Genomic DNA, 72089 nt, shown 5'->3' on the forward strand with positions numbered 1-72089 from the left:
AGAGCGAGGACGATTGACTGTGATCTTGTATTTCTTCCATTTTCGAATTATCGTGCCAACAGGTCTCTTTCTCACCAAGCTTCTTGCTGATGGTCTTGTAGCCCATTCCAGCCTTGTGCATGTCTACAATCTTGTCCCTGACGTCCTTTGATAGCTCTTTGGTCTTGCCCATGGTGGTCGAGAGATTTGAACGGAAGAAACTGATTCTGTGACAGGAGTCTTTTATACAGGGACAGGACTAATTTGTGTGCCTCATGGGCACATAACCGGTCTGTGGGGGTCAGAATTCTTGCTGGTTGGTAGGGGATCAAATACTTATTTCCCTTAATTAAATAGAAATTAATTTATAACTTTTATTTAATGTTTTTTTTCTGGATTTTTTTTTGATATTCTGTCTCTCTCTGTTAAAATAAACCTTCCATAAAAATTATAGACTGTTCAAGTCTTTGTAAGGGGGTAAACTTACAAAATCAGTAGGGGATCAAATACTTATTTTCCTCACTGTACATAGTGTTATAAAGTATTTGCCAAGACCCAATTTCTTTTTTTGCTAATTTGTCACATTTATATGTTTTAGATATTCCAGCTAATTTTAATATAAAATTAAGATAACTGGTTGAGATTTAGTAGCTTAGGGGGCAGTTACACTTGGGTCATCTTTGTTTAATGTTAGCAACCACCAACTACCAATCCAATATTAATATAATCTAAAATTGTTTGATGATCCAAAACATAAATGTGACAAGTTTTAAGAAACTGGGAGGAAACTGAGAAGTGCTCAAATACTTTTTCAAGAAAATTAAATCAGAAATTCCTGTTTTAATCTTTAATCCACTCACAGTTCTCAAGAGTATCTAGAAGGGGAAGAAATTCACAAACTGACTAGTTGCAATTGTGACATCCTTTTACAGTATCATGGTTGATACTGTAAACTCTTTAGAGTGACAGAATAAGGCCAGTCTGTTATCAAATTAAGGTATAAACAGTTGTTTTTAATATTTTAGGCAGGCAAAAAAGATGTGACAATCAGCCCCTTCCATTTAAGCTGAAACAAACAAGCTACACACACACTTTCTGCTCAGAGGTAACACTAGTTTTTAAATCATACTTTCTCACTTTAAGAAAGGTAGTTGCACAAGGCTTTGACACCAATACTAGAAATAGTAAAACTAAAGAGTAATTTGCAATGTACTGAAAAATTAAGTGAATCTCTCTCCCACCTACGAACAGGAAACCACAGCAACTGAACACATCATACTCCTCATAAAAAAAAAAGATGAATTAATTACTAAAAAGGTTGTTGAGGACAGCAGGAAAATAAATAATTTAGCAGCAAGACAATTAGGACCCTAAAGTAAAAGAGATATTTTTCATATGTAGAGTCAGGTCCATTTTCCTCAGTAGAACTGCATGCCAAAATAATAAAAAGTACACATTAAAGTTAAGAACTGGTAAAATATTACTGGTCAAACTGCATTTAGAAGTTTTAAAAGTTCCAATTAGTGTTTCACATAGATCTGAAATAAACCCAGAGAAGAGACCACAGTGGTGATGCAGTAGCAGTTTTGGTGGTAAAGATTAAGGAAAGAAGAATCTAGTATTATTTAAATATAGCACTATATAACAGATGTTGAGCATATGATTGATATGACCGTAGTCTATTTAAAAATGCTTGTTCTTAAAACAGACCAATGCAGGAAAAGTTAGTGTGTGTATTATTTAAAAAAAAAAACTATATGGGGAAACAACAGCATTTACTAAACCAGCAGCAAGCATTCAACTAAAAGAGACCACACACATACACAGACATCCTTGAGCTGAAGCTTAATTCAATATTTAAAAGACTTGTAAGCATACACATTAAACCTAAACATCCCAATGTTACTGCAAAAACATTGCATAGAAACATTGTAGGTGTCTGCATAAAAATAAAAAAGGAATGAATTATAAAAATGAAGACATCCTGGAAATCTGTAAATAGTCTTTGTGCTAAATATGCCAGATACATTGCTTCTATTTAAAATAAGTAGTGGTTTTTTTATTGATTAGAAGGATTATATAACATAAGATTTACACCTTATTAAAGGTAAATTTTATTATTTAGGCAAATTTCAATTAAGTAAATGGTAATAGAGCTAAACCGTGACAGGTGTGGTAATAAAAATAAATTTTTGGTTATAAGGATAAGAATTACTGTTTACTTAATTTAACCCAATTATTAGTTTTGTACAATTTTCATAACAAATTTGCTTTTTTAATTTGTTTTTTTATGGAGCAACAATAGCAATGTTTAATATTATCTTTAAAAATCTAATTATTTATGACAAATTATCTATGACAGCATAATTACATTCAAAAATTATTGTTCAACTCAAATGACCATCATCCATCCAAAATGTGCAATGCATGCACAACTTGGTTGTGTGAAGGTGCAAAAGATTTACTGTGTTTTAAATACAATCAAATCAGCTAGTCTGATGTTTGTTTCAGAGGTGTGAAGAGCTGACAACATTACAGTAAAATGCAAAGCTGCTTCATTATGAGGTGCAGACTGGTCCTGTTTATCTTGATCAAGTCAGCAAAACTGTTTAAGAAATCCAAATGTCAGTTAAAAAAGGTTTAAAATCTCAATTTGTTTTGGGTTTAAAACACAGTTTGTGCTTTTTAAATAATCTTAAAGAAAGCGTTTTAGGAACACTAATGTATACCTGACCAGCTATATCCCAAAAGTCTTTCCTCAGCAGAAAACAACGAGCTCCTCTTAACAGAAAGCTGAATGAGGACATAAGACAGGACAGCAAGTCCTACAGAAGTGCAGTGTTGCACACACTTCATGATGGACTATATGGTTCCTAAAAGACAGATTTGTTAATATGAACATTACATGCTTAATAAATTATTCTAAAAATCCAAGAAGATGGCTGAAGAAAGTTCATTTAGTGAACTCTTCCCACATCGCACAAGGACTGGTGATGTGATTAACATTGTCCATCAACTTCATCTAGTAAGACTGGTAATCCCCAGATTGTAATTATTTACATCCTCAGATTAAAACACTTGACACTGGCACTTTGGTCGACCTTCCTCTTTTAGGAACAATAATTGGTGCATCATCTAAAGAAAACACAGATAACAGAAATTTAAGTCATTATTCACTAATTAGTGCACACCACATGACTTTTAAAAACTTTTTAAAAAAATTGCTTGGGTTGGTAGACAGATCAGCCTTTTGTGTATTTTACATTTGGGTTTAATATCCAAAACTCTGAATCATGCTAAAGCATTGGCAAAGCAAATAAGAGGAGGTGCCTGTGAGCTAACCTAATCTATCTATTTTGGTATGCACTTTGGTAGAAGTATGACATAAATAACCTAACATGTGCTAAATGTATAAATGTACATGTCATAGGTTAAATATGTATCATGCTGCCGCTCAGGTGGCGCAGCGGTAAAGTACAGCACCAGAGATGGGGTTCTGAATGCATCGCATCGAATCTCGACTCTACCTCTCTGGGTTGGGCGGTAGCATGAACAACAATTGACTGTTGTTCAGGGTTAGAGGGCAGGGAGTCGGATCATAGGTCCTCATAACTGGTACAACTGTGGCCCCTACTGGCTGACTGATGGCGCCTGCACAGGGCTGAGGAATAATGCTGATGGGGGTGTGACCCTCCGTACACAGTGTCCATTAGTGTATGAACTCGACTCGTGCAGGTGAAAAATGCAGTCTGGGCGCAAGTCAGTTGAGAAGCGCCCTCAGTCAGCGGTGAAGGGTCGAACCAGTATAAAGGACGCAATCAGGGTAATTGGACACGACTAGAATAGGGGAGAAAAATTGGGGGGGAAAAAGTGGGGAAAATAGATTTAAAAAACCCAAAATGTATCATGCTGTCATACCTTCACTTCTTTTCTTTTTTTTAACAATTTCCATTTTTTTTCTTAGTAACTGGCTCTCTAGTATAACAACTGGTCACTGGTATAACAACTGGTAAGTTGATGAAGCCTGAATGACTTGTTGGTTACTGTCAGGTTGCTGAATGGTGACTGATATGGGGTTAGTCTAATTGCGAATAAAGTAACACTTACTTATATTTAATCCCTGAAGATAAATTAGATAAATGGGAAGCTTGTGCACCTCCTTAATCTTTTTCAGTGACTGAAAGGTTTTACATCAAAATTAGGTTTTACATCATGTAGTTTACAGTAGACATAAATGAATACTCTTTGCTTACCAGAAGGAACGTAGTTTTCTGCGTTGTATCTGTCTTTTTCTATAAAGAGTGCAGTTGTAAGAAAAAAGGCTCCCCCTGCTACTGACACAAATGAACACAGCAGTAGGGAGATCTGTAGTGAGCGGAACTGCCACATGTAAGAGTTGGTCTGCTTCAAAGAGTCAGATACCTAACAGAGGGTGAAAATAAAAGCAAGGGTCACTTAAGGTCAGTTAGTCAAATCTACTGACCGTGCATCTCATTGTGAATTTATTCAGTGAGTCATGAAAGGAGGGTCCTGGAAATTCGATCCAGTACAAAGAATTTTGGGTGGGGGGAATGACCAGTGCTCGGCACTTCTATGTAGGTCCACAAAAAGTACAAGACAGTACAGTATACAGTGCCGATAGACAACTGTACAATAAATACAAAAAAAGCCTAAAATAAATACAAAAAGACATTTCTAATCTAAAAAGTAATTAAGGCAGACAAGACTAGAGACACGTGTTGGTCAGTACATGGTACTGAGTAAATGGTACGTTAGGTAGAAAAGCATATTCTGATATGTAGTTAGCAGCGTAGGGTTTTTTGTAGCAGCAGAGATATAAAAAGAGTAAGGTGCAAAAATGCAAAAACTTGTGCAAAGATGCAATAATACAGTCACAGTAGTACAATACAGTAGTTGTACATATTTAAGTTGTGTATGTGTCAGAGTCCCATCATGTATGTATTTGTGTGTCAAAGTCCATCGTGTGTGTGTGTGTGTGTGTGTGTGTGTGTGTGTGTGTGTGTGTGTGTGTGTGTGTCAAAGTCCACACAGTTTTGACTGTGTGTCAGAGTCCATCCTGTATGTATGTGTGTCGGAGTCCGTCATGTATGTGTGTGTGTCAGAGTCCATCAACGCACTAGAAGCACTGAAGAAACACTGTCGTTTAGCTGTGCACTTCTTCTTGTATAGTCTGAATGACAAAGTTCACTTGGACTTGACTTTGACTATTATCTCAAGGTGCCACACTTCCTCTTAAACTTGCAACGGGCAGATTCAGATATCAGCACTGCCTTTAATTGGGCAGAGATGTCAAACAGGCCTTTCTATGGAAGACTAGAAGAAGCTTCTCAATGTCTGAGGAAGCTATGGATTTTTATCGTTTGTTGATAATTGACAGAGCGCCATGTTGTTCCATCACTTCTTCACTCACTGGGGACACTCAAATTGTTGTACTATCTTCCCTTACACCTGAGGTACAGTCACAGCTACATGGTAGTTTTTATGGTGAAATGCGGTGTTTGCTTTACGGCACGTGTAACAAGGCTCATGTCTTCCATGGCAAAAGCAAGACAAGCCTTTGTGTTTTGTTTTGTTTTTTGGTCAGAAGTGGTCTGCACCTTGCAACTCTCCCTCTGATGCCATTTTTGCCCAGTGTCTTTCTTATTATGAAATCATGTACATTGACCTAGGCCTGTTTTTCAGGTTGTCTAGTCTAGTTCTTTTGTAACCTCCTGAGTAAGTTGTGTTCTTGGCCACTTCTTGAAAAGTTCACCACTTTTCCAAGTTTTCTCTATTTGTGGATAATAGCTCTGGCACTGCGGTTGAAGTTTACCGAGTAGTCTTAGCAATGGCTTTTACCGAGTGGTCTTAGCAATGGCTTTTACTAACTAGTTGACTTTAATGACTTTGTTTTACATCACTTAAAAACATACACTGACACCTTCTAGCCTATTTCACACTGCCAATAAGGCTCTATTGGTGATAATTAGATTCAAAAGTACTGGCAGTAATCATGCGAGGAGGTGAAATTCCACCCAATTGGTTAATTAGTAGTTAAGGGGGCTAATACTTTTTTCCAACAGAGGGCTTTGTAGAGCTGCAAAGCATTTTCCTTTAATAAAGGAAATCATTATTTTAAAAGCATTTTGTAATAACTAATACTAATAATTGAATTCTTGTCAAATAAAAGTGGTTTGATGATCTGAAACAAAAGTGTGACTAAGCAAAAACAGAAGAAATAGGGAACATGGACAATACTTTTTTTTTTTACCTCACTATAAATTAAATTAGGTGCAACGACACACTATTCTTCTTCTTTCTATTTATCTTGGTCAGAATCAAAACTAAAATTATAATACGACAATAAGTTATGGATGATATAGAATAAGACACTTGTGTGTCATCATTTAATATGTCTGAGCACATTGGTATGTGTTTTCCTGGATAACCATGCTATTTTAGAGCCAGTGTTAGATTTTTTAATATTACTGATTCTGTACATGTATGCTGCAGTAGGGTCCTGCATGCATTTCTAGCCCTGATTTTATTTAAAGAGGATAACATTTGTAGTGTTAACAAAAATAATCCATTGTCAGTTTCTCCAACATCAACGTTTAATGTTAATATTTCTCCTACTTTTTACTTATCTTACTGTTTATTTTTACTAATTATAGATGGTTCTTCAAAATCTATATAAATTACAAGAGTAACCATGCATTAATTCTTCCATGAGGGTTAAAGAAAACCCCCACAGCTAAAAGTGGCATATAACTTTATTAACCTTTAAATAATTTGTATAAATTTAAAGATAAAAGTCAATTGCATTAAAGACTGGGGGTTCATAGCACATTATAAAATGCCATCATCTTACATTACCTCTTCTTAGTCTAGTTTTAACTCCAATGTTGATTGCTAATGTTAATTATGTAAATTTCATGTACATCCTAACATAAATTTTTTTTTAATAAATAATAAAATGAAAACGAATACAAAATAGCACAATACATTTGTTTATGCTTCTGGATAAAATACTTCTTGTATTAACTGTATTTTATAAATAACAAAACCATGGAAAAATCAATTACTAATTGCAACCTTAAACTGTGTGTGCGTGGGTTTACTCCGGGTGCTCCGGTTTCCTCCCACAGTCCTAAGACATGCAAGTAAGGTGAATTAGAGATACTAAATTGTCCATGATTATGTTCGATATACCTTGTGAAGTGATGAACATTGTGTAATGAGTAACTACCATTCCTGTCATGAATGTAACCAAAGTGTAAAACATGACGTTAAAATCCTAATAATAAACAAACGTGTGTGTGTGAGTGTCACATACCACTCCTATGAGGTAGGGACTTCCTGCATCTCCCAGCAGATGAGAGAGAACAATCTGGAAAGCTTCTGCAGTGGATCTCCGTGTGGGGACAACAACATACTGTAGAAGATACATAGATCATAAAAGAAATGGGTTGTAAGTGTTTGGTTGGACCTTAGGTTGTGGCAAACATGAATACAAGGAAGTAGCTTACCAGTAGGATGTCGGCCACAATGGCCCAGTTCATCGAGAGGAACATTTCACCAAAAAAGATAAAGATCTGTTTAAAAAAAACACACAAAATAATATACAAAGTGCATCTAATACAAATCTCTACCTATGTGCATCCTTTAGACATCCTTTTAAAAAGAAAAAAAGGCAAAAGCAGAGCTGGAACACCATTCTATACAATTACATCCTTCATTCTTGGTTTGATTTTCACTGGAAGCACTGTCTAACCTCAAGTATTCAAAAACTATGACAACCTACAGTTTAAATGTATTGTGCAACACACAGACAGGTGATAAATAAAAATGTATAAGATAAAGAACACCATTCTATAATAGAGACTCTCCTAATTGGTGCTTTGATTGTGATTGAACATCCCTTAATCTAAATCGTCCATAGATGTTCAAATGTGTTAAGATCTGGTGAATCTGTTCAATTTTAATTTGGTTATATTTATCAAACTACTGACTTGTTTTATCAAAGAAGAAATATGTAATTATAATAGTCAAGTGATCAAAACTTTATATTGATTTACTGCAACTCATACCTAAAAATATCCTCACAGCCAACGGACCCCCTTACTAACATTACTTAGGCTTGTATTGGTCTCTTGGTGTACACAAAGCTGACATGAAACATTGGCCAGTTAAAAAATCTTGGTCACTGAAACTCCTCCTGTCACTGGTGCCTACACAGTAAAAGCTCTTTCAGTTACTTACATTTTTCTTGTCTATGTGATGCAAAATTGTGATTAACTTGCCTAACCCAAATAGCATTTTAATACATGCCACAAAGCATGGAAGTTGTATGACACATGCGGTTTTGCATCTTGTTACAAAAACCTGAGTAAAAAACATTGTACAGAAGAAATCAAAAGATTTATCATTAATCAAAAGAAATCATTAACTAGTTGCAACCAGTCTTACTCGACAATAAGAAGCCCATAGCAAAACTGAAAAAACATGCTTGACTTCAGCCTTCCCTGCAGAATAGAAATCTCACTGATCACCTTTTCTAAAAAACTTTTTTCAAACTTTTTAGAATCACAATGCCACGATTTAAGAATATTTTAGTTAAAATTGAAATTAGTCTTAATTATGTTTAAAATCCATTTCTAAGGTCCCAGGACTCCAGGAGAGAGTGATTATTGACAAATTAATTAAACTTGGAACAACAGTGAATCCAACAAGGAAAATTCCTTCCAAAATGTACTTAAGAGTGTAAAAAAAAAAAAAAGGGACTCGTAGCAAAAAAGAAAACAACTTCTAAGGCACTTCTAAAAACACCTTTTTGCAAGGCTCTTGTTGGTAATTACAGCATTTAGAAAAATAGATTTGTAAATGTAGTTCAACTTAATCCTATTTCTAATGGAAAACTATTTTTAATTGCTCCAGGTTACGAGGATCCCTTTGAAGGACCTACAATTATAAAATCATCCTAGCCAGTCTCTCTGGAATTAGTCATTAGGGACACCAAAAATATTGTACTTTTTTAATGATGAAAACTTGCAGCTTGCAAACTTGAAGTTTGGGGCAGGTAGCATACCAACACGTACCCTTCTTTGCTGCCTGGTTTGCTCTTAAGTTGGCCTGGGATCCAGAAAAGACTACATCATAGTTCAGCTGGTATGCTTGTTGCAGGATAGTACTTATGGTGAGGTTGTCCAACCCAGGGGCTCCTAGTGCTTTGAGCCTGTGCATATGTGAACTTTTCACCGCTAAGCATTCTGGGCGTGTTTAACAGTAGCATAGCATGGGTCTCTACTGTGAAAACATAGCCTTTATTGAACTTGGATGGGTTGAAGACTTTTGTTTGTGGGACAGGTTTATAACTATGTTTAACTTCCTAAGTTCTCAAGGAGAGTGCCTCTGTCTTCTACCTGCCACACATTTCCCTGTATATGGCCTAGCCAAATCATGTTCGACCCTTTGCATGCAGCCACAACTGAAGAAGGTTAAACTTTATACGGTACTTCTTCCTTTTTATTTATTTATCATATTAGAATCGAATGAATATTGGCCCGCTCTTGCTTACTACCGGGAATGCAGAGGTAGCTACTAGTCACTATTCTGTGTCATAGTTGATCATTTTTCTTTGAGGTTTAGGTTTTGGATCCATATTTAAAATGAGTATGGTTTAATTAATTGACAAATTAATTAAACTTGGAACAACAGTGAATCCAACAATCCTTTTCGGGGCGTCAAAAATGGAACATCAAAGGCCAAGTTCTGACCAGCCGATTGAGTGGAGCAGGCCTATGCAAAGTAGAAGACAAATTGCTGTGTTGGGGGCGATTGCAGCCGCAGCATAACACGCCACATAAACAGGACCTCTTCCTCCGCAGACACAGGTGGCACCTCTAAGCAAACAAGGCGCCCCAAGACCTGTTCTACTCTGTGATGTGATGCAAACTTACGTAGGTGGCAATGGTGCTGGACTGGGCACAGATGATGGAAAGATAGAGGAAAGGAGCAGCAAGTAGAATTCCAGCAGCACACACAAGCGGATCAGCACGAGGAGTTATTTTCCTTAAGCGCTGACTAACTGCTACACCCATTGCTACACCCAACACTCCAGTTATGCATGTGATGATCCCAAAGTACAGACTGAAAAGAGAAGACAAAGGAAAGTACAATAACAAAATCATGAAGATATAACTGTGTAAATGCCTTGTGAGGGAAATAAAAACTGTTTGCTTTGTAATTAGGCAAAAAAAAATGCATGTACATTTAAGCGCACCAAGCAGGATTAGCAAGCAGTAAAGTTTAGCTAATTTTAAGAATGTGCTAGATTAGGTTTTTATCTTTACATAACTGAAGGTGCATCATCTCAATTTTTGCACAGTTCGATGAGAGCACTTTCTGAGCATGGGCATGTCCTGATTAAAATAACATACACAGAAATAAAATGGCTAAAATTATATTGTCACTTGCCTTGCCCAAAATAGTCGTATTAAATGTGTGTTTATACAGTGGATATAAAAAGTGTACACACACCTGTTAAAATGCCAGGTTTAGTGATGTAAAAAAATAAGACCAAGATAAATCATTTCAGAACTTTTACCACCTTTAATGTGACCTATAACCTGTACATCTCAATTGAAAAACAAACTGAAATCTTTAGGGGGAAGAATTTAAAAAATAAAAAAATAAAAATAATGAGGTTGCATAAGTGTGCACACCCTTAAACTAATACTTTGTTGAAGCACCTTTTGATGTTATTACAGCACTCAAGTCTTTTTGGGTAGGAGCCTATCAGCATGGCACATCTTGACTTAGCAATATTTGCCCACTCTTCTTTGCAAAAACGCTCCAAATCTGTCAGATTGCGGGGGCATCTCCTGTGTACAGCCCTCTTCAGATCACCCCATAGATTTTCATTCGGATTCAGATCTGGGCTCTGGCTGGGCCATTCCAAAACTTTAATCTTCTTCTGGTGAAGCCATTCTTTGGTTGATTTGGATGCATGCTTTGGGTCATTGTCGTGCTGAAAGATGAAGTTCCTCTTCATCTTCAGCTTTCTAGCAGAAACCTGAAGGTTTTGTGCCAACATCGACTGGTATTTGGAACTGTTCATAATTCCCTCCACCTTGACTAAGGCCCCCAGTACCAGCTGAAGAAAAACAGCCCCACAGCATGATGCTGCCACCACCATGCTTCACTGTGGGTATGGTGTTCTTTTGGTGATGTGCAGTGTTGTGTTTGCGCCAAATATACTTTTTGGAATTATGGCCAAAAAGTTCAACCTTGGTTTCATCAGACCATAACACATTTTCCCACATGCTTTTAGGACAGTTCAAATGCGTTTTTGCAAAATTTGCAAGGCTTGGATGTTTTTCTTTGTAAAAAGAGGCTTCCATCTTGCCACCCTACCCCATAGCCCAGACATATGAAGAATACGGGATATTGTTGTCACATGTAGAACACAGCCAGTACGTGCCAGAAATTCCTGCAACTCCTTTAATGTTGCTGTAGGCCTCTTGATAGCCTCCCTGACCAGTTTTCTTCTTGTCTTTTCATCAATTTTGGAGGGACGTCCTGTTTTTGGCAATGTCACCGTTGTCCTATATTTTCTCCACTTGATGATGACTGTCTTCACTGTGTTCCATGGTATATCTAATGCCTTGGAAATTCTTTTGTACCCTTCTCCAGACTGATGCCTTTTGACAATGAGATCCCTCTGATGCTTTGGGAGCTCTCAGCAGACCATGGCTTTTGCTGTAAGAAACAACTGAACTTATTTGGGGTTAATCAAAGGCACTTTAAATGATGGCAGGTGTCTACTGATTCCTATTTAACATGAGTTTGAATGTGATTGGTTCATTCTGAACACAGCCACACCCCCAGTTATAAGAGGGTGTGCAACCACATTATTTTATTTTTTTATTTTTTAACTTCTTCCCCCTAAAGATTTCAGTTTGTTTTTTAATTGAGATGTACAGGTTATAGGTCACATTAAAGGTGGAAAAAGTTCTGAAATGATTTATCTTGGTCTTATTTTTTTACATCACTAAACCTGGCATTTTAACAGGTGTGTTTACACTTTTTATATCCACTGTATTTTAGTGAATTCTTTAAATTAAAAGGCAAAAAGACATAAATCAATAAGACTGTAGGTTTATTTATGTAACATACTGCAGAAAGATTACAAAGAGGGTTTTGTGTAGTTGTTTCTCACCTGTCAGAGGTGTCACATGGACCATGGATACAGGGCTGTTTCTCTCCTGTAAAGACTGCAGCTCTGAAGAGAAAAGCTGGTGCCCATAAAGCCAAAGAGCCTGTGACAAAGGCCACCGCCGTAAAGCCAAAAGTTGACAGAACAAAACTCTTACTGCACACACAGAAAGAAATGCATGTATAGTTAGATTAAAATTTTCCTTGCCATTTTTTACCCCAACCCCATAGGCTGAGATAAGTTTATAGGCTGAGATAATAACTGTCATTTATCTATAAACTTTCAAGATCATGTCTTTCTTTTGTCTCTAAAATTCTTTTTCATTAAAATTAATATTTCAGGCAGGATTTAGACCCCACTGAAACTGTACTGCGTTAATTATGGTAGTTAAAGATCTACTAATGTCCTTATGTGGATGAATGATTATAATGGATGAATCTATTTACTTATTCCATTAGATCCTGCTGTTCAGTTTTTGAAACTACAGATTATGATATTTTACTAGATAGGCTAGAAAAGAAAAGTGGAAAGAATGGACAGGCAGTTGCCCAGAGGACATAACTGTGAACATAGAAATGTTTAGGAGAGATGGCAGATTAACTAGATTGTTTAACAAAAGCTTGGAATGTGAGAGGATGTTTGAGAAGTGGAGAAGAATAAGGATTTTTAAGAATAAGGGTAATTTGCAATGCTGTAACATTGTAGCATTGTAACAATGCTGTAACATCAACAGGGGTTTTTTGTATCTGTTGGCCCTGGATTTTGTAAAGTTGCTTTGAGACAATGTCTATTGTAAAAAGCGCTATATAAATAAAGTTGACTTGACTTGACTTGACTGTAACAACTACAGAGGCATAATGTTTAACAGCCACTGCAAAAAGATCTGGGAAAGAGTAGTGGAAGCTAGGCTGAGAAAAGAAGTGAGGATTTGTTAGCAGTAATATGGCAAATAGAGAAGTGCCATATTAAGTGTGGCAAGAGAAGTGTGGCAGAGAAGTGGCAGAGAAGTGTGTGAGGGTGGTGCAAGATGTGTATGAGGACAGTGAAACAGTGGTGAGATGTGCAGTAGGAATGACGAAGGGGTTAAAAGTGGAAGTGAGAGTACAGAGGTTCTCAGAAGTTCTCCATTGAATACGAAGTTTGCAAGTGACTCTGTGATTTGTAGCGGATGTGGGAAGCAGGTTAGGGAGAGCCTTGAGTGATGGAGATTGGAGAGACACTGGAGAGAAGGGGAATAAAAGTTAGCAGGATTAATACAGAGTACATGGATGTGAATAATGGGGAGAGTGGAGCTGAGGTAATGAAGGAAAAGATGAGAATGCATCCTGATACTCCCCTCCAGACAGGGTGGGGGGGATAGCGAAGAGTGGCAAGAGTAATTTGTGCTAGAAGGGTACCTGCCGTAGTGAGGCACTGACTAAAAATTTTAATGTCATGTTTTTACACACCTTGGTTACATTCATGACAGAACAGGTTACACAAGACAAATAGTCACAGACAATTTTGTATCTTCAGTTCACCTCACTTGCTTGTCTTTGGACTGTGGGAGGAAACCGGAGCTCCCAGAGGAAACCCACGCAAACACAGGGAGAACATGCAAATTTCACACAGAAAAGACCCGGACTGTTCCCCCTGGGAATCAAACTCAGGATCTTCTTGCTGTGAGGCAACAGTGCTACCCACTGAGCCGCCCTAAGTTGTCTGATGTAAGTGATCTCTTAGAGCAGTGTACTATAGATATAAGCTACTAAGGCACTGTACATTGGATCTACTAAGTAACCGGTTATATAATGTTCTGCAGTTGATTGGTTACTTTCTGACCTGGTTTGTAACCATGTAACCCAATGGGACTCCGATAAATTTTAAGAAGTTATTTGACTATAAATAAGAATAGTGATTGTTCTTATTGAAAGGCTGTGCGTGTTACAGTTAACTGTTTCTCAGATGAATTCTGTCGATTAAAACTGTCAGGACAGACTTCCTCAAACTGTAGCCTAAGCTACAAACAAAAATTAGAATAAAAGTGTGTGCGATGCACACCACAGTAGTATTGTATACCAGTTATTACATGCCTTCCGATAAACAACCAGAGGGTGTGAATTTGTGGTCTAAAATGTTGTGATAAATAAATCTAAGCTGCTAAATAAAAACCCCAAAACCTCTTACTTCTTGCAGAGGGTCTTCATGTCAGCTAGCCAGCTCGTCCTGTGAAGGGTGTGTTCAGGCCGGGCCTCGATAGCACCACGATTTGGTTCCTGCACCACAAACACCAACAACAACACTGCCAGCAGACCCAGAGCAGGGGTAACCTGTTAGAATTTGTGAGGTTGCATAAAAGAGTGAAAACCTTAGTGTCAAAATGAAAATGGTAAGACTTGTAAGACTATACACTTTAGCACAGCCATAATTATTAAATTAATTATTAAGTCTAACCAATTATACATTCAGTTAAGTATGTGAGCATGATTAAATACAATTTTACTTTCTTTAAAACTTAGCTAATCTCTGAACCATGGGGCAATTAAAAATATAGGCCTGAACTAAATGTAACAACAAAGAGTCAAAATGTACAATCATTACACAGGTCTGTACATTAACTTTTTAGACTGGTATTACTAGTGCTACAAAATATAGCACCTATACATCTACCATGCTGTAACACAATAAAATGCATTTTGCCAATAACAATTAACTTTGCCAACTATTATGGGTAATAACCCAACCATGCATGAGGTCATAAATTAGCTGGAAGACATCCATTGACCATTCAAGATTAGTCTGAACTGATTTACAAAATTATGGTAAATTATCTTAATTGTATTATTAATGTGAGAGTCCTAATCTTCAATTAAAATAGAATTTACTCCAAGACAGAGTCTCTTCCTACATGACTTACTGAGAATTCACAATTGGTGGAAGCAACCAGATTTAGTTTTTCATTCCCAGACACTTAATGAAGTTGACACTTAACAAATCAAAACAGATCCTCTACAATAAAGTAGTGTGAAAAAGTATCAAGTCAAGTCAAGTCATTGCCCCTTTCCCAATTTCGTCTATTTGAGCAGATTTGTCACACTTATATCAGATCATCAAACTACTTTTAATATTTAACAAAGATAACCCAAGTAAACACAATTGTATTAAATGATGACTTCATTAATTAAAGAAAAATGCTGTTCAGCCCTACCTGGCCCTACGTGAAAATGTAATTGCACTAGCATAAGTACTGTCAGACCTGTTGAATCTAAACATCATTTGTTTTGCAATGTAAAGCAGACTGGGTGGTCTGTGATTCAAATTCAAATCAAATGCATTAAAATCTACCAGTCTGGAAAGGGTTACAAAGACAATGCTAAGCCTATGGGATTTCAGCAAACCACAGTGAGAGCCATAAACGGAGAAAATTTGCAACAGTGGTAAATCTGGTGATAAAAAACATGTGTTTATCAGGAATGCATCTTTTTGACTCATCTAGTAGGTAAAAAAGTTCTGATGTAGGCCAAACTTGCCTCAGATAATGTCAATGGGCACAGTTCCATAACAAGAAAAGAGACTTGGCAAAATGGCATCCATTGGAGAATTGCAAGGCACAAAACACTGATGACATGATGACAAAAAATAAATAAATGAATACAGGAGAATGTTCGCCTGTCAGTGACCTAAAGCTCAAGCGCAGTTGAGTTATGGACAAGGTAATCTCAAACAAACAACTTTACCTCTGAATGGTTAAAAAAAAATCAATTACGGTTTTGGAGTGGCCAAGTTAATCTTCTCATGATTTCCACTAAGATTATGCTAAAAAATCCACCAAATTCACCAAAATTCACCAATGCCAAATTAAAAGAGTTTAAGCACACGGAGTTTAAGTTTCCCTTGCTGTTGAGACTATGGAATTGCAAACACTGTATAATGTATAATACAAACAATGCATTTCAAGTAAATTGTGGTTACGGGGCTTTGATTGGTCAGGAATTTGGCACAAACATTCAGTTATACAGCCACATGTTTAATCTCTAGCTGTAATCCATTAAGATTTTTTTTACTCTATAATAAAAGTATTATTGTAGAAGTATATGAACTTTCATATGAACCTTGTTTTTGTTTGGTCCTAAATTGCAGGTTGTATCCAGGATTAATTCTGCACTCATTTAGCTTTTACACATGCCCAAATGTACTATTTTATGTTGATTGGTGTTCATATGCCCAAAAAATGGTGAAGTATAGACAGGCTTCAGTTACATTTTATTTCTGACCATTTGTAAAGGTGTCAATTAATACTGACATGTTTTGTGATTATGCTATTTACCCATCCATGATCTGAAGGTAATCTCTTTTGTATCAGTTCAGAATGACTCTCTCAAAAATTAGCAAAAACATTGCATTCTAGCTGCCAAATGCAATTAAGCAAAATAACTGTATGAAGTTAATTTGACTTTGTACAAATGTAACCCACATTTACTAAAATGACATCCAATAAAGCTATTCGCATACATTAGCACAAAAGAATTTATGCTTTACGGCATGCAGTAATGGGAAATGTTTTCATGTGCAGACTTACCCGCAGTGCCCAGTGCCAGTCTTTTGTTGTTTTATCCACTGAGGACCCCACTATATAGCCCAAGCCACTAACAGATTAAAAAAAAGGAAAGATACATCTTTATTTGATACAGCACCGCTATTTCAAAACGAATGATAAGATTATTAATTTTAAGCAATACTACACAAAAACCCCAAAAAACTAGAGGGGTCACAAATTAAAGAAAAAACCTGAACAATTAAATGAGAAACATAATCAGTGTGGATGCTTTTAGAATGTGTATGATATAGAGAATAGCAGAATGTAATTGCCTAAATGTGTAATTGATAAAAATGTTAAGAACCTAAATTTAGAATAAAGGTAAAAGAGAAAAGAATCTAAATGATCTAAAAGTACAGACAGCTTTTTTTTTGGATAAAAGCATCTGCTAAATGTCACAAATGTAAATGTAATACAAAGCTGAATTAACTACATATTATTTCATGTCGTTTGTGAACATTCAGTCTAAAAAGTATGATAATTCTGTGCATCCTATGCTGTAGCTTTCTGTTTTTAGTGAAATCTTAATCCTAATTTGAGAGTGCAAATTTTAGGCAGGCATTACTGTGATTCTTTTTCAGACATGTTTGTAGAGTGTAGAAATTGATATGACTTTAGTGCAATTCATTGCATGTGTAACTGCAGTTAATTCTCTGTGTGTCTGTGGTTCCTGTTTCTTCCTGATTGACCTGCAACTTCTTTTGAGTGACTTTCCTCTTGGATGAAAGCATGTTGTGAAATTTTGTGTGACAAAACATGTTTGTTGTTCCATGAACTTTCCACTTGGAGATTACAGTATTGATTTTACAAACCCTTTTTCTATAAAGGTTTCGACATTCTGTAAAATCAATAAAAACAAAAATCTGTAATGTGTTCATTGTCTTAAATGTTTATTAAATTGTGTACATTTTGTGAATATCAACAAATTTAGAATTAGATGCTTACAAAAAAGGCATGTTTACCACTTTCACTTTCGGTCGCCTGAGATGACTCAGAGCCCAGAGAACTTTTCTGCACAGAATTAATGTATGTGTAATATGTGTTTCAGGTTGCAATTTTAATGCAGCTGCAGACTGTGTTAAGTAACAACAGTTTTTCAAAGTACCTCTAAGCTCCTGTGGCAGCCATGCCACTTTTGTGCCCATCCCAACACTTTAGGTGGGCTGCAGGCAGTTTTTTTTTTTTTTTTATTCTCTCCTCCTAAAAAATTTCAATTAGTTTCTGAATTGAATTGTTCAGATTTATCACATTTTTATCTTGATTCATCTTGGTCTTATTTTTACATCACAAAAACTTGGCTGTGTAACAACGGTGTGAAGAAGTTTTTATATCCACTGTACTTGTGTAAATTTCCCAAACCCTTAGCAACATCTTTTATAGTAAACTTAGGTGCAATTTTCACCAGAATACCAACAACTTTAACACACACTCTTTATTTTCTTTGAGCAGTGTCTGGACACTATTTTTTATATAAATATAGTTTTTATTAAACATATGTGTGATTATACCTACAAGTGAACCACTTATAAATACAAGGTCATAAATATGCACTAAAAGGATACTAAATAAAATGAGTGATTAGATAATTATTTCCCCCTATGATGATGTGGATTCAGAAAGTATTTAGACCCATTGACTTTTTTTATGCACATGCATGGTGATAGTGTAAAAGCAGTGATGTGTAGTAGGAATGTAGCTTCAGAACAAGCCTCTAAATGTCCTTGAGTGGCCCAACTAAAGCCCAGACATAAACCCCAACAAACATCAGTGGAGAGATAGATCTGCCATGAAGAATGGAACACTGCCCAAATCTAAGTGTGCAAAGCTTGTAGACATGTATTCAAGACGACTTACAGCTGTAATTGCTGTCAAAGAGTTTATACAAAGAGTGGTTGTTCAAGTATACATTGTTGGTAAAAAAAAGGCTATATCAAATCCAAAAAAATAAAATCCATAACACAAAGTATGCAAAAAGTCAAGTTCTGTATTATTTCTGAATCCAGTGAAATGTGTGCAATCTCTTACCTGCCCACAGGAATAGCAAAGTAAAAGACTGACAACATGATCGTTCTCTTTTCCTTGATAAAGAGGTCTGCAATAATGGTAGGAGCAATGGTGGAGTAACTGGCCTCGCCTACTCCCACCAGCCCTCGTGTCAGCAACAATGCCCAGAAATACTGACACACATACCAAAACAAAAGTCAATTAGATTACATGATATAATTATTTACTTACTAATCACATTTTTTTTTTATGTGTAGATATCTGTACTGTAACTATTGCTTCCAAAAATTATTTAATCTTAAACATTTTAACAAAATAAGACTGACATTTGAATAATAATAGATACTGATGGGCCTGATTATTGCTATCCCTGTTTATTATAAATACCAATTCAATAAACCTTTCCAGCAATATATATAGTACTGTTTCAGGTTTATCCAGGTTAATAATGTCCTTTGTTGGCTAATGATTGTTGTTATCTCTCTATTTGGTTATTCACTTAATGTGATAAATGGTGACTGGAATGTGGCAGACATCACAAATTGGGTTCTTTCCCCTTTATTAAGTGAAAGTGGGTAATCGGGTGTGTCCAATGAGACATATAGAATATGATACTGGATCTATGCATTTTTTGGGTAGTTTTTCGCAAAGCTTGTTGTTGGGTAAAGAGTTTTATTCCACCTTCCAGGTGTTTAACAAGTACGTAGTTATTAGGGGTATAACATCAGCTGTTGTTAGTTTTAGTAAATCTTGGCTTGGCTTCTCCTGGCAAGGTGGTTGGCTTTCTCATTACCAGTTATACCACAGTGGGCCGGGTTCGAGCAAAATTTTATATTGTATGTATTTTAAGTGAGTATCTTTCTTAGAAATGATCGGGTGAATACATGGAGCAAATCCCTGCAGGCACAATTTAGAATCTGAGCATATTAGAGCCCTGTTCATATGTGTGGCTTTAATGAAATACAGGGCCACGAGTAAAGCCTGTGCTTCAGTTGAGAAGACGGAGCTGCGTTTCAGTAGTGTCACATTGTCTGCCAGCTACTGCTGCTTCTGATACTTGGTCAATAGATTTGGATTAATTTGTGTGGATAATCTGGTGGGAAGGGAACCTCTCTCTAATGTCAAATTATATTTATAGGTATGTATTTGGGTGAGTAAAAAGTTTCTTGCCAGGAGCAATGTCCATAATGACAGTAGGTCTTGTGAGGGCTCATGGTGGTAAAGTATTAAGCCGTGCCTGAAACTGGGTGTTGTTTAGCTTAAGCGGAGTTTTTTTTACCCTCTCTTTGTAAAATGCAAAATGTTGGCATTCAAGAGTGGGCACATACACATCACTGAATATACTGCAAGTAGAAAAGTGTAAAAAGTATGTTGTACTCACATCTTTAGCAATAAATGAGCTGGCTAGTGTCACCATAGACCAGAAGAAAATGCCCACAGACATTATAACCTTCCTGTTGTACCTGTCTCCCAAATAACCAAACAAAGGAGCCAGGAACATGTAGCTACAGATAAAAACTGGAAGAGAGATGTTAAAGAAATTATATACTTTACATCAATGACCTCTCAGTGCCTATGTTGGGTAAGCAGATAATATGAATACTACAGCTGTTACTGCTATAGTAATACTTATTAACATATTTACAATGCAATTTTCATCTCACCTGTCTGGAGCAGACCTGATGTACCATCACTGATAAGAAAGAATTGCTCAATATCCGGCAGCACACCTATACAAAAAAACAGTAGCAGGTTAAGCCTTGAGCTACATTCTTGTTTCAGCACCAATTACAGCAAAATGCATCAAAGCATGTAAACATATAAAAGAGCAAAGATTGATAATGAGTGGGAACTCAAAAAATTAGAGATGGACCGATCGGGGTTTTTGGCACCGATTCCGATCTCCTTTCAGGGACATCGGCCGATAGCCGATTCCTCTCGGGGGGGGGGAAGGATTAGCAGTAAATAAACTTAAAAAGAGCCTCACAGTAAAGATAAACCAGAGCAGCGTGTGTGTGTGCCTTTAGAAGATACGCTTTGTTCACAGTATCGCTATAAGTGATTCATTGATTCATGAGTTGATTCGTTTTTATGTGAAGCGTAAGTTTCTCTTCTCGGTTATCTCTCCGTGTTTACTGTTATTAATTAAATGTCGTGGTTTTAAATAAACACCAACTACTACAGAACATTTTGTGTGACTCTTACATTAAAAAGCTTAATTAAAAAGCTTAATTAAACTGCTATTACCACAGATCTGTAACCGACCGTCAGACTCGTTCCGTCTAAGGAGCTAAAAGTTTTCTAAAAGTTCAGCAGATGATCCTGAACTAACGAATTTGGTAATGAATAAACTTTTGCCTCGGATTGGCTCTGTAACGTTTTCTGTTCTCATCTACATCACAAGTAAGAACCGCTTACGATTTACCAAAGTGAACCAGGAGTTTATATAACGTGCTGATAGAATCGACTCGGATGTGACCGGGTTGAATTATCTTTTTAAAGTAAATATTACAATCAGCAAAATTACATCGTAAGAGCTTTCACTGTGGTTTCTGTACGATTGTTGATGAATGGTGATGTGATGGTTGGTGCTTCGTAGCTCAAAGTCTGGATCAATCCACTGAGCTGTTAACTTAACGTGATCTTTATATATCACACGATCGGATGGGCTACTTTTAGGAAATATCGCAGATCGCCGATAGCATATTTTGATTAAAAATCGGCCGATACCGATTCATAGCCGATCGATCATCCCATCTCTACAAAAAATATTAACTTCTTCCAGTATTTTACACCACAGACCACCTTTTCCTTCAACCTTCACAATCTCATCCTTGGTTCTGCCCTCACTCTCTTCACCTTCAAAAACACTCTCCCCAGTTACCTTAACATCTCTACAATCTCTTTTTCTGCATAAGATATAATCCGCCTGTGTGCACATTTCCCACTCTTATAAGTCACCCTCTTCTCAAAATGTGTTCACTACAGCTATTTTCAAAATCTACCACCATCTGCTCTACCCTAATCCTGTCCTTAACACTGTATTTACCCAACCTTATCAAATCTATTTCCTTTACCAACATGCCCAAAGTCAGCTTCAATCACCTCTCTGACTTCTTTGGGTACCCTCACCTAACACTATCAGTTTAAATCTTGCCCTTTACACACATAAATTCCTCTAGATTCCATTAATCATTGAATTATATTATGCAGTGTAGAGATAGAACTATGCAAATCCCTTTCAATAGTTCTATGTGGATTGTTGTTTTTAAACAATTCATTAATGTTCTTGTGGAAGAAACTGGAGAACCTCTGACCATCTTTGCTTCTCAAAGATTCCGATTACTATTTAGTTATTTTCCTTATTACTAGCCCTAATTTGCCCCTGTACTAACTTTTTTTTGAAAGTGTTGCAAACCTGAAATGCAGGAATGGAGACCAGAAAAAATGACATTACTTTGCAGACAGTATGAACCCAAGGTATTAGTCAAAGTAAATGTAAGAAACACTGCATGTTTTTCCCAACCAATTTGGGGTTGCATCTCACAGTGATGACAGACAACATGTAATGTAAATGCAATGATATCCGTAACTCAAGGTAGCAATAAGTATGTAATAAATACCTGCAACAGTGAATCTGTCCATATAATTAAGCAGGTTGATGTAGCAGAGGACTGCCACAGTCAGCAGTGCTCTCTTATTGGATACCCCACTTGCTGATTCCACCTCCTGGTGATGTGCTGGCCCATCTAGCTTTTCATCTGTCCCTTCCCCTTCATTGTCATCAGAAAAGAAGGGGGTGGTATCAGATGATGGATCGAGGAGGGACATGGCTGCTGCAGATGTGACACAGAAATAGCAGAACATTATCACAAGGTACAGTGGTGTTCAAAAAAATAGCAGTCCAACACCATTAACTTGATAAATCAATGTTTTTAGTAGAAATGCTATTTCTACATAGCAAATAAATAAATAGTGAGGAGTTCAATTGGTGAAGTCATTCATTCTGCAGAAGAACGGGTGTCAATTTTGGCCCTTATTTAAGGTAGGAGGGTGGCAAATGTTGCACAGGTTGGTCAGAGCGCATTTCCTTCTGAAATACTGGGTAAAATGGGTTGTTCCAGACATTGTTCTGATGAACAGCGTACTTTGATTAAAAAGTTGATTTTAGAGGGAAAAAACATACAGAGAAGTGCAGCAATGATAGGCTGCTCAGCTAAAATGATCTCAAATGCCTTAAAGTGACAACCAAAACCTGAAAGATGCAGAAGGAATCGTGGAACTACTGTTTGAATGGATCGAAGAATAGCCAGAATGGCAAAGGTTCAGCCAGTGATCACCTGAAACATCAAGAACATCAAGAAACATCTGAAGTTCCCAGTGAGTACAGAAGATGATTAAGTGAAGCCAATTTACCAGCAAGAACTCCTTGCAAAGTCCCGTTGTTAAGAAAAAGACATGTCCTGAATGGGTTCAAATTTCCCAAAGAACACATTGACTGGTCCAAAGAGAAATGGCTCAACATTTTGTGGACTGGTGAAAGCAAAATTGTTCTTTTTGGGTCAAGTGGCCATAGACAGTATGTCAGATGACCCTCGAGCACTGAATTCGAGCCAAAGTACACTGTGAAGACAGTAAAGCATGGTGGTACAAAACTATGATATGTTTTTCATACCATGGTGTTACGTCTATTTATCACATACAAGGGATCATGGATCAGTTTAAATATATCAGAATACTTGAGGAGATCATGTTGCCCTATGTCGAAGAAGAAATGCCCTTAAAATAGGTGTTTTAACATGACAATGACCCAAAACATCTTGGTTACAGACAAACAAGATTGAGGTAATAGAGTGGCCAGCCCAATCCCCTGACTTCAATCCCATAGAGAACTTGTGTTCTGATATCTGAAGCGCGTTTTTTTGAGGCAAAACCCAAAATTGCAGAAGAACTGTGGAATGTAGTCTAATCATCCTGGACTGGAATACCTGTTCAGAGGTGCCAGAAGTTGGTGGACTCCATGCAACACAGATCTCGGAAACAATTGTTATGCCACTAAATATTAGTTCAGTAATTTAAACTAAAGTGAAACCTCAAACATTTTCAGTTTATAGATACATTTTTTGAGTTTTTAAAGAAAAATGCTGGCACTGCTATTTTTTTGAACAGCCTAATATTCATTTTTCTTAACTTTCTGTAAAGGATTAACACAAACTGGCTAAATGTTGTTAATGTTTTGATTTAGAATTAAAAGTGTAGTATTTTCAGTGCATTTGCATTTATGGAAATAAAAGTTATTATAATGATTTTGTGCTTTATTCACTTTTTTAAAATCACTGCTATTTTTTTGAACACTACTATGTTTGTTTTTTTATTCATTTACTTATTTATTTTTAAGATTGCAGTTTACTGCAAGGTTACTAATGACCAGTTAAAGGTAACAGGCTAGAACCTACTTTCAAAATAAATTACATAATAATATAATAAATAATAAAAAAAGGTGAAGCCATGAGCGATCAATCAGGCTGTTGCTTCTGCACAGAACTCATGTCTGGCTTTCTCTTTGTGTAACATATTTTCAGGTTGCACTTTTCTGATGTAGCTGTGGACTGTGTTTTTATGCCAATGTTTTTTCAAAGTGCTCCCGAGCCCATGTGGCTATATTTATCTCAGTATAGTTGCTTAAGCAATGCCAGAGATTACACACATCACCAGGGTTTTCCAGTCTTGTCCTAAAGAGACTGAGATTTCTTCAGATTCCCTTAACCTTTTCACTATATTATGTAGATGTTAAAATACCAAAATTAAAATACAATCTTGTTAAGGAATTATCTTTTTCAACTGACTGACAGTTCTCTTATAAAATTTAGCACTTTAGTGAACCACTACCATTACTGAGGAATGTTTCAAAACAGTGCAACTTGAATACTTTGGACCTTTTACACTTATTTTGCCCTGTCCCAATTTCTTAGTGTATTACAGGCATCAAATTCAACATGTTCATATGTACAAAACACAATCAGTGTTTTAGTTTTTATTGCAGGAATCAGAGGTCTGCAGAGTAAACCATTCTCTGAATCCTTCAATAACATACTTTTAATAATGTTTTCCATGATAAATCTCTGGATTTCTTGCCACTCTTTATTGAGAAACACTGTACATAAAATGTTTTATGCAAATTGGCAAAAAAAAGGTTTAGACATTGTATTACAGATGTTTTATTGTACACGTGGTGTAATATGTTAATGAGAAATTTTATAAAAAATATGAAAGCCTTAATTCAATTTCTTTACTTAAATTATGATAAACCTTAGACATAGTTTTAACAACAACTTTAAAGTAATTGTCCTTACAATTATTACTATTTTGTCTTTAAATAAAATTGATTTTTGCATCCAATTGCTATGACATTGTGATTAAAATTCCTGTATGGAAATGTATATAAAAAGTAAAACTAGGAATACACTGCAGATAGTATTTATCATCTAATTTACAATTAAGATATTAATATGGGTTGTATTTGTTCAGGTCAGAGTTTACTGAACCTAAAAACAGACAGAGTTGCATTTATTTCTGCTGACTACACAGCTTCATATCCTGAAAACTGACCAATAATGGAAAGAAGCAAAATTACTCTACCAACCACCACGTGAATGGCAGCTGACACTAATACAAGATAACTGCAGAAGTCTAAAGTCAATTAAATTTTAAAAAATCTCAGCAAAGTAATTATTTATCAAGTGTTCTCTATCATCAGAGTGTTCCTTATTTAGTAAATGTATTGGTCCTTTCAACTGAACTGCAATTATTATTATTGTGCATTATTCTATTTATTTTAAATTTGTTTAAGGACATTAACAACAATTTCTCCAAAAATACAAATACATGTGCAAAAAGAGTGCAGCACAATGTTACAAAAGTTGTTTGTATGTAAAAAAAAAAAAAAAAATAATAAAAACAAATAACCTTATCAATCATACCATACACCATCAAACTTATCTGAATATAACTACAGCACACATTGTTTATTAAAGCTGTGAAATTGTTAACTAAACACGGCCACATGATTTGTATCAACCAATTTATTCTCAGTGAAGTTCTTTTCCAATGAGTCTTCATTCTTCATGTTCAGATGTCTGTATGTTTGTAGTTTGGTTCATTTGACAGCATCATCTGTGGAATTTGCAAACCTCTGTAAAATTACTGAAAGTGACACCAGTGGGGGCCAAAGGGCTAATACCATTTCAGAGGAAAGATCTAAATTACAATTTTAGAATTTCTTAGAATGTCAGCATGAACCCAAGCTGTAATGGGATGTTGTGCAAAATCTAATGTTAACCTGGCATTATTTCACCATATTTAAAAAAAGCATCTTGTGATGTTACTGAATGCTTGGCCTTCTATTTCTTTAAAGATTAAGGTCAGGTGACTGAGGAAGAAATTGCAATACAGCCAATCATTCTTGATCGTCTTTGGACTTCAAGGTAGTTGTTGCAAAGCTTTGAGGTTTGAAATTTGAAGTGAAAAATAATTTCAAGCAAAATATAAGCATTTTCACTAATAACCTCAGACATTTAGCCACAACTGTATGTGTAGATCAATGTACAATGTCCACACATGTTCATAGAAACATTTAGATGAATAATGGCACCGTTTACTCATAAGACTGTAGACAATGGCTTACATTTCCAGGAAATTGCAAATACATTTATAATATAAAGAGAATGCCAAAACAGATCATTTCAATGTTGCACTTTAATACTTTAAGGTACTATATGACACTTTTAGTCAAGGTACACTTTATTATTTAGCTTTAAGAAACTAGTAAACAAGGATTTTTTTTTTTATTTTAGCCAATGCAGCATAATGTATTTGACTTTTTGTTAATTGTAGACCGTTACTCAACCAATTACACAGTTGAGAGAAAATGGTCTTGCCACATTTGCTATTCTTTTATTTTTTATGTTAAAGATATCAGAAAAGTCAACAGAAAATTCAGTTTTCAAATGATCATTTCATTTATGTAAAAAAGGTTATCCAATACACATTTCAACTAATAACTAATAACTTTGGATTACAGTCAGTTTTTTCCATGCATAAAAGCCATTTTTGCTCAGTTTCCTCATAGTGGTGGAATCATAAACACTGAGGCAAGTAAGCTCTGCAGTTCCATAAATGTTTGTCTGTGTTCATTTGTAACTTCCTGAATCCTTTATGTACTCTTAAAGAAATGTTGGTAGACTGACAACTTCAGAAAACATTTACCACTGTTTCAGGTTCTCAGTTTGAAGACAGTGCTTTTACTGCGTTTCACTGGTGTCAGGAAGCTTTAGACATGCCTTTCCAGAGAGATACCTGTATATTTTAATAACATTTTCCCATATCTATTCCAAAATGTCTTCAGTTGAAAGTTTATAAAGTGAATTTAGATTTAACATAATGAATTTGGTTATTGGTTGAATTACTAAAGGTATCCTGTATTTGTAGTTTAAATGCGTTTGTATTGTATTAACCTTCGTTTAAATAACTTTTTAATAACTAAATTATGGTTTTTAAAAATGGGAAGAGATAGATATTTTTCCGTGGCTATGGATGCTATTGTAATGGTACACTATGACATTTATCTTCTCGCCAACAATATACCAGTTAAAGGCAATAAAACGTTATATTTATTCGATTTATTTATATTTATTTGCCTGTAGTATTCAACCCTTGGCCTTTGTTTTGAACCAACAATACAATATATGCTATTTAAAGACAGTCGTACCGCATGTTCTTCGACTTTTAGCCTTTAATTCAACATGTCTTTTTTACTCAGTAGAACACTACATGTTAAGCCCTTTACGCAAAACTATTAGGAGTCTATTACGGAGTAAATAAGTAATGTCCATTGTTTACCTGTTTATATGTAGTGTCAAAGGCAATTCCGCGCAGTTCACTGGTCCTGAACCGGGAGATCAATCTTAATTTTAAATGCTATCTTAAATGACGAACGGACATCTTTAAAAAAAACAAAAAACTAAAAACACTTATCTAATCATCTAATCAAGGCCTGATGTGTTGGTTTGCCGATGTATTACTACTGCTCCGCCATGTTAAAAACAATTCATATAATCAGGGGCATCACCTACTGAGGATTGGTCAATCTGTCTAAGTACCACCCACTGCCTGGACGCATGTGTAACATGTAGAGCTGCGTCCCAATCCAAACGCTACGTACTACACAGTGTGTAGAACGGACACTATCTTTCGCGGTGTAACTCCGTAAATCTCTGTAGCCCAGTTGTATGCGAATTGAGACGCAACCTTGTTAAGTAAACATCGTCACACGATAAGCTGTTATGCTTTACTAATGCTGCCTTCAAGTCGTGTCGGAAATATCGTATTTACGAGATGAGGGCACATGAACGGCAACTCAATGTCGTATTTACCAGTGGGAAACTCGGATTTTTCGATGAGCCCCGAGTTTCCGATGTGGGGGCGTGTCATTAACAAAACGTCATGGCGACTGCCGGTATGGATGCTGCCCCTACAGTAAACGCTAAAAGTTTTGAGCTTATTAGTGGTAGTTTTGCATGTTAAATGTAAAATTCAAGCTTGTATACAAGTTTTGTACACAACGTGCACTTGTTCTGATGAAGAATAGCAACAAAGCTGATCAGAAGAACCCAAAAAGTGTTGCCTCATGAGCAGATATTTTGTGCAGATATTTTTGTGTTGTTTACGTACATTCATCCAAAATAGAGTTCCTGTTTTTGATTATACAAAAATAAAAGCATAAACAAAAGGAGTTTTGTCATGGCGTCCATTTTTACCCGACCAAAAACCACTTGAACGCACATCATTGTCGTAATTACGACCTCCGAACTCGTAAGTAGGAACTTCCGAGGAGGACTTGAAGGTAGCATAACACAAATGTGGTACCTACTACTTTTTGCCAAATGCTTATATTAAATTAGTTGTAATTACTTTTAACTTTATTATAGGAGAGAAGTAAGTCTTTTCAGAATTATGTAATAATAAGTTGTAACTATTTTTAATATTTAAAATAAAATTAAACATGCACCATCAAAAAAGGCTCATGCTTTCAGTCCACATGCTTTTAATATGGGGCAATTAATGACAATTGTTTTGCTACTTTGTGTCTGGTAGCTCGCTGGTAGTTGTTAACCTGATGCACTCATGAATGCCATACCACCACAGTCCAGAATCAGAAACAAAATGCTTTTTACAGCCTCTTTCACGTATGGACTTTTGCCTAAAAAATAAGTTACAATTTATCAAGTATCAAAGCTGCCAATACATTTACAGCATTTTGTTCAAAGCAACTTACAATTGTGGCTGAACACAGTGCGAGCAATATAGAGTTAAGAACTGTGCTTAATGGTTGTGGGGCTAAAACCTGCAACATTCTGATTAGTAGACCAGTACCTTCACCAGTGAGATACGACTTTCCCTAAATGCACTATACTGGGGTATTTAAGAACAGCTCAGTCCAAGATATATATTTTTTTAAATATATAAAAAAAATATAAACTGTCCTCATCTTGTCAGCACCCACATGACCTTAATTAGCCTATTTTGGTGTCTTTAATGCCTAAAATGACAGTTGTACTCCCTGTTTATAATGGCAAAAACTAGAGAGCATTTCTGAGACCAAATATGCTAATATTACCAATCACACTATCTCCAAAGACCTTGGCATCCTGGGTTCAACAGTTCAAAATGTAAGCAAGAAGTTTACTACTAAAAAAAAGTCAAGAAGCCATGTGAATAGATGATTTCACCCTGTAATATATGCAAAACTAAAGAAAACACTAAACAAAATGGGTCTTTGGGTGAAGGCCAAAGTGGACCATACAACTTTAAGAAAGTCATAAAGAGAGGGACTGAACTTAGCAAAAAACTTATATAGACAAACCTCAATCCTGGGAAAATGTTCTATGGACAAAAAAAAGAGCTCTTTGGCAATGCATACCAGCATTATGTAAGGTGATAGTGCTACCCAGCGAGCCACCGTGCTGCCACAGACAGGGGTTGATGTTGTGAAAGATATGGCACTAGGATGCATTGTAGGATGTTTCACCTTTGCAATGTACAGAGGTTGAAAAACCTGCTGGTAACGTATCCTTTAGGTGTCTTTTGAAGTCCATGTTTTGGCAGGGCAGAGCTGTTTTGAGATTGTATGACAGGCAGTTCTAATTGGCTCATTACTGTATGTCAAGACAGTCTTGGAACTACAAACCCCAATTCCAGAAAAGTTGGTGCACTGCAACACACTCAAAAGTTGAGACATTTGAGTCAGACTAAGGTTATAAATGTAACACCATTGTGGAAGGTTCCACAATTAGTAGTTTAACTGGTAACATGCGAGGTCATCAAAACTGAGTATTAAAGGCTTAGTCCTTGCAAGCAAGGATGGGTCGTGGTTCACCACATTGTGCCAAACTTTGAGAAGTGTGTCAGCCAGTTCAAAGTAATTAATAATTAGTTCTTTGTACCTGAAGGTATTTGAGATGGACCAAAAGACAGTGAAAACATGTTCAAACTAGTCCACGTTTGAGCTTTTTTTTTTTTTTTTTTTTTTTTCCTTTCCTTCATGTCTTACAAAAGACAAATTTGTTTACTTTTAACGAATACAACTCAGTTCATCATTGAAAACACTGAAATTTGTCTGTTAAATAAATGTTAAAGTGAATTAACAAATTACAGATTTCAGTTTTTATTGCATTTTTTATAGAAACATTTGTCTCACTACATACTTTTAGATCCTTATGTAAAAAGTTTTAAAACAAGAAGAACAGGAAGCACAAAACTCATTCATAAGAAAGGTTATGCAACACTTATGTCACCCATGTAAAAACATGCATGTACAATAACTACTTGACCTTTTGTTCAAGTCTGTTTGGACTTGGTGAAAGCAATTTTTAAGACTACAAAGTTTCATTTACAGATTTTGACATTTGTTGCACCTGGGGCAAATGTAACAATGTGATCTGCAGGTAAAATAGAATGTGTTCTTGATACAAAAATTATCACAAATTATTCAATTATTATTAGTAATTTAAGCAAATTTTAGTAAATTAAGCAAATTAGCAGCTTTGAATGCTTCACCTGAACAGTTAGGCATATAAGTAAATCATTTAAATAAGCAATAATAAACAATTGAGATGTAACTGTTTCCTAATGTGTATTGCCAATAGTATTAACTGTTTAAGAAATGGGCTGAAAAAAGTATTTAAAAAAATAGGTTGAAAAAAATGCTGTGAAGTACTTTAAGGCTGTCTGATGTTTTCTTGTTGATCAATACAAAGCATTTAATCATGCATTTATCAGTAGTGAGTTAATCAGCAATCAATTCACCACTGATTTCAAGAGTGTGGACTACTACTGTGACAATTTATATTGACCCTGGACTAGGAGTTACAATCAGTAAATATAATAGTGGAAAATTCTGTAATGCAATACATTTAAAAACCCTCAGAAAATTATGACTTCCTGTTACCTCCATCAGCTTTTCCTTTAATAAATGAAAGATGAGATTTTAAATGGTTTTGTATTTACTTGTCTTTGTCACAAACTTTTTTCCCAAAGATCCCAACAGTGTTTAATTGGTTTGAGGTTAAGATTTTTTTGTGAACATATTAAGTACTATGTTGTATCGTCATGCATCCCAGGAAGCACAGGATCCCATTAAAAATGTTGCTTAAATCCAAGGATTGTTAAAGATGGTTACGAAGGCTTACTGCCCTATACTGTTTCAAATTTTCCCAACCTCCAACACATCCGATTTAACTCATGAGCTAATTTATAAAGTTCTCCTTCAGCTGGATTTACCAAGCAGGGTAAGCATTTAAATTAGGGCACATTTAGCAGGTTCAGTAACAATTTTTTGTGCTTTAGATCTGAGCTTATAAAAATGACTACGTCTTTATACAAGCAATGAATGTGTTGCTAAAGCACAATGGTTTCTCATCTGTTATAATTTACAGTTCATTTTTTGGAACGAAAAAACAAAGATCATTTTATGAGAATTTTATTGCATTACTACTAAATTGCTGAATTTAAAACATTTAAAATAATAACAGTTTGTGGTAAGTGTATATGTTATCAATTCACTGTACTTGCTTATGAATGCTTTAGACTTATTAAAAGATAGTTTTGCATCAATTATACATTGAGCTTTGTAATGAGAGCCCACAATACAATATAATGCAAGCAAATGTGTGTCAAGAGTCTTGACACAGTAGATATGGGGCTTCCTGCAGGTTTTCTTATAGTAACACAGGGGTTTTGCTTTACATTCCTTTTCAGTCTACAAAGCAGTCCCAACATTTAGCAGTGTAAACTATAGTCTTTTTGCTTTATAAGTCTATTATCTTGTTTTAAAAATAGTACATAATTGCTGAGTTTAAGCAAAATTTTATTAAGATGTGAATCAGGCATTGCATAGGCTTTTCTAATTAACACAACCATTATAAACAACATGTTGTACGTATTATTACGAGTAATATCTCACACAACATTTAACAGCACATACATTTTTGTTTTTGTAACTGCATTTAATTAAATTTCCTTATTTCAATTTTCAGGAAGAAACTAAAAATATGTCACATGGATATAAAATAGCACTGACAGAATCAGGCCCAGACCTCAATGACATCACCATCCTCCATATCGAGCTGTGAGGGAGTCTGATTAGGTGTCACCTTTGACCCATCAAAAAGGAATTTTATCTTGCCCTTAGCAACAGCAGACAGACCAGACATGTACTGTGACAGGACAGAACCCAGGGGAGCATCCTACACAGAAGAAAGATAAATAAAATCACAAGGATGTAGGTCTCAACACAATATGTTTATGGTTCAAGCCAGGAGTATAACTAGACTATTCCAAAATATTTTTTAGTTTTTTTGCATAACCCAATTATACTGATTATTTCTGTCAATAATGCCAAATTATCCAGGCCCTGACAAAGTGAAACAACTACCACCATGTCTGATTGCTAGTATATTACTATTTCTATAAAATGTTGTAAAAGATTTTAAAACTAATAAGTTCTAAAATGTTCAGTGGAACGAACTAATAAAGAACAACAGAGGCAATAGTTCCCCTTTAGTTGTAAATAATATGTATAAATATTGATTTTTATTTATATTGGTGCTATGTATTTACTAATACAGTACTTTTAAAAAATCTGAGGCTGTGATTGCAGTTGACACTAAACTTGAATTGATAAATTATGTGTAATGTAATTGGCTGTCCTGTCATCAATGTAACCAAAGTGTAAAAAAATTACGTTAAACTCCTAATAAATAAATAAAAAAGTGTGAGCTGACACTGTTGTAACTTGTCAAACTTAATTTGTTTGGACGTTAACTGAAGTTTTTCAACCACCATTCAAACTTGTAAAAAATGGGAAAATGGGTTTTGTAAATAAACAATCCAGTATAAAGTCACTGGCAAGCTACAGTACAACCAAGGATAAATAAATAAACTAAAGAAGACTTGTCCAAACAGCAGGAAAACAAAGAGATTAAGAACTTGACAAATACTTGGAAGCATGGTATTTGTGGGTTAATCATTAGCTGCAAATAAATACTGGAAGAACAGGCTCAGCCTTAAATCTAACAGAAATCTGATCTTACAAATCTGTAGAGATGTTTAAATCTTAAACTTCTTTTTTGCATATAGGATACAAACCTTATGTACAGAATATTCTTGTGTGGATGATTTCTTCTTTCCCTGCAGTCGCACAGTGATGACATCATCTTTGTCCTCTGTCATTACAACACAGTCTGATGAAGTGTAAAATGCAAGATGTGTCAAACACAATAAATTACAAACCACATTTAAAACACATTAAAATTAGTACTTACCTATAATGTCAGCAATGCCTAGACCTAACTCTGTGGTTGTGGACGTCAAAGGAAGTTCTGTGTCTTTTCTCAGTAACAGTATTTTAGAAGGTGAGACTTTAAGTTTGACAGCTAACTTATCCACAGCAATTCTCAAAGGATCTGTCTGCAAATAAAACTTAGATCAGTATGTAAAGATCTAAGGATGCACATTAGAGTTCTCACTTCCACATCACAAGGATTAGGGACATGTTGCATGTACGGTCTGGAAAGTCTGCATCAAATTGTGTAGCTGCTCATTTATGTTATTGAACAGTAAAATACATACTGCACAAGTAATATTATATGTAACAGTACATTTGTTTTATGCAGTAATGAGTTAAAAAACGTATGTCCACATTACAGTTGTGTATATTTATGGTATTAAAAGATAAAACATGTTGATATTGTACAAAACTACACATATTTTTTATGCATTTTTGAGTTTCTAAACTTTTCTCGTGTCTGCTGGCCAAACCTTCCATTTAATTTCTTATGCCAACCCACAATATATCAAAACAGCAATAGGGAAGGTAGTGATGTGGAAGGAAGAACTGTATTTCTTTAGAAAATAAAGCTATGGTAACGTATGGGCACCTAAAATGTCTGTGTGCTTTAGACCAGCGGTCCCCAACCTTTTTTACACCACAAACCGGTTTCATATAAGATATAATTTCATGGACCGGCAGGGGCGGGGAATTTAAAATAGAATAAATGTACTACTCACAAATGCTCCCACCTAGGGGTGATAGGGAACATGTTGCTGATGTAGCGATCTCTAATTATTTATTCTTTCTGTGCGGCCCAGTAATAAATGACCCACGGACAGGGACCACTGCTTTAGACCACTCCAGTCAAAAAATTTCCAATATGCAAACCAAGGGCAATGATTACAAATTGTATATGCGCTTTGTGATCTATTGTTGTTTATACCAGGTAACAGAACTGTATTGCCACATCCAATAGTAGTTAATAGACATTCACAAGAAATTCTTACCGAAAGCACTGTAATTTTGTGGATGTCTGTTCTCCAGCGAAATTTCAGTGAGATTTCTCGAGCCTGCTCTTGGGGCTTAGGTTCGGATGTATGTTTTTTCCGTTTTTTATCAGTAGCCACAATAATGATATCATCATCATAATAGTCGTTTATTGGAAAGGAAGAACTGGTGTTTGGAATTTCTTCTGGTCTTTCAGGTAACTGACTTACAAGTAAGCCAATTCCATCCAGTGTCTTGTTGATTTCCCTTTGAGAATAGAAAAAAATATTCTACATATAAAATGTAAAAAGATTCTTTATTTTCAATACCAAAAATGCAGTCAGGGCCATAGAGAGTTCTGGCAAAAATAAACACCAGTGATGAGGTTCCAATTTTGTTTGGAATTATCTATATTGTTTAATTATCTATTTTTTGTTTCATGTAGAAAATTATTCAGATTCATTATAGAAATAAGCTGCTTTACAGTGCTCTAAAAAGTATTTGCCCCTTCCCATTTCTTTTATTTGTACACTTACAGTGGATATAAAAAGTTTACACACCCCTGTTAAAATGCCAGGTTTAGTGATGTAAAAAAAATGAGACCAAGATAAATCATTTCAGAACTTTTACCACCTTTAATGTGACCTATAACCTGTACATCTCAATTGATAAACAAACTGAAATCTTTAGGGGGAAGAAGTAACAAATAAAAAACTAAAATAATGTGGTTGCATAAGTGTGCACACCCTTACACTAATACTTTGTTGAAGCACCTTTTGATGTTATTACAGCACTCAGTGTTTTTGGGTAGGAATTTATCAGCATGGCGCATCTTCACTTAGCAATATTTGCCCACTCTTCTTTGCAAAAACGCTCCAAATCTGTCAGATTGCAGGGGCATCTCCTGTGTACAGCCCTCTTCAGATCACCCCACAGATTTTCAATCGGATTCAGATCTGGGCTCTGGCTGGGCCATTCCAAAACTTTAATCTTCTTCTGGTGAAGCCATTCTTTGGTTGATTTGGATGTATGCTTTGGGTCGTTGTCGTGCTGAAAGATGAAGTTCCTCTTCATCTTCAGCTTTCTAGCAGAAACCTGAAGGTTTTGTGCCAACATCGACTGGTATTTGGAACTGTTCATAATTCCCTCCACCTTGGCTAAGGCCCCAGTACCAGCTGAAGAAAAACAGCCCCACAGCATGATGCTGCCACCACCATGCTTCACTGTGGGTATGGTGTTCTTTTGGTGATGTGCAGTGTTGTTTTTGCGCCAAACATACCTTTTGGAATTATGGCCGAAAAGTTCAACCTTGGTTTCATCAGACCATAACACATTTTCCCACATGCTTTTAGGCGAGTTCAAATGCGTTTTTGCAAAATTCAGTCGGGCTTTGATGTTTTTTTTTGTAAGAAGAGGCTTCCGTCTTGCCACCCTACCCCATAGCCCAGACATATGAAGAATACGGGATATTGTTGTCACATGTAGTACACAGCCAGTACGTGCCAGAAATTCCTGCAACTCCTTTAATGTTGCTGTAGGCCTCTTGATAGCCTCCCTGACCAGTTTTCTTCTTGTCTTTTCATCAATTTTGGAGGGACGTCCTGTTCTTGGCAGTCACCGTTGTCCTATATTTTCTCCACTTGATGATGACTGTCTTCACTGTGTTCCATGGTTTATCTAATGCCTTGGAAATGCTTTTGTACCCTTCTCCAGACTGATGCCTTTTGACAATAAGATCCCTCTGATGCTTTGGGAGCTCTCTGCGGACCATGACTTTTGCTGTAAGACGCGACTAAGAAAATGTCAGGAAAAGCCTACTAGAACAACTAGAACTTATTTGGGGTTAATCAGAGGCACTTTAAATGATGGCAGGTGTCTACTGATTCCTATTTAACATGAGTTTGAATGTGATTGGTTCATTCTGAACACAGCCACTTCCCCAGTTATAAGAGGGTGTGCACTTATGCAACCACATTATTTTAGTTTTTTATTTGTTATTTCTTCCCCCTAAAGATTTCAGTTTGTTTTTCAATTGAGATGTACAGGTTATAGGTCACATTAAAGGTGGTAAAAGTTCTGAAATGATTTATCCTGGTCTCATTTTTTTTACATCACTAAACCTGGCATTCTAACAGGGGTGTGTAAACTTTTTATATCCACTGTATATATTTCAGATAATCAAATAACTTTTTTATGCATTTTTCCCTAATTCTTCCCCAATTTTTCCCCCAGTCTAGTTGTATCCAATTACCTGACTGCTTTACAGTGATCTGTAAAAGTATTTACCCCTTCCCAATTTCTTCTATTTTTGCATGTCACACTTATATATTTCAGATAATCAGATTACTTTTTTTATGCCTTTTTTTCAATTGTTCCTCCCAGTCTAGTAGTATCCAGTTGTATTTCCCCTCCACTGCTACAGACCTACACACCAGGCAGGTTCATAGGGAGAGCCGTCAGATTAGTCACACACTAATCTGCATAATCCCCCATCTTTATACAAGTGCCATTGGCCAGCCAGCAGAGATGGTAACTGCAGGAGTAATAAGAAATCCCTCTGGCCCTCCCACCCCCAGTCAAGCCAGTCATGTGTGTGTAGGCACCCAGTCAGCCGATATGAATTTATTTAAATGATGACTTTATTTAAAAGAAAACATGCTGGTCAGCCCTTCATGGCCCTATGTGAAAACGTAAGTGCCCCGAGCTACAAAATTAACCTGTTACATAAAATTGGTTTTAGTCAGCCACATCTAGGCACATCTATTTAAATTTAAACATCAGTTAAATAGAATCTGTCTGGCTTTGTGAAGTAAGCTAGAAAGTCTTAAAAAGCAGCACAATATGAAATTTTTTTAAATTTTCAATAGATGATAGTTGTAGGATCTGAGACATTTAGATGTGACAGATAAAAAAAATGAGTGAGGGGCAAATACTTTTTTTTTTTTTGCAGCTCTGTATATAGCCATTCTTAATTTCAGAACACATGGCACTACCTTCAGTTTTAGATCCCAGTGGTTTTTTTTAAATGACAGGTAAATAACATTGTTCTACATTAATTAGTAACAAATGTAATTCAGTATGTTCAAATAAATCTATCACTTACCTTATCTTTTTATTTGCACGTCTAGTTTTCCTAACAGATAGGGTACTGGGAGTCATAGGTGGGGAGGGGGATCGACACACCTCTCTAAAAAAGGAAAGAAATTATGGAAATGAAACAATAGAGAACCAGGGATAAAACAAAGAAATACAAGTGGAACCTTGATTTAACAGACCAAAAGGGGGGTGCACTGGTCCGTAAAATGCTATTGTCTGAACCAGCAAAGTTTTGTTTTTTTCGGAGGGTGCGAAAATATACGAAAACACAGCAGTGAGGTCCAAAAAAAAGTGCTAAACATGCACACATTTTTTGCCATGATCGTATAGTGGGGTATTTATTATTCTGAGTCTGAAGCACTGCTGGTGGCTACTGGAGCAGCGCTGGTGCATTACTAAGCACAAATTTTCTATGGGGTTGAGGTCTGGAGACTGGCTAGGCCACTCCAGGACCTTGAAATGCTTTTTACGGAGCCACTCCTTCGTTGCGCGAGCGGTGCGTTTGGGATCATTGTCATGCTGGAAGACCCAGCCACGTTCCATCTTCAATGCTCTCACTGATGGAAGGAGGTTTTGGCTTAAAATCTCACGATACATGGCCCCGTTCATTCTTCCCTCAACACGGATCAGTCGTCCTGTCCCCTTTGCAGAAAAACAGCCCCAAAGCATGATGTTTCCACCCCCAGGCTTCACAGTAGGTATGGTGTTCTTGGGTTCTTCTTCTTCCTCCAAACACGACGAGTTGAGTTTTTACCAAAAAGTTCCATTTTGGTTTCATCTGACCACATGATATTCTCCCAATCCTCTTCTGGATCATCCATATGCTCTCTGGCAAACTTCAGACGGGCCTGGACATGTACTGGCTTAAGCAGGGGGACACGCCTGGCACTGCAGGATTTGAGTCCCTCTCAGCGTAGTGTGTTACTGATGGTAGCCTTTGTTACTTTGGTCCCAGCTCTCTGCAGGTCATTCATCAGGTCCCTCAGTGTAGTTCTGGGATTTTTGCTCACTGTTCTCATGATCATTTTGACCCCACGGGATGAGATCTTGACCCCAAGGGAGATTATCAATGGTCTTGTATGTCTTCCATTTTCTTACAATTGCTCCCACAGTTGATTTATTCACACCAACCTGCTTGCCTATTGTAGATTCACACTTCCCAGCCTGGTGCAGGTCTACAATTTTCTTCCTGGTGTCCTTTGACAGCTCTTTGGTCTTGGCCATGGTTGAGTTTGGAGTCTGATTGTTTGAGGCTGTGGACAGGTGTCTTTTATACAGATAACGAGGTCAAACAGGTGCCATTAATACAGGTAACGAGTGGAGGACAGAAAAGCTTCTTAAAGAAGAAGTTACAGGTCTGTGAGAGCCAGAAATCTTGCTTGTTTGTTATTGACCAAATACTTATTTTCCACCATAATTTACAAATAAATTCTTTAAAAATCCTACAATGTGATTTCCTGGATTTTTTTTTCTCATTTTGTCTCTCATAGTTAAAGTGTACCTATGATGAAAATTACAGACCTCTCTCATCTTTCTAAGTAGGAGAACCTGCACAATCAGTGGCTGACTAAATACTTTTTGACCCCACTGTATGTACATATACAGACGTACAATAAAACGAAATTCATTCTTCGCGTATCCCAGCTTGTTTGTTAGGGTCAGAGCGCAGGGTCAGCCATCGTATGGCACCCCTGGAGCAGAGAGGATTAAGGGCCGTGCTCAAGGTCCCAACAGTGGCTGGATTCGAACTCTCAACCTTTCAGTTGATAGCCCAAAGCTCTACCTACCCACTAGGCTACCACTGTCCCAAGAACTGACATGCCCAACAGAACTCATGCTGAATGGGGACTTGAACCCCGGACTCTCAGATTAAAAGTCTGATGCTCTACAGACTGAGCTAGATCCACCCCCATGGTTCACTGGGCTCTTTTCAGCATATGCTTCAGTCTTCCTCCTCCTTCAGACATACAGCTGATCCACAGGCCTGAAAAAAATTGTTTAATCTATTGTTTCATACACAACAAAATCCCACAACTTCTGTGCCTTGTTCATGTGGTTTTGGGCATAACAAATGTGACTTCTCTTGTGCTTTTGGGTCAGTGTAGGTGTTAGTCTTAGAGTTCGAGCATGTAGTCCTTCAGCGTTTGGTATGTGCTTTGTTGTGCAAACTGAAATCTCAGTGTCCGCTGCCACCAAATCTTGCTGCAGGTCTTGAGGGTTTTTGACCACCTGCCTCATTAGGAATCTGGTGTAGGCTGGTAATAACGTCCTCTTTCAGCCATATGCAGGTAGTGTAGCCAGTGTTCCTTTAACTTGCCAAATAAGCTTCCAACTGTATCTCCAGGAACATTCAGTGTATTTGCTTTCTTTGGCATCCTATTCCTTGTTTGTGCAAGGCAAATTTCTTTTTCTCTTAACTTTTGGACAACTCCCTTTCATCTGAAGTTTGTTAATTTGCTAATAAACCTAATTTGCAAAGGGGGGGGGGGGGTAAATATTTTTAAGTGCAGATGTAAACAGAATCAAACAACCTAGCAATGTGAAGCAGGCTAGAAGTTCTCAAAAAGCTGCACATGATGCCACATTTTAAATAAATTCAAATACAGATGCAAAACAGTGACTGAAATCTACCAGTCTGGAAAATGTTACAATGCTAAAAATCTGGGACTCTAGTGAACTACAGTCATGTAAAAAAAACTCATCACAAGTTAACACAAACGTTTGTTTGCAAGTGTTACTGCCAGGGCTGGCACAACCAGTTATTAGGTTTAGAAGGTGTTTACTATTTTTACATGGATGGTAAAGGTTTTTGATAAATGTTTTAATGTTTAATGCTTTAATGTTCAAAAAAAATAACGATCATTTAAAAGCTGCATTTTGTATTAACTTGTGTTGTCTTGGGGTTAGTTGGAAGATCTGAGACATCTACATGTGATAAATTACCAAAATAGGACAAACACTTTTTACTATTACTAACTATTTTAAACATCCAGATAATCATTTAATAATAATTTTAAATAACTGCATGGTATTGTTCAAAGGCATTCAAGGGCATTGACTCACGTGCATGGCGTTAAAATGTCATTAATTAATCCAATCATGTTACTGTGTTTCTGATGTATGTAAGTATTGTTAAATGTTTTAATCTGACTAAAACTTACAGAGGTTTAATTTGATCTTGCTCCTCCTCTGAATCACTCAAGGTGATGCTGATTGGCTTGTTCTTAGGTCTAGAAGGAGACCACAGTCTAGCTTCTTCTTCCTTACTGCCTTCTAAAGAAAAAATATCCACACCAAACAGAGCTGTAATGTATTCTTTATGCACAATTATATCTAAATCAAACTGACTTAACATCAATAACAGAAAAGTGATCTTTCTATCATTCATGTTAGATGTTATTATTAACTGGCCCTTAATAATGTTTTTTTTTTGTAGAAAAGTGTACATGTGTAAAACAGTTAAATGTTTTGACAAAGCAAACTTGTAAATTACTTGTAATTCAGTGCTACCTGTGCAGTCTATTTGTTTGAAGGCAACTGGCTTCAGCTGTAGGCTGCTGTTTACCTGAAAAAAGGTAATGACCATTATGTGTTGTATACAGAAACAAACTTGTCTAATATTACCATTATTTACTTATACTACCAAGAGTCAATGTACTACTGCATAATCAAAATCATCAAATCAGAGGGTTTCTGATTTTTTTGTTCCACTGCTCACTGAACAGATTTAAGAGCAACATCAGCACAGAACTGTTTGTCAGGAGCTTCGTGGATTGGGTCTCCATATGTACAATGTAACATGTCAGCTGTATTGAGACAATTAATCACTGGATTAGTAAAAACATTTTATCTTGTTTTTATACTGACTGAATTCAGAGAACCTGTAAACTGTGCTACCACAAGACACAAAGAGTTGCAAGAGTGAATCCTCATAGTCATACTATACCTTATTTGTGTAAACAGGAACAGCTGTGATAGCAGAAGGGTCGATGATGCGTCTTCGTTTGGGAGGTGGAATTGTATGACTTGACACAATGTCTTCATCACTGTCACTGTCAGACATCTTGATTAAAAAAAAATCACATGTACATTTTAATAGTTTTATTTCTTCACAACATTTGTGTGCTTTCACAGCCAGTTGTGTTATTTTGTTTTTTAAATATTTGTTCAAGCAGGAAACTTGCACACAAGAGCCACATATAGCATATGGTGATAAAGGCATTTAAGAGGGACACAATTAAAATGTTTATTTTGTGCCTATTTTACACTCCAAACATTACAACCCAGAAAAAGTTGAGAGAGAAAATGTCAATAAAAAACATTTTATTTCCTTGCATCTTTTTATTGCATCTTTTTAACCAAGGATATCAAGCGATAGTGTTTCAAGTGTTATTTTGTCTAATTCTCCCTGCAAACACTTCTTATGTTGTGCAACAGTACAGAGTCACATTTTTCATTTAAAAATTTTCCACACATTCTCTGTTGGGGACAAGTCAGGCTGCAGGCAGGCCAGCCCAGTACCCATGCCCTCTTTTCCACAGCCATGCCTTTGTAATGTATACAGCATTTGGTTTTGCATTGCCTTGTTAAAAAATGCATAGACCCATGAAAAAGATGATGTCTTGAAGGAAGCATAAGTTGCTCTAAAATCTTTATGTACTTTTGTGCATTAATGCTGCCATCATGAAAGCTTAAATTATATTTGCTAAGGGCATTGACACAATCCTATACCACGACAGAAACTGCCTTTTAGAGTTGTCGCATATAACAGTTTGGATTGTTCTTGTCGTCTTTGGTCCGAAGCACCTGGCGTCCATTCCTTGCAAAATTACTTAATGTTTTTATGCACTGTAGAGGGATAAATATGCACAACCCCTCCAATATTTCTTTGAGGAACATTGTTTTTAAACAGTTCAATAATTTCCTCACGCAATTGTTGACAAACTGGAGATCCTCTGCCCATCTTTGCTCAAAAAAAAAAAAAAAAAATGTTCCAAATGATGATACAATCACTTGAAACTTGAAATCACATCATTATTTACTTTTTTACCTGCGTTACTAGCCCTATATTGTCCCTGTCCCAACTTTTTTTGAAATGTGTTGCAGGCTTGTAATGCAATAATGTTGGTATATTAACAGAGGAAATATACAAAACACCAGACAAAACAATAAATATATTGAGTTCTAACTGTCTGCAGTGAAATAAAAGTCAATGAAAATGAAAAAAAACCCCACATTTTTTATTTGCATTTTCCATACTTTCCGAACTTTTTATGATTTAAGGTGTAAACAATGTGCACACATTTGCACTTTTTAAAATTATAACTGTAGTTTATTCCTACATTTAATAGTTTTGCATTAAGAAATTCTTTACGGATTATCTTTAAAGGCAAATAAGGACAAAAAGTAAACAATACACCAACAGACCTTATTCTAAAAATGAATTGTCTTTACAGTTACGTAGTCAGTTAAATTAAGTTGGGTTACGTTAGACTTAAAACACCCTTGCCTGATTGTTGCCAGCCATGTAAAGATCACTTAAATAGAACCTTTCCTGCATGTTATGTAGGTATTAACAAGCAAGACACTATGTCGCGATTAAAAGAAATTCCAGTACAGATGATATGATGCTATTAAGATGATGCTTTGGCTGACTGAACTTGAAAGCACTTTGTGAACAGTGGAGCAATAATGTTTACTTATAATAATGTTTTACATCCTGAAATACAAGTATTTGTACACTGCAATATTCTGAATAGTAACGACAAATACAATATGTGTGGACAAATAAAAATCAGTTAAAAAAACTTATAATAGTTGTAACACAAGGTAGCGTTTACGACTTACCGCTTCAGCCATGTTTTGACTTCACGCGTCACCGCTTTGTGTAGCCGGAAGTAAATTATCGGCCAATAGTAGAACAGAGCGTAGAAATTTAGGCGCTCGCGCATTTCCCTGTTTTTTTTGTTTTGTTCAGAAAGTGTGTGGTGATACCCAGAGTCGTATTTCTACTAGGGCTGTCACACGATAAAAAATTTAATCGAGATTAATCGCGATTAAAGAACAAAATTAATCGCGATTAATCTCGATTAAAATTTTAATCGTGTGACAGCCCTAATATATATATACTCATCTCAATTAATCGCAAACTAATAATTAAGCAAAATTTAAACAGTTATGCACATTGTTATTGCAAGAACATGTTTACCAATAAAACATTCATAAAATATGATAAAATTATTAAATCTAAATTCATTGTAGAAAGCACATTATCTGACAAAAGTGAGGATCTTTTCCTGTTCATGACCCTGACACTGAAAACGTGCACCAACCATAATGTTTTGATCTAATATAAGGCATCAATAAAGCATCAAAACACAGATATGATTATTTCATAGATCTATTAAGAAAACCCTTTAATACTGTGTTTGTGCAGAAAGAATACTGGGAAATACTGTTCTAAATTACCATTTAAACATCTATAAATACCTGAAACAGTCAAGTTAGCAGACATTATCTATAAGTAATTGACTGTAGCTATAAAAAAAAGTGTTAATTAAAACAGTCCATGTAAACGCTTAGTCCATATAAATATCAGATACAAATGTGTTTTTAGAAAACTACAAACATCACAAATATAAATCATGTTTATAGCCATGTGATAGAATAACCTGAATAAGCTGTAGAGATGAAACATCACACAGAGTTTCACTTCTTACCGGAGGGGGAGGAGGCGGAGCTACACGGTTTTGATGGACAGCTCTAGCAGCCAATGGAAATACTCGTTACAAAGCCTGCATGATTTCATTCATCTTTTCATCAACACGTAAAAAAAGTGAAAACCGCTAAAAGTAGTTTTTCATCGGACAGTTCATGCGCTTTACATCCTAATTCATCTAAAATACAGTTAATTACCACAGAGACACACATGTATGTGGCACAAACAGCCAAATAAAAATAGTTAGATTAAAAATTTTAATCTTGATTAATTTTTTTAATCGCGATTAAAATTTTAACGCGTTAATCGCGTTAATTAACTAGTTAATTAATTAACTAGTTAATTAACGCGTTAACTAGTTAATTAACGCGTTAACGCGATTAACGACAGCCCTAATTTCTACCGTTCCTGTGATACCCACTCAGCCAGGTGGGTACACAGACACGGAACAGTGGGGAAAACTAAAACGTTATGGCGTTATAACGTTATCGCAAGCCGTTTTAACATTAAATGCCTTTCGTCAGATTATCCATGATTACATTTCAGATATCTACAAATGAGTTTTGGCTAGTAACAATTACATTTTTACTAGTCAGAATGCCATTTAAGACATCGCAACAGAATTCATCATTTGAGTCACAAAGTCTAAATTATAATTGAAGATATATTTTTTTCTGATTATTACTGGTCAAAATGTCATTTTCAAATTTTATACGTACTGGCTCGTCTTAACTGTAGTTTGCAGAATTTTTGGTGGCAAAAATAGCTGCAATCAATGCCAAGTGCTTAATATAATGTCACGAAAAATATATGCTTGAACTGCAGCATTCTGGCGTCATCCTGACCCAGAGTTTCCAGGTTTGGATTTTGCCACCAAATTTGGCTTTTTTGTAGGTGAAAAAATCACGGGGTACAATATTTGGCCCACTACGGAGCCCCTAATGCCAAGTTCACACTACACGACTTTCCAAGTCGTCAGGTCGCTGTACAGTTCACACTATACGACTGAATCTTTTGGACTCGGGAGTCTTTCAGTCAGTGTATATTTCACACTACACGACTGATCGGCAATAGGGGGTTTCACACTACACGATCAATCACCAACTGGAATCGCAGACGAGCTTCTCTGGTCTCCCTTTTTTTCTTTTTTTTTTTTTAAACACACGTGAGAAGTGACGAGAAGTTTAATGATACCACGTCCAAAAATGCACGTCAACAAATAGCGAGAGATCAAAGTTTGTGCGCTGACGTGATTAAATCAAAGAAGAAAAATAAATGAATCTGAGTGGATTTGGCAACACGAACAGTATATGGCTTGTTCTGTAGTAAGTTGGAGGTTAATAATTTTGCAATGCAGCGTGGGTGTTATGTTTTGTAGAGGACGATCAAGTCAGAAATACTGTAAAACGTGTGTGTGCCGGTGTATTCTGATATAAACTATATTAATTAACGCTGTATCCTGCGTTCTCATTGGCTGTTCGACATGTCACTCATTCCCAGTCGCACATCTGAGATCAGATATCTGACGTGCTAGAAAACTCAATCCAGTCGCCGAGCGGTCGGCGAGCCGGTCGGATCGAGTTGTAGAATAGTTCACACTTAGCGACTGAGAGCCGAGTTTTGATCGCCGAGCGAACGCTGAGTTGCTCCCGACCCGGAAAATCAAGCGCCGACCAGTCGCCGAGCGAAAATCAGGGCAAAAATCGTGTAGTGTGAACTAGGCATTAGGTGACATCCCCTAAAAAATTATTAAGTCGTGGCCACGCATCGTCTTCAAGACGCATCGTCTATATCAAAATAGCTGTCAATCAAAACAGGATTCAGCCTTTCGACTCATCCTCCGATCATCTTGCAGAAGCTCCGCGTCCAGACCCGCCCACAGCTCCATTCACCCCCAGAGACGCTCAGCGTCCGGGGGTGGGACAAAATCGTGGCATTTATCCAATGACCGGCGAGTTTCGAAGCAATGAAAAAAAACATTCCATGCAGTCCCATTGAAGTGAATAGACGCTCAGCTTCTACGGGCAAATGCATTGACGCTACGGGAATGTATGAGAAGTTAACAAAATCGAGTCAGTCGATTTGTGATAAGTAGCTGATTCTGAACGAACTCGTCTTCGAGATGAACGTGTTCTAACGCATTTGTAGTCAATGAAATGTTAACACAACTGTACATATTTGACCATTTAATTTTTGACATTTTAGGGGAAGCTGAGCTTCCCTTGCAGTTTTAGAGAAATCGCCACTGTTCCATACATTAACACATAATGTTACAAATATGGTGTGATCATCCGTACCCATTTTCTAGGGAGCCGTAGATTGTTTGTTTTAGAGTCTTGATGTAATATGCAGTCTCCCTCCTGGGTGTAACACAGTGGTTCTCAAACTTTTTCTGTCACGCCCCCCTTTCGAAGATGAAAAATTGTCATGCCCCCCCCAACAAAATGCTGACAAAAATAGGTCGTTTAACTTTGATGAAATAACTTCAAAGATCATGAATGTTCCTTTCACCTTTATTCCAGTCATTTCTGTTGTACTTTATCAAACCACTTTTTGACATATCACCAAACTGCTCTTTCAATCAGTCTGCTATTTCAAATATAAAAAAAACTAAACACATTTTGCAAACACTTTGCAAAAAATATAAAGTTGAATCTGTGCCAAAAACGTGATTTGTGAGAGTTCCGGTCTTATCACTGTATTAGTGGCTGTTTTTCTTTTCATCCCTGTCAAATACCTCTGTATCCACATCCACATTTACCTTCTGTAAATCTAGACCACGGGTGCCCACACTTTCATGGCTTGAGATCTACTGTTTCAGTCTACAGGTCATCACCATCTACTTTTTAAGGTTGGCCTCATCATTTTTCAAAAAAGCTTTGAAGCTTTTTAAATGCGCTTCAGTTCCTGTATTGATATTTAGCTTTACAGAGCAAGTGACTGAAAATTTACACTGACCTTATTCTGATTATTTGCTCTGAATGGTATCAGTCAGGTTTATGTGGTCTGGACAGGAGCTGCTGATACTGATTCTCAAGCAGTTTTACAGACCAATATTTACACCATCATTTTCATGTGGGAAAAGGTCGATTCACACAAGTAGGTTGATCCGAAAAAGCTGTCAAATATTTGGCAGTCTAATTCTTGGTTACAGCACCTTTTCATGTAGAGTTGTAGAATTTTAGTTTTAATTTTAAATTAATTTTCTATATTTGTAATTTAAGTGGCTTGTTTCACCTAAGTGCAGCGTTTCATATGAATGTCAGATAACAAACCGCAAATTAAACAAACAATGGCCACATTTCATGTCAGTCACGTTGACCTGTTTGAATGAGGCGCGATGTACCAGCGTGCACAGTGCGATCGACTGGTAGATCGCGATCGACATATTGGTCACCCCTGATCTAGACTAACCTGAAAGCACAGTTTGTTTATTGTACACCGTGAAAAGATTCCGACGTTAAAACATTGGTTCCGCCCTGTCATGCCTCTGCGCCCCACACTTTGAGAAACGCTGGTGTAACAGATGATCACACCATATTCAACTGTTTCATACGGAGCCCCTAACAATGTGTTAATGTGTGGAACGTGTGATGGTTTTATGTTTCAGTACGGAACTGTTAGAGCGACGCACACTCAGATGTATGCGGGTTTTTCATAGTAATGTTTATACACACGTTAGTTAATGTTCGCTACTGTTGTAGATTTAATAAATATAAAGTAAGCAAGTACAATGCTTTAATCGTCCATTCTGTTTATTGACTCGATAGTCAAGAAAAGGAAAAGAGTGAAACAATATTCAACTGTTTCAACCTTTTTAAGTCGTGGCCACGATCTCATTCCCACTCCTTAGTCTCGTTCACACGCCTCGTGGCCACGACTTAATTATCTCGTTCCCACGCCTTATTAATGCGTGGCCACGACTTAATTATCTCGTTCCCACGCCTTATTAATGCGTGACCACGACTTAATAAGGCGTGGCCGCGCATTTTTTTTTTTTTAGGGGATGTCACCTTAGGGGCTCCGTACCCATCTTCTTTACAAACAGTGCAAAATGAAAATGAACTGTCTTGTGAATTGTGTACTGATGCTAGTGTTGAATAAGTTAGCTGGCAGTCTGCAAACTACCGCAAACTGCTAACATGCCAGGTAAATGGGGAAAATATGTGAGATGGTATTGCAAGGACCCGGAGAAATAAAAAGTTGATTGAATAAAAAGTGTTTGACAAAAATGATAAGGAAAAGGCATTTCTCAAATACTGTAAATGTGAAATAAAAGCTCACAACAGTGACCTGGTTGCCCAACACAAATGGATGCTGCTCTTTGCTCAAATGCTAGAACATCATTTGACTCTAGTAGTCCATTTCCTAGAATGAGTACTTCAATGAGTTGCATTTGGCTGTTATGTGGCATATGTTGCATGCCCTTTAACCATTTTAATTGTTGATGATTTAGGATGTGTGGTGGAAGAAATTTCACAGAACAAAATGCACAGAGCTAATTAATTATGGATTATGTAATGGCAGCCAGATACTGTCTGCAGAGTCAGTAAAGTCATTCAACATTTAACTACTGTTTTTACATTATTATTTTCTTTTCTCATGAGTGTATATACAATATTTGTTTTTGTGTATGACTACAATAAACCTAGTAAATACAATAAAATGTTCACTCTTCACACTACCATAGGCTTACACTTTTCATAGTGGAGCCATAACTTAATTTGATTTTGTAGCGATTAACTGTGTTATTGACATAGTAAAACAAAGTATTACCAAGCCCATGTGGTTACTGTTGTAGTTAACATTATTGGCACACTTTATTGTTAGTATAAAAAAGCCAATATATTTAGTCATTTCTTTTGTAACAGAGTTTCAGGTTGCAATTCTTGATGAAGTGGCAGACTGTGTTAAGTGACAATGTTTTTTGAAGTACTCCTGAGCCAATGTGGCTATATTTATTACAAAAGAACGATGGTTTCTCATGCAAATCTGTGTGAGAGCTCAAAAGTTACACACATTCAACAGTGGTTTCGAGTTTGGCCATACACAGACTGAGCTTTCTCCACACTCCCTGGATCTTTTTATAATATTATGTATGGTATATGGTGAAAGAGTATTTGCAATATTGCACTGAGAAATCACAAGGCTTGGCACAAAGTTGTGAGCCATGACCCATCCTTGCTTACAAAGACTGAGCCTTTGTTGAATCCTCGTTTATATACCCAATCATGATTCCCTCACCTGTTACCAATTCACCTGCCTATTGTGGAATGCTGTAACTTGAATACCCTATAACCTTTTCACTCTTCGTTTGCCCCTGCCCCTTTTCTTTCTACTTTTTTGTAGAATTTACAAATCACAGCTTTTTTTCTTTTTACTGCATTTTACACCTCTGATTATATTGTTCCTGTAACATGTTTAGAGCCTTCAGTCCCAGGCAGCAAAGCAGCCCCACAACATTATGGATCCTGCACCATGTTTCACTGTAGGTAGAGTGCACTTTTCTTTATAGTCTTTATTTTGTCATCTATAAACACAATGCTGGTATGCACTGCCAGAGAGCTCTAGTTTGGTTTCATCTGTCCATAGAACATTTTTCCAAAAGTATTGTGGTTTGTCTATGTAAGTTTGACAAAGGTCAGTCATCTTTTTTAAGTCTTTTTCTGCAGTTACGCCCTTCTTGGCCTGTGTACAAAGACCTCTGTTTTGCTCAATGTGTGGCAAAACATGGGACAGGTTAAAATGATCTATTAATGTCCTTATAATGGATGCATCTCTGTTCTTGTTCTATTACATTTTAGTGCAGTGGTTGATACTGTAGATCATAATATTTTACTGGAGAGGCTAGAAAATTACAGTAGGTGTTAGGACTGGCACTCTTTTGGTTAAAATTTTATCTGACTGACCCCTCCATTTTAGTTTTGCTGTAATAACTAGGGGTACCAGAGTGGCATGCTTTTCCTTGCACAATTGACATCTTACTATTAATAATTATATTTATATCACATTTTAACTACATCTTTTTTGTACCCTTAGATGGATCTGACAACCAATTCTGGAATAAATTCTGGAAATGGTTATAAAGAAATGTCCACGGCTCCTGACCCCACCAGATCACAGTGAGAGCCCTATTTTTAAATTAAAAAAATTTAGAACAGTGAAGAATCTGGAACAGTGAAGAAAGTGGCTTGCTAAAAGGGCTCAGTCACAACCGAGGATGCAAAAAAAAAAAAAACATCTGAAGAACTGCAGACACCATAATTTTCTGCTAAGGATGATGTTCATTACCTATCACAAAAAGAAACGCAAGAGTACGCAAGTACGCAAAAATAAATGAAAAGCAGTAAAGAAACCACTGCTAACCATGAAAAACATAATTGCTTAATAAAAAAAATAAAAAGCACTTGAATAATACTCATTATATGGTGAAAAATAAATGGGGTTGGTGTGGGTCAGACTTGCCATTATTGAGGGGAATGAGATCTGAAGCTGAGGTGTAATTGGATATTGCAGAAAGTCCAGTTTGCATGACTAAAAAAAAAACAGAATTAAAGTGGCCTAGTCAGAGTCCTCAAACAAACCCACATGATGATGTGGCGAGAGAAAAAAAGCAAGCAGTTTATACCTGAAGCCTGTACCTAGCCATACATATGACTCAAGAGTTAAAAGGGCTAAAATCAACTAGTGATGTAAAAGACTAAATAATATATAATATTATATTATAAGACTAATATATATTATTAAAATACACTGTAGTAATTTGGGAGAAAAACATGAGAGAAGTCAGAAAGAGCTATTTTTACTAGAACAGTGAGTAATGACATTTGCTACCCTGGTCATTTTCTTTTATCTGAGCAGAAATGTGTCTGGCCCAGGGTGTCAATTCTATTTCCTGTTCTTCGACCACTGAGAAAACCCCGTTGGATAATTAAAGTCTGACGTTAACTACTCTCCAGCTTCTACATTACCTACAGTGCTTGTTTGCAGCTTGTTTTTAAGATAGATTAAGGAACGTGCTACTGTAAATCCAGTCTAACATATTGTTTGGGACTTGTGTAGCAAGCAGCTGTATAGCGGACTTTTGTTATGTACTGTATTACTTTTTTTTTTAAATGTTAATGTACAGCTCCCATCGTGGATATTACACTGCCACCTACCTACTGCTGAATCATAAAAACACTGTAAGAAGCAAAAAAATTAAGACAGCTGCCTTTTTGACACTGCTGTTGGAAATGGTTGAAGTTGTAATCTTAATTTTAATGTATTTATTAATTAAATTGTATTTATTAACTAAATTAAACAACTACCTTTTGGTTTTAGAAAGTACAGAGGAGGTGTCCACATGATTGTTGCGTCAAACATATTACACAGTGGAAATGTGTAATATGTTATTTCACAATGAGTTGAAAATGCTAAATTATCCTTTTAAAGTTATGTGTCATTTGCCCCTTAATGTGTGTATTCGTATAGGTGAAATCGTGAACAATAGTAAATATACTGTTATTTTGTAAATACTGAGAATATTCATGATGTGCTCTGCCAGGCCAAGCTCACCAAATATATTACTGAGGTAAAAAAAAACACATACATTAATTTTTGTTTTATTTACATTCTTAAAGATCATAATTAGCTGGTTTAATTGGCACCAGACTGACAGGAATGGTAAAAAAACAACTTATGAGCTGTTACCACAGACCACAACTGCTCTCATGTAAAGCTTACAGAGATCTTAATTAAACCAAAATAGCAGTTCTTCACCATAAACATTTGTAGTCAACAAATATCAAGAGTCATTTGCAAATATTTGAAAAAATCAGAATCATGTGGTCTGTTAACCGCACAGTTCTGCAAAGGGCACATACGGCAACATCAGAGCTGGTGACCACACAGAGGATTAAAGCTACTTCAGAAGGTCATTTTCCCTCATCTACTCGATCCTCCTTATTTCTTCTTGTTCTCCTTACAGGCCACTACATATCTTTGAGCTACGTTGAGTGGTGGTGAGTAGCCATCTGCATATGTAGTGTCCTCAAACAGCACTGAATAGTCATCCTGGGGCTAAAAATTAAAAATTACTTTATTTATTAATGGCACTTATTGTAAAAATGAGTTGAAAAAAGATATCACAACACTTTAAACATGAGAAAAATTTTAATAAAAAAAAAAATCCAAAAAAATGAATCTCGCCAAAATCATAGATCACAATTTTTACCCCTACATTTAGTACTTGTGCAACTTCCTTCTGACAACATAACATAGCTACAGAATACACAACATGAAATGTGTGAGCATTCCTTAGTACAAGCTTACAGGACATCCTACATGGATAGACCTCAGCGCACCTTGCCGAATTTGGTGGTCAATCAAATTACTTCTGTAAAAAAACCTATGCTTTGTTTTAGGTTATTGTCCTGCCCAAAGATTTAATCTCTGCCTTGTGTTAGCTTCCTGGCAGAAGGACACAGATCTTCATTCAAATTTCCACCACTGAAGACTGAAGATCCCCAAAACGTAACATCTCATTCATTATAACTGTATGACACTAATAATGCAAAAATTTATGGATTTTTCTATTAATTACATTATTAAAGTACTTATGTAGTCAGCCTATTCCAATATTATACAATCCTCATTTCATATAAAAAAATGTAATGTAATCTATCACTTTTAGTGCACCTTGTGCTTTTAATTAATGGACAGACTATCATCTGCATCTCCGAGCACACGCCCATGCTGCTGTTATGTGCAAAATGCAGAATGTGGCTTGGTGGTGTTGTTAGCGTTGTCTTCACAAAGGTGAATGTTTCCTTTGTGATGAGCAGTAATACACCCTTACATAGATTGAACACCCACATTATAGATCAAATAGTCTAAAAAGTTAACAAGGAAGTAAAACACTAAAACATTGTAGGATAGTTCCTCACTACCCTAATCCATCTGTTTTTTAATCCAATCAGTCCTTACCCGATGTGGGGGGTTATGAATCAGGGCTCTGTAGAAGCAGGTGGTCTGTGGGTAGAGGGCTAGGACTAGCTGGTCTTTACTGAATAGTGCCTCAGGGTCTGTCTCTGGGTTTGCCTTCCATTGTGGCAGCGGGATGATTCTTCTTCGGCTTAATGTGTGCCTCCTGGAGCAAGAGAGGATTAGAGGTTGACAAGAGCATTTAAGGAGACATGTGTCATAAAATAAGGAAATAAAAAATGGCACTTACTCTTTTCCTTCCTCATCAATATCATCCACTTCATACCTATGAAAGAAACAGCCAATTATGAAAACTGAACTAAAAAGAGTCCAAAAAGTATCCATTAGAGAGTAACATGTCAAAAAAACATGTTACTCTCACATTTAAACAACCCGAAACAATTTGTTGGCTACCTGCGCCTTTTTAAGGATAATGTTTATTAAGCTGATGAGAAAAATATGTTTGATAGTAAGATCATACTAACAGTCAACTATGTTATGACCGCTTCAGAGCCTGGGCACAATGCCATGTCATTTTCATTTCAAGTGCTAACATAAAAAAAATCCTCATTCCTTCATTCATTCATGTTCAGTAAGCCTATTCTGTTCTGCTCAGGCTTGGTCCAGAGCCCACCTAGAAACACTGGCACAAGGTGGAATACACTCTACAGCAGTGGTCATCAACCATTTCAGGTAAAGGATCACCTTTTGATATCTGAAAAAATCTCTGAATAATGAATTGGCAGCCACCATCATTGCTTCTTTGAATCGTAAATTCATGACACAATTCAAATGAGTTTTTTTTGTGGCTAATGTGAAAAGAAGCCTTGGTGTTGACTTTCCCCTTTTCCAACGGTCTGGTAAAAAAAAGCTATTGCTTTTGCTCAAAGTTACCATATTACATATCAGGCAAATAATTTTGACCTTAACTGTGGTGGATAAAAACTCATTCTTCCACTGCTGGTAGAAACGGTATGCCTTTCATTTCTTCTTCAATGGCCCTCAGTTATTGTCTTTCTGAGTCAAGGAAAAAAACACTACCCAGCTGGGACATGTTACAGCATTATATGTAACTGCCTAACTAGTTAGCGAACCACTGCAGATGCAAGCTGCCCTTTATAAATAAATACTTTACTATAAATAACAGAAAGTAATTTCTTAAATTCTATGTTTATTTTAAAGATAGTTACTTGTTGGTGGAGTGGTTGTAACTGACCACCTCTGCCAGTATCCACTGTTCATCACCATCTACAGCCTTCACACGAGCTGCCACCTTATCACCCTGCTTAGCCACATAGTCACTGCTTGCAGGTATGGCTCCACAAAGAGGGGGTGGACTATGGATGAAGAAGAAGAAAACATTTTTCTTTAATTTGACCACACATCATCATATAGATGAGTGTGAACTACTGAATGGCTAAGATAGATCAATGGATGGTAACTTGTACAGAGCATGCCAACCAATACCTTTCACCTGGCTTGCCGATCCAGAGAGGAAGCGTCATGGCAGACTGCTGTAGCAGGGTCATCAGAACACCTCGGCGCATGGTCTTCCGGGGTGGGTCACTATCACTGTAAACCCCTGCCATCCTAGCAGCTAGAAGAGAGGTGACGACATCATGCACACCACCATTGATCACTCAACTACAATCACTTATTAATGCTAAGGCTTATAATAAACTTGCTTGAACATTTAAGGGTCTGTTATTTCTGCACAGCCTCAAAAATAACTGCAACACATGTAGTACCGGAGTTTATAGTAAAGGCAGTATGAATGGTATATGGATATCAGCAGCAGCCTGGATACTGCATTACATTACACACTTATAAATTATTAGTTTTTCCTTAAATATAAAAAATACAATACTTGTATAAATTACATTTCTTAAAAAAATAGTGCTTATTTAGAATAAATATCATTCTGTGGATTATTTTTTGTTAGAGCATGTTACACAGCTGAGACACAGTTTACAAAAACAATCACAAGGACAGATAAAAGACTTAGAAAAGAAACTAACATGTTTGTGTATTTCTGTTTTAATACGTGAAACACATTATTAAACAAAATAAGTGTCCTTAATGAGCTATGTTTATAAAGTAAATCTATGCACAAGTCTCACCCAAGACACAGAAGCAAAACTATTATAGAGCCTAGATGAACTACAATTAATTTACCAATTCGTCTCTCCTCCAGGAGTGATTTAATTTCTGCAATCTTGTCCAAAGCATGGCGTAGTATACTGTAGAAAAATAAAACAATGTACCAAAATTTTTTCACATTGACTTCAGAAATTAGATAGTACAGCAGGGTGCTCATTTAGAGCAGTTAAAACCAATACAGTTTCACAAAGGTAGCATTTATCCAGCACCATAATACCACGATAGATAGATAGATAGATAGATAGATAGATAGATAGATAGATAGATAGATAGATAGATAGATAGATAGATAGATAGATAGATAGATAGATTAGATTAGATAGATAGATAGATAGATAGATAGATAGATAGATAGATAGATAGATAGATAGATAGATAGATAGATAGATAGATAGATAGATAGATAGACATTCCTTTATTAGACAACTTTATTAATCCCATAGGGAAAGTCAGTTATTACAGCAGCTCCAGGTACATTAAAGCAAAAAGTATAAATAGATATATAGAATAAAATATAAAAAATTAAGTATGTCATATAAAAAACTTAAGAAGTCTTCTAGAATTAAAATTGTAGAGGAGATATGTAATATGTGATATACTAAGCTGTTATAAGTGTTAAATAATAACAGATTATACAGTCTTTATGCACAGAGTGCTAGAACATGCTCCATGAGTCTGTTTTGATAGTACTTTAGTGTTCGATGATGTCCTGAACCAGTGAAGAATTATACAGCGTGATCGCTGCTGGTATAAACGATCTTCTGTACCGTTAACTTACTAACTTACGCTTTCCTACTAATGTTCTTTAGGACTATAATTTGATGTTTATTTTTGGGCGAGCAAGGTCAGAACCAATTCAAACTGAAAAGAAATGGCAAAACTAAAAATAAATTAAAAAGCTCATTAACTAAAAAGCTAATTAAGGACCCCCCAACTGTTGTTTATAACCTCTTTTGAGGGGGGGGGGGGTCTAACCCCTAATCCACCTGTAGTTTAAACCATGCTTGGCAGTAAGTTGCATGGACATTTAAGCCATAAACTAGTATTAATTTCTAGTCTATTAGAACAGTTCACATAAATTATGGAGGTGCATGTTTTTCATTACATGTTAATTGGTTAAGTATCTCAAACAGAGAAATCTCATATTTTAAATAATTACAGTAGAAGTACCACATGCCTATTTAAAATTCATGTTCTTTTATAACAGTATACAATAACTTAAATTAGTAAATTTATTTTAGTAATCATTTATTAAGTATACACTAATAAGCCAAAACATTAGGACAATGTAAAGGATCATCCTACATTGCATCTTGGAGCCATCTCATTTGGGGGTAAATAATACATACAGTGGGGCAAAAAAGTATTTAGTCAGCCACTGATTGTGCAAGTTCTCCTACTTAGAAAGATGAGAGAGGTCTGTAATTTTCATCATAGGTACACTTCAACTATGAGAGACAAAATGAGAAAAAAAAATCCAGGAAATCACATTGTAGGATTTTTAAAGAATTTATTTGTAAATTATGGTGGAAAATAAGTATTTGGTCAATAACAAACAAGCAAGATTTCTGGCTCTCACAGACCTGTAACTTCTTCTTTAAGAAGCTCTTCTGTCCTCCACTCATTACCTGTATTATTGGCACCGGTTTGACATCGTTATCTGTATAAAAAAGACACCTGTCCACAGCCTCAAACAGTCAACCATGGCCAAGACCAAAGAGCTGTCGAAGGACACCAGGAAGAAAATTGTAGACCTGCACCAGGCTGGGAAGAGTGAATCTACAATAGGCAAGCAGGTTGGTGTGAATAAATCAACTGTGGGAGCAATTGTAAGAAAATGGAAGACATACAAGACCATTGTTAATCTCCCTCGATCCCATGGGGTCAAAATGATCATGAGAACGGTGAGCAAAATATCCCAGAACTACACGGAGGGACCTGATGAATGACCTGCAGGGAGCTGGGGCGAAAGTGACAAGGCTACCATCAGTAACACACTACACCGAGAGGGACTCAAATCCTGCAGTGCCAGGCGTGTCCCCCTGCTTAAGCCAGTACATGTCCAGGCCTGTCTGAAGTTTGCCAGAGAGCTTATGGATGATCCAGAAGAGGATTGGGAGAATATCATGTGGTCAGATGAAACCAAAATGGAACTTTTTGGTAAAAACTCAACTCGTCGTGTTTGGAGGAAGAAGAATGCTGAGTAAACACCATACCTACTGTGAAGCATGGGGGTGGAAACATCATGCTTTGGGGCTGTTTTTCTGCAAAGGGGACAGGACGACTGATCTGTGTTGAGGGAAGAATGAACGGGGCCATGTATCGTGAGATTTTAAGCCAAAACCTCCTTCCATCAGTGAGAGCATTGAAGATGGAACGTGGCTGGGTCTTCCAGCATGACAATGATCCCAAACACACCGCTCGGGCAATGAAGGAGTGGCTCCGTAAAAAGCATTTCAAGGTCCTGGAGTGGCCTAGCCAGTCTCCAGACCTCAACCCCATAGAAAATTTGTGGAGTCCGTGTTGCCCAGCGACAGCCCCAAAACATCACTGCTCTAGAGGAGATCTGCATGGAGGAATGGGCCAAAATACCAGCTACAGTGTGTGCAAACCTGGTGAAGACTTACAGGAAACGTTTGACCTCTGTCATTGCCAACAAAGGTTATGTTACAAAGTATTGAGTTGAACTTTTGTTATTGACCAAATACTTATTTTCCACCATAATTTACAAATAAATTCTTTAAAAATCCTACAATGTGATTTCCTGGATTTATTTTTCTCATTTTGTCTCTCATAGTTGAAGTGTACCTATGATGAAAATTACAGACCTCTCTCATCTTTCTAAGTAGGAGAACTTGCACAATCAGTGGCTGACTAAATACTTTTTGGCCCCACTGTATGTGCATGTACACTTAATAGTATATACTGTAATTGACATACGTTATAAATACATAGACCTTAAATATGCATTAGGTACATTTATTTGATTGTTTTGATATAAATTAATCTTTTAATTATTTATTTGAATAATTAATTAGTTTTGTATATAATAAAACAAAAACAACATAAAAACATTTGCAACATTTTAATCAAATATAATATGAAATACCCAGTTTATACTTAAAAAATATTTGCAGCACTTTAATCAAATATAATACAAAATACCTAGTTTATACTTAAAAAAATGTAACTAACATTGTGCAATCTTACACCTTTAAGCACAGTATTTGTAACAACGGTAATAACCATAGCTTAGTGAGACACATCGCACTTTCATAGCACAATCAGGTTGATCACAAATAAATTATTATAACCTAAATTATTACTTACATAACAAAAACTAACAAAGCACCCTTAACACGGAGGTACAAGCTTGAAGTGAATTTGGGATTTGGTTTACATTTTATCAGCACTTTCATATTTAGCAATGTTTGTTTGAAATAAACAATAGACTAATGAATCTATAATAATAATTTGTTGGCAATGATTTTGCTAATTGATTTCTATCAAAGGTTGTTGTTGTCCTACATCTATTTATTTATTCTGTGTGATTTATACATGCTATGGCACACTGCTGACAGTTCATAGTATTAGTGTTTGTTTGTTTATTTATTAGGATTTTAACGTCATGTTTTACACTTTGGTTACATTCATGACAGGAACGGTAGTTACTCCTTACACAAGATTAATCAGTTCACAAGGTTATATCGAACACAGTCTTGTACATTTTTGTGTCCAATTCACCTCACTTGCATGTCTTTGGACTTTTGGATGAAATCGGAACACCCGGAGGAAACCGGGTCACATACACATACTGTGCCTTATATAATAACTTTAAACGTGCAATGTTCAGCTTTAGCATTTAAGTAAGGACCAAGAAAAAGTATGAAGCAAGCTGTACAAGTCTAGTTACCTGCACTCAGCTTCTGCATCTGCTTTTGCTGTAGTGTACAGTCCCCGCAGCTTTGTTCGATAGTATGGAGAAGCTGGGGAGAGCAAAGTTTACAATTACATTCTGTACGAGTCCTGTAAGGGTTAGTATAGCAATCCAGCACCAAGCATTGTTAGTGGGGTCACTGGATAAGACTGGACATTTTACAGTATTAAAGCATGTGATGTAAACTAACAGTGACAACACATTACTTTTTCACATTGTAAACTGTAAGTTTTAGATACTGGCCATAATCAGATCTTAAATATTGGCATTGGATATATGAAATGGGATCAGTACTTTGTAGTAATAGTTAGTACAGTTGAATAAAATGAAATGGAAATGAAGAATACTGCTGAAATATGTACACTGACTCTTGTTTTCAGTCTGCATTCGTTCATGAGTCTTCTGAATGTTGAGCAGGTTGTGTTCACTGCGTGAGCGTTCCTCCTGAAAATCAAGGCACAAGTGGGTAACAATTACACATATGATAGAACCTTGTGATGAGGTTTACTTACAGATGGGTGATAAAAGTACATTTAATGCCTGCTTTAAGAATTTAATGCCTGCTTTAAGAATTTGGAAACTAAGGATACTAACTGTTGCAGTTTTGCAAATGGAATGTTTGGCCATTTCTTCATGACACAATACTGCTCAACAGTCTATGGTCACCACACAGCAGTCAGTTTCTCCTGTTCATGATCCAAAGTACTTCCAAGCCTAGGTGGCTATATATTTTTTTGCATATACCAGCTTTTTTATAAGCTGGGGTCAGAGTGTAGGGTTAGCCATTGTACGGTGCCTCTGCAGCCAAGAGGGTTAGGGGCCTTGCTCAAGGGCCCAATAATGGCTGCATGGCAGAGCTGCGATTCGAAGTATGCGCATAGGGTTTTTTAAGAAACTTTAAGGGAACTGGTAAGAAATAAAAATTTAATAAAACCTTCAATTTGCTAAACTGGCTTACCATTAAAAATAAAATACATTATACTGTACAAAACTTGAGCTTTCTTCTCACAGTTCCTCTTTGTGTAGTAAAATGTGTTTATATAATAATCTGAAATCATCCAGTGTGACAAATGAAGCCAGTCAAAAAAGGGGGAACTATTTTTACACCACTGAATCTGATTTAAACAAATGCCCCTTTATACACTGCACATAAATTTAATACACTGCACATAAATTTAATACACTGCACATAAATTTAATACAGAAATATATACAGAAACTATACATATAAAATGTGTTAAATAAATAGCTTATTATGGATTTTAACTATTTCACAACACAGTACTTTTCTAGAACACTGGCAGAAAAAAGTTTTGGGAAAAATAACAATAATTACATGACGGAAGTGGTGTTGCTTTTAGTTATATATTAATGTTACCATGCACATGCTGATATGTATATCCCTTTAACTAATGCCAACGTCAATACCGAGGCTTCATGCATTGGCCAAAACCGAAACTAATACCAACATCCTCACAGTAATTAAGCTACCATACTGTAGTTCTACAAAATGTCCATGGTGTCGTCTTGTATTGACATGCATAAAGTAACATTTTAGTAAACAATACAAGTTTAGCCGCAAAGAAATGTGTCAATAGACCAACTGAAAAACACGCAATTTGACATTAGTTTAATAAAAATAAAAAAACGTATTTACCTGAGTTTGTTTGATAAGCTGATGGAGTTCAGTAAGCAACTCGGCAATTTTGGTATCAGTAGAAACTAAAGCCATTGAGCCTGCAAACATTTAAAGAATTACCAGCAGTCACAAAATGTAATATGTGGTTGTTTTCACCTCGCTTGTTTATTACCTGATGGAACAATTACTGTTGCACATCAAAAATGCAGCATATTTAACGCAGATTTGCACAGACTTAAATAAAATAAACAAAACCTACAAAATACAGCATAACAGATCTGCACTATCCACATCCACTCAAAAATACATGCAACTAGCAGTAGCTTAAGCATTAGCATCATTCCTACGATACCGATTACAACAAATCCGATCCTCTTCTACAATTAGGCCTAAATACGCCCTTTCCAAATATGTATTCGGTGCCAGATAAACGTAATATATTAAGGAAAATTAAATAGTATTACCTGTTTATCAGAGGTTTTCTAGTTTAAATTAGATTGCTAGGCTAATACAGCAGGCTCTACGGGAGCCCTGAAGGGACATAATGTGCGACTGAACGTTTGAAAACTGCACTAGTACTAGGTCCGTGTACTATCTAAGAATAGTTATTTAACTAAAATACATTAATTACCAATGTTACACGTATTTTATAATCAGATTATGGGAAATCTCCCCCCAAAAGTGCCTTTGTAAATCTCCACCTGTACAAACCAGTACATAATAAAGATAAAATAACAATATAGCTGAGTATTCTATTATTTAAATTAAATATGTATTTAATTTAATAATTATGATTATGCATATATCTGTTTTGTTTTTCAAATGGAGTGACTGAGCTATACAGCAACAATTGTGTATGAATTAAACTACAATACAGAAAAATGTAGCATAGCTAAATATTAATTTGAAATAATTTTAATTAATTTTTTTATTTAATAATTATTTCAAGGTGTGTTTTTTTAAATCTAGTTGTTGATAATGTCTTCTGCTGCTGTTATTATCTGTGGCTCCTACACCTGGGGGGTATTCCAGAAAGCGGGTTTAACAAACTTCAAACTTAACCCAGAACTCCGAGTTGACTTATCTCACCGTGTCATAGCCGGAGTTTTCTAGTTTACGGAGTTAGTCCGTAATATTTTACACCAATAGAACTGTTTATTTTAATGTTTGCATGTGCAGATCATGAAAATGTTTTAAATGTAAAAGTAATACAGCATCGTCCGTAAAAAAAAGATGTCGCAAATGGCAAAAAAAAAAAAAGTTAGTTAAATGTGAGTTAATGCGTGAGTTTAAATTCAATAAAAAAAACTTGTTGAAACATAATTCAACATTTAGCAGAAGGATAGGGCAAAATGTTTAATATGTCAGTTTGTCACGATTTTACAAGTTTTTTCCCTTTCATTTATTCAACCTAGGTGTAATCCAAGTGGAATCAGATGCACATAGCAGCAGATAAAAATAAAATACAAAAACTGTCTATGTTCAAGGCATGTTTATTACATGTAAATCATTAGTTTGTACTGCATAAACTGTGGAATATTAAGAACTGCATTGGTACAGTCTGAACACTTTTTATTGCCATCTCTCCAGTGATTGGTGGTGTGGTTTTGAGCCTCCTGCAATTGTTAGTGATCTAAATGTCCCTAGATCCTGATGAGTATAAATAATGTTCTTCAATCCAAAAAAAAAAAAACACTGTTGAAGGATGATAGAGAAACCATCTCCTCTGCCTCAAGGTGGGATGATACTGGGAGGCCTATAGATGTACAGGATATGTACCATGGTAATCATGGCTGGATTACTGACCGGGCCAGTGGGCCCAGCGCCCAGGGGCCCTTGAGGTCAGGGGGCCCCAGGGGGGGCCTGGCCAAAACATTTTGCGATGCCTATCAACATTTATGATACAATATATTTTTATTTCCGAGGGCCCTCCATTTTAAGGATCCTCTGACTATTAGGGACTTTGACCCCAGGGCCTCTTGGGGGCCCTAGCTATGCTTTTGGGCCCCTTATGAAAATGGCTGAGGCGTTGTGGCACTGCTCTGACTTCGACTTCTGGCTATCCGCTTGTTAAGTGGTGACGAGTCGACCTTATGAAACGTCACATCCGGGTCCAAGTTGGCTGAGTCTCTCGTATTTTCAATATGCCACAGTGCTGTGTCCCGTACTGCTTCAACAGGTCCGAGTCGAAAAAAAACTACCCAACTGTCTTTTTACCGCTTTCCTTGCGATTAGATATCATGAAGTAATATTTTTGTTCATAATTCAATGTAAAAAGGTAAACCCAGACTATCCTTAATCCGTCCTTGATGGTAATGTGTATGACTGTCTAGAGGACAGAATGTCATGGGCAGTCCCGAATCAGATGAGGGACCATCCACATCCAAAGCTCAGCTTAGAACAGTAAAAATGTCTTACCAAATATCTGAAATATGTTTGATCATAACATGCTATTTTTGCCTCTTTCTTTCAAGTTGGGTGTAAATGATCTATACAAGGTCCATCTGGAGAAACAAATTGGAGAAACAAAGTGTGATCCTCAGGTGGAGCATATAAAACAGACAAGGCTAGAAATTTAGTTGCTTGAATTTAAGATGGGTGTCAGTGCGAAGGGTGTATAAATATAAATGTTCTTACTAAAGAATAAGGACAAGGAAATTAACTCGTTGCACTGTTTTATTTTCAGTGATCATGCACAGAGCCTGACCATTTGGCTTCAATATTTGTAATGTGGGTAGCATCACATAAGATCTTGATGGAGAACAGTAAGTTGCAGAATGTGTATTAAATGTTACACTGTTTTATTTAAAACATTTGTTTATTTTTTAAGATAATGGTCACTACCTGTACGTGGAGGGATATACTGTATGTCTGCTGTTCACCTAATCCTTTTCATTTTCTGCTGGTGCTTTAATGGGAATGTGGGCTCCATCCATGCAGCCACTAACCCTTGGGAATCCTTAAGATGGTGCAGAGCAATTTTTTGTATTACTTTTCAGTTTTTATCTTTATTATTAAAGACAAACCTGCTATTCTGTGGCCTTCATCTTTGATGTTTATTACAGACAAACAAGAGTTTCAATGCTAGGCATACTTTTTGGATGGACAAACATACAAAAAACAGAGAGCAATGCATAAATGCAATGCAGCTCCTTTCTTCCTTCTGCTGTCAGGCTATACAACCAGCACCGTCCCAAACGTAGACAATTACCATCACAATAATTCACTTGGTTTTTAGTACTTCTCTGTGCAATTACTTTTAAATTATGTGCAATACTTGCTGTACCTGCTGTACTTTGTGCAATATTTTTTAATAACTGTGCATTTGGTTAACTTCATCTATAAATACTGTTTATATTTTTGTAATTTTTACTTTTGTAATTTTTTTTTGTAACTTTGCACTTTACTGCTGTACTTTGTGCAATACTTTGTGCAATATTTCTAATAACTGCAATATTTGGTTTAACTTCCTCTATAAATACTGTTTATATTTTTGTAATTTTTACATATTCTTACTATTTAGTATATGTGTACATACATGTAAACTTTTTGTAATTTTCTATTTTTTGTATTCTTGAAAGCTGCTGTAACACTACAAATTTCCCCCTGTGGGATAATAAAAGGCTATCTTATCTTATCTTATCTTAAAGTCTGCAAAGAAGTGAGGGCTGATCCACAAAGTGTAATATTGCAAATGTGTAAAAAATAATACTTGAATAGACCCATAACAGGGCAGTTGCAACATTCATCGATATGTAGTAAAATCATTCTTTGACATAATTTTGCAAAGACTTTCTTGTGTACAGATAGGGTTTTCATTCATTAATGTGATCAGTGAAAGAAAGAAAGACTTGTCCATATTCAGTGTGTAAAACAGTTTAGCTTCACTTTTGCTGTTTCTCATGTTTTGTGAATCTGACAGTTGTTTAGCATTTATTTCATGATGAATAGACCACTTAAATGGTGTTAAAGGCTTGAAATAAAATCTTTTTACATTTAATTTCAAATGATTTTTTTCTCTTTTGTAACGCAAGGTTTTGAATTGAACAGCATATATATTTGATAGCCCATTGCTGCCAGCGTGACAATAATAAATTCTGTAATGACCAAGTCTTGATAACCTGCCGTAAGAAACATAAGAATAAAATCTAAATTTATCCTCACATTTACAACACAAATGTTTGTTGGAGAAAGACATGTTATTACTGTAACATCAAATTAATTAAATGACATGAAAATTTAAAGGTCTGACATAACATTTGATAATAAATAAAAGATAACTTATTAATATATTGGTAAAGTAAACTTTTTACACTTAATCAAAAGATAGAGGGTAAATTGGTAATATATCCAGTCAGATATGTTAAGTTTGTTTTATGTTTTATTAGGATATTAACGTCATGTTTTACACACTTTGTTAACATTCATGACAGAAACACAGAAACGGTAGTTACACAAGGTTCATCAGTTCAATTAATCAATTTTAATATCAAACTCAGTCATGGACAATTTGTATCTCCAATTTACCTCACTTACACACTTCTGGACTGTTGGAGAAAACATGAGCATCCAGAGGAAATCCACATGGATACAGGGAGAACCCAGACCGCTCCACCTGGGAATTGAACACACACACACATACATACATAATATATATATATATATATATATATATATATATATATATATATATATATATATATATACATATACATACAGTGCCTTGCAAAAGTATTCAGCCCCCTTGAACTTTTCAACCTTTTGCCACATTTCAGGCTTCAAACATAACGATATGAAATTGTAATTTTTTGTGAAGAATCAACAACAAGTGGGACACAATCGTAAAGTAGAACGAAATTTATTGGATATTTAAAACTTTTTTTAGAAATAAAAAACTAAAAAGTGGGGCGTGCAATATTATTCAGCCCCTTTACTTTCAGTGCAGCAAACTCACTCCAGAAGTTCAGTGAGGATCTCTGAATGATCCAATGTTGACCTAAATGACTGATGGTGATAAATAGAATCCACCTGTGTGTAATCAAGTCTCCGTATAAATGCACCTGCTCTGTGACAGTCTCAGAGTTCTGTTTAAAGCGCAGAGAGCATCATGAAGACCAAGGAACACACCAGGCAGGTCCGAGATACTGTTGTGGAGAAGTTTAAAGCCGGATTTGAGGTGCCAACCCGGAAAGCAACAGGTCCAGATGGCATTCCAGGACGGGTCCTGAAGGCATGTGCCAACCAGCTGGCTGCCACCTTCACAGACATCTTTAACCTTTCCCTGGCACAGTCTACTGTTCCTGCCTGTTTCAAGGCCACCACCATCATACCAGTCCCAAAGAAGTCCAGCATCACATGTTTGAATGACTACCGCCCCATCGCTCTCACACCCATAGTGATGAAGTGCTTCGAGAGACTGATCTTGGCTCATATTAAGAGTAGTCTTCCTATCACCCTGGACACTCATCAGTTTGCCTACCGTGCCAACAGATCTACTGATGACGCAGTTTCTCTGGCAATGCACACCGCACTCAGTCACCTGGATGGAGTTAACACATATGTCAGGATGTTGTTTATTGACTTCAGTTCTGCCTTTAACACCATCATCCCATCCAGACTGATCTCCAAACTGAGCACACTTGGGATTAGTCACACAATATGCAGTTGGATTATGGACTTTCTTAGCTCCAGACCACAATCTGTTAGGATGGGTGACCACACCTCCCCCGTCCTCACACTCAGCACAGGATGCCCACAAGGTTGCGTCCTCTCACCTATGCTGTACACACTGTACACATACGACTGCATCTCAAAACACAGCTCCAACACCATCATAAAGTTTGCCGACGACATCACAATAATCGGCAGAATCACCAACGATGATGAGAGGCTGTACAGGGAGGAAGTGAGGATGCTCACAGAGTGGAGCACTGCTAACAACCTCTCCCTCAATGTTAGCAAAACCAAGGAGATGGTCATCGACTTCAGACGGGGGAGTAGAGTGCACACACCACTGAGCATCGAGGGGACAACGGTGGAAAGAGTGAGCAGCTTCAAGTTCCTTGGCGTCCACCTAGCTGAGGATCTCACCTGGTCACTCAACACATCACACGTCATCAAAAAGGCACAACAACGTCTCCACTTCCTTCGAAGACTGAGGAGAGTCAACCTGCCACAGCAGCTTCTCTGTAACTTCTATAGATCCACTGTGGAGAGTATCATGACAAGCTGCATCACGGTCTGGTACGGCAGTGCCACAGCTGCTGAACACAAGGCTCTTCAAAGGGTGGTGAAAACTGCCCAGCACATCACTGCAACCGCACTCCCACCCATACTGGACATCTACAATAAAAGATGTCTGAGGAAAGCCAGGAACATTTCCTCTGACCCCACACACCCCAGCCACTTCCTGTTCCAGCCACTGCCATCTGGGAAGAGGTACCGGACCATTCGAGCCAGAACCACCAGACTCAAGAACAGTTTCTACCCACGAGCGGTTAAACTAGTCATTCCTACTATAACTACCAGGACATAACCACCTCTACGACTGTTGCACTCGCACTTTTACTGCACTCTTGCTGCTAATCCACTACCTCGAATTTGTTTACCCAAACCTAGCTGCTAAATCCAAATCCACTACCTCAATCTGTCTATGCACCTTGCTTTTGTTCTTGCACCTTGTTTTGTTCTTGCACCTTATATTGTTTTTGCACCTTATATTGTCTTGTCATTGCACCTTGTCTATGCACCTTATGTATGGTTTTCTTTTGGTAACTTCCCCCATCCCCTCCCCCATTGTTTTTGCACTATTGTCTTTCATTGTCTGCACTGGAGATGTAGCCTGACAGTGTTTCGTTATACTGTACAACCCTGTATTGTATAATGACAATAAAGTTGAATTGAATTGAATTGAATTGAAAAAGATTTCCCAAGCTTTAAACATCTCAAGGAGCACTGTGCAAGCGATCATATTGAAATGGAAGGAGTATCAGACCACTGCAAATCTACCAAGACCCGGCCGTCCCTCTAAACTTTCAGCTCAAACAAGGAGAAGACTGATCAGAGATGCAGCCAAGAGGCCCATGATCACTCTGAATGAACTGCAGAGATCTACAGCTGAGGTGGGAGACTCTGTCCATAGGACACAATCAGTCGTACACTGCACAAATCTGGCCTTTATGGAAGAGTGGCAAGAAGAAAGCCATTTCTCAAAGATATCTATAAAAAGTCACCTGGGAGACACACCAAACATGTGGAAGAAGGTGCTCTGGTCAGATGAAACCAAAATCGAACTTTTTGGCCACAATGCAAAACGTTATGTTTGGCGTAAAAGCAACACAGCTCATCACCCTGAACACACCATCCCCACTGTCAAACATGGTGGTGGCAGCATCATGGTTTGGGCCTGCTTTTCTTCAGCAGGGACAGGGAAGATGGTTAAAATTGATGGGAAGATGGATGGAGCCAAATACAGGACCATTCTGGAAGAAAACCTGTTGCAGTCTGCAAAAGACCTGAGACTGGGACGGAGATTTATCTTCCAACAAGACAATGATCCAAAACATAAAGCAAAATCTACAATGGAATGGTTCACAAATAAACGTATCCAGGTGTTAGAATGGCCAAGTCAAAGTCCAGACCTGAATCCCATCGAGAATCTGTGGAAAGAGCTGAAAACTGCTGTTCTCAAACGCTCTCCATCCAACCTCACTGAGCTCGAGCTGTTTTGCAAGGAAGAATGGGCAAAAATTTCTGTCTCTCGATGTGCAAAACTGATAGAGACATACCCCAAGCGACTTGCAGCTGTAATCGCAGCAAAAGGTGGCGCTACAAAGTATTAACGCAAGGGGGCTGAATAATATTGCACGCCCCACTTTTCAGTTTTTTATTTCTAAAAAAAGTTTAAAATATCCAATAAATTTCGTTCCACTTCACGATTGTGTCCCACTTGTTGTTGATTCTTCACAAAAAATTACAATTTCATATCGTTATGTTTGAAGCCTGAAATGTGGCAAAAGGTTGAAAAGTTCAAGGGGGCTGAATACTTTTGCAAGGCACTGTATATACAGTATATACAGTATATATATATATATATATATATATATATACATATATATATACAGTATATATATACAGTGGGGCCAAAAAGTATTTAGTCAGCCACTGATTGTGCAAGTTCTCCTACTTAGAAAGATGAGAGAGGTCTGTAATTTTCATCATAGGTACACTTCAACTATGAGAGACAAAATGAGAAAAAAAATCCAGGAAATCACATTGTAGGATTTTTAAAGAATTTTTTTGTAAATTATGGTGGAAAATAAGTATTTGGTCAATAACAAACAAGCAAGATTTCTGGCTCTCACAGACCTGTAACTTCTTCTTTAAGAAGCTCTTCTGTCCTCCACTCATTACCTGTATTATTGGCACCGGTTTGACATCGTTATCTGTATAAAAGACACCTGTCCACAGCCTCAAACAGTCAACCATGGCCAAGATCAAAGAGCTGTCGAAGGACACCAGGAAGAAAATTGTAGACCTGCACCAGGCTGGGAAGAGTGAATCTACAATAGGCAAGCAGGTTGGTGTGAATAAATCAACTGTGGGAGCAATTGTAAGAAAATGGAAGACATACAAGACCATTGATAATCTCCCTCGATCCCGTGGGGTCAAAATGATCATGAGAACGGTGAGCAAAATATCCCAGAACTACATGGAGGGACCTGATGAATGACCTGCAGAGAGCTGGGGCCAAAGTAACAAAGGCTACCATCAGTAACACACTACGCCGAGAGGGACTCAAATCCTGCAGTGCCAGACGTGTCCCCCTGCTTAAGCCAGTACATGTCCAGGCCCGTCTGAAGTTTGCCAGAGAGCTTATGGATGATCCAGAAGAGGATTGGGAGAATATCATGTGGTCAGATGAAACCAAAATGGAACTGGTTGGTAAAAACTCAACTCGTCGTGTTTGGAGGAAGAAGAATGCTGAGTTACACCATATCTACTGTGAAGCATGGTGGTGGAAACATCATGCTTTGGGGCTGTTTTTCTGCAAAGAGGACAGGACGACTGATCCGTGTTAAGGGAAGAATGAACGGGGCCATGTATCGTGAGATTTTAAGCCAAAACCTCCTTCCATCAGTGAGAGCATTGAAGATGGAACGTGGCTGGGTCTTCCAACATGACAATGATCCCAAACACACCGCTCGGGCAACGAAGGAGTGGCTCCGTAAAAAGCATTTTAAGGTCCTGGAGTGGCCTAGCCAGTCTCCAGACCTCAACCCCAGAGAAAATTTGTGGAGTCCGTGTTGCCCAGCGACAGCCCCAAAACATCACTGCTCTAGAGGAGATCTGCATGGAGGAATGGGCCAAAATACCAGCTACAGTGTGTGCAAACCTGGTGAAGACTTACAGGAAACGTTTGACCTCTGTCATTGCCAACAAAGGTTATGTTACAAAGTATTGAGTTGAACTTTTGTTATTGACCAAATACTTATTTTCCACCATAATTTACAAATAAATTATTTAAAAATCCTACAATGTGATTTCCTGGATTTTTTTTTTCTCATTTTGTCTCTCATAGTTGAAGTGTACCTATGATGAAAATTACAGACCTCTCTCATCTTTCTAAGTAGGAGAACTTGCACAATCAGTGGCTGACTAAATACTTTTTGGCCCCACTGTATATATATATATATATATATATATATATATATATACTGTATATACAGTGTATCACAAAAGTGAGTACACCCCTCACATTTCTGCAAATATTTTATTATATCTTTTCATGGGACAACACTATAGAAATAAAACTTGGATATAACTTAGAGTAGTCAGTGTACAACTTTGTATAGCAGTGTAGATTTACTGTCTTCTGAAAATAACTCAACACACAGCCATTAATGTCTAAATGGCTGGCAACATAAGTGAGTACACCCCACAGTGAACATGTCCAAATTGTGCCCAAAGTGTCAATATTTTGTGTGACCACCATTATTATCCAGCACTGCCTTAACCCTCCTGGGCATGGAATTCACCAGAGCTGCACAGGTTGCTACTGGAATCCTCTTCCACTCCTCCATGATGACATCACGGAGCTGGTGGATGTTAGACACCTTGAACTCCTCCACCTTCCACTTGAGGATGCGCCACAGGTGCTCAATTGGGTTTAGTCCATCACCTTTACCTTCAGCTTCCTCAGCAAGGCAGTTGTCATCTTGGAGGTTGTGTTTGGGGTTGTTATCCTGTTGGAAAACTGCCATGAGGCCCAGTTTTCGAAGGGAGGGGATCATGCTCTGTTTCAGAATGTCACAGTACATGTTGGAATTCATGTTTCCCTCAATGAACTGCAGCTCCCCAGTGCCAGCAACACTCATGCAGCCCAAGACCATGATGCTACCACCACCATGCTTGACTGTAGGCAAGATACAGTTGTCTTGGTACTTCTCACCAGGGCGCCGCCACACATGCTGGACACCATCTGAGCCAAACAAGTTTATCTTGGTCTCGTCAGACCACAGGGCATTCCAGTAATCCATGTTCTTGGACTGCTTGTCTTCAGCAAACTGTTTGCGGGCTTTCTTGTGCGTCAGCTTCCTTCTGGGATGACGACCATGCAGACCGAGTTGATGCAGTGTGCGGCGTATGGTCTGAGCACTGACAGGCTGACCTCCCACGTCTTCAACCTCTGCAGCAATGCTGGCAGCACTCATGTGTCTATTTTTTAAAGCCAACCTCTGGATATGACGCCGAACACGTGGACTCAACTTCTTTGGTCGACCCTGGCGAAGCCTGTTCCGAGTGGAACCTGTCCTGGAAAACCGCTGTATGACCTTGGCCACCATGCTGTAGCTCAGTTTCATCTTCTTATAGCCCAGGCCATCTTTGTGGAGAGCAACAATTCTATTTCTCACATCCTCAGAGAG

The 72089-nt window shown here is 36.9% G+C and overlaps 3 protein-coding genes across 4 annotated transcripts; all 3 read right to left on the reverse strand.

Annotated features, from left to right (window-relative positions):
• Nucleotides 1-971: 971 nt before the first annotated feature.
• On the reverse strand, nt 972-27863 carry spns1 (SPNS lysolipid transporter 1, lysophospholipid). The gene is made up of 13 exons (XM_063018951.1): nt 27675-27863; nt 22400-22612; nt 20441-20506; nt 20158-20294; nt 18798-18949; nt 16755-16821; nt 14363-14505; nt 12200-12352; nt 9939-10128; nt 7509-7574; nt 7316-7414; nt 4233-4401; nt 972-3114 (listed from the first exon to the last, which is right to left on the reverse strand). The coding sequence occupies exons 2-13, from the start codon at nt 22605-22607 to the stop codon at nt 3044-3046; spliced, it is 1521 nt and encodes a 506-aa protein (XP_062875021.1). The 5' UTR covers nt 22608-22612; nt 27675-27863; the 3' UTR covers nt 972-3043.
• Nucleotides 27864-32182: 4319 nt separating this feature from the next.
• nfatc2ip (nuclear factor of activated T cells 2 interacting protein) lies at nt 32183-43631 on the reverse strand. The gene is made up of 9 exons (XM_063018866.1): nt 43594-43631; nt 41693-41809; nt 41257-41311; nt 40908-41019; nt 37754-37837; nt 34671-34917; nt 33656-33800; nt 33480-33574; nt 32183-32578 (listed from the first exon to the last, which is right to left on the reverse strand). Exons 1-9 carry the CDS (start codon nt 43603-43605, stop codon nt 32417-32419), a joined length of 1029 nt encoding a protein of 342 aa, XP_062874936.1. The 5' UTR covers nt 43606-43631; the 3' UTR covers nt 32183-32416.
• Nucleotides 43632-52056: 8425 nt separating this feature from the next.
• Nucleotides 52057-61706, reverse strand: sgf29 (SAGA complex associated factor 29). 2 transcript variants are annotated; one of them, XM_063018949.1, is made up of 10 exons: nt 61629-61706; nt 61183-61262; nt 59894-59969; nt 59502-59574; nt 55604-55668; nt 54896-55025; nt 54619-54765; nt 53679-53714; nt 53432-53594; nt 52057-52525 (listed from the first exon to the last, which is right to left on the reverse strand). In XM_063018949.1, the coding sequence occupies exons 2-10, from the start codon at nt 61255-61257 to the stop codon at nt 52409-52411; spliced, it is 882 nt and encodes a 293-aa protein (XP_062875019.1). In that variant the 5' UTR covers nt 61258-61262; nt 61629-61706; the 3' UTR covers nt 52057-52408. The 2 variants fall into 2 exon arrangements, with proteins under 2 accessions (XP_062875019.1, XP_062875020.1); XM_063018950.1 differs by lacking the exon at nt 61629-61706 and adding an exon at nt 61337-61377.
• Nucleotides 61707-72089: the final 10383 nt, after the last annotated feature.

Source organism: Trichomycterus rosablanca, chromosome 22, assembly GCF_030014385.1.
Source record: "Trichomycterus rosablanca isolate fTriRos1 chromosome 22, fTriRos1.hap1, whole genome shotgun sequence".
NCBI classification, from domain to species: Eukaryota; Metazoa; Chordata; class Actinopteri; order Siluriformes; family Trichomycteridae; genus Trichomycterus; species Trichomycterus rosablanca.

Bases quoted from the DNA above. Each gene is read 5' to 3' on its own strand.
- sgf29 (XM_063018949.1), bottom strand. From the start codon at position 61,257: ATGGCTTTAGTTTCTACTGATACCAAAATTGCCGAGTTGCTTACTGAA. The intron at 55,669-59,501 runs GTAACTAGACTT...ATTTTTCTACAG, and splicing joins GATGCAGAAGCTGAGTGCAG to TATACTACGCCATGCTTTGG. The intron at 52,526-53,431 runs GTAAGGACTGAT...TTTAATTTTTAG, and splicing joins TTCATAACCCCCCACATCGG to CCCCAGGATGACTATTCAGT.
- nfatc2ip (XM_063018866.1), bottom strand. The intron at 41,020-41,256 runs GTAGCACTGAAT...TTTTTTCTTTAG, and splicing joins CAAACAAATAGACTGCACAG to AAGGCAGTAAGGAAGAAGAA. The intron at 37,838-40,907 runs GTAAGTTTTAGT...TTCCTTTTTTAG, and splicing joins CAAGATCAAATTAAACCTCT to AGAGGTGTGTCGATCCCCCT.
- spns1 (XM_063018951.1), bottom strand. From the start codon at position 22,607: ATGTCCCTCCTCGATCCATCATCTGATACCACCCCCTTCTTTTCTGAT. The intron at 20,507-22,399 runs GTATTTATTACA...TTTTTTGTATAG, and splicing joins GGACAGATTCACTGTTGCAG to GTGTGCTGCCGGATATTGAG. The intron at 4,402-7,315 runs GTATGTGACACT...ACCCTCTGTTAG, and splicing joins GTCCCTACCTCATAGGAGTG to GTATCTGACTCTTTGAAGCA.